The 71,322-nt window shown below is 42.3% G+C and overlaps 3 protein-coding genes and 1 pseudogene across 3 annotated transcripts; all 4 read left to right on the plus strand.

The window, feature by feature from the left end:
* Nucleotides 1-1,456: 1,456 nt before the first annotated feature.
* On the plus strand, nt 1,457-6,663 carry LOC135467185 (chitin deacetylase 7-like). The gene is made up of 2 exons (XM_064744950.1): nt 1,457-2,800; nt 6,442-6,663. The coding sequence occupies exons 1-2, from the start codon at nt 1,457-1,459 to the stop codon at nt 6,661-6,663; spliced, it is 1,566 nt and encodes a 521-aa protein (XP_064601020.1).
* Nucleotides 6,664-15,441: 8,778 nt separating this feature from the next.
* On the plus strand, nt 15,442-29,836 carry LOC135466355 (alpha-L-fucosidase-like). The gene is made up of 8 exons (XM_064743790.1): nt 15,442-15,834; nt 17,531-17,637; nt 19,782-19,912; nt 20,719-20,852; nt 24,915-25,012; nt 26,968-27,100; nt 28,317-28,487; nt 29,431-29,836. The coding sequence occupies exons 1-8, from the start codon at nt 15,497-15,499 to the stop codon at nt 29,684-29,686; spliced, it is 1,368 nt and encodes a 455-aa protein (XP_064599860.1). The 5' UTR covers nt 15,442-15,496; the 3' UTR covers nt 29,687-29,836.
* A 5,903-nt stretch (nt 29,837-35,739) lies between these two features.
* Nucleotides 35,740-40,935, plus strand: LOC135467186 (chitin deacetylase 7-like). Its single transcript, XM_064744952.1, has 2 exons — nt 35,740-37,083; nt 40,714-40,935. Exons 1-2 carry the CDS (start codon nt 35,740-35,742, stop codon nt 40,933-40,935), a joined length of 1,566 nt encoding a protein of 521 aa, XP_064601022.1.
* Nucleotides 40,936-43,857: 2,922 nt separating this feature from the next.
* Nucleotides 43,858-60,667, plus strand: LOC135467187 (alpha-L-fucosidase-like; annotated as a pseudogene).
* Nucleotides 60,668-71,322: the final 10,655 nt, after the last annotated feature.

The following is a 71,322-nucleotide window of genomic DNA, read 5'->3' on the forward strand; positions in this document are numbered from 1 at the left end:
TAGGAAACGAACAGTAAAATGTAAAAAAAAAATCCGCATAAAGATCATTTAACCACGTTACAGCATTTTTCTCACGCTCTACAGAAAGAAATCATATTGACGTCAGAGGTCTAAAGCTGCTCATTTGGCTGAGATATTGGTTAACACTGGTTAGCTAGTCACTGCTGCATTGAAATAATTTTATTGATAAACAAAACGGCGAGATCTTACAAACGCATATTGGTGTGTTTCGTCTTGGTGTAAATCATACTCCGTGTGGAAGACAAACAAACGTTTACTTTAGCGCTGAAAAATCACCGGGGCAACGTTCGACACTGTCCGGCAATCAGCTACATGTGAAGGCCACACATTGTAACGTTATGGTGTTCTGTTTTGGTATATAATTTGTATTTTTAAAGTTTAACAAACATTTTCAAATGTTCAATAGCGTAAGGAATCATTTGTTTATGCTTTGAAAATTTTCGTTAAAGATTAAAAAATGTAAAGTAAAATCAGTACCTAAGAAACGGTACGTGTGTGTAAACATCCTTCAAATAATATACACCAAAATGATGCAACGTAACGGGGTAAAATGAATGAATGAATTCAGTCGTGTATCACTTCTGTAAAACCTGTTCTTGTATGTATATAATAATTTTATAGATCTACTAAACACTGTGCATGTACACAGCGATTTTATACCATGGGCTTACAAGGATCTTCCCTATAGAAGTGGTCGTTGTCATGTTGGAGAACTCCTGTGCAAAGTGTTGTGGACTATGTGTATGATAATTGAGGATTGGGGATTTTCTTCCATCCTTAATATAGTTAACAAAGGTTTGATGGATATGTTATGATAACTTTTGAAATAGAGGCCTATTAAAAATGATTATCAAACCTTTCGAAACAGTTATGAATAAATGTAAATATTTCCAAAATTTGTTCAGGTACCTATGCGTATTAAATAGCACAACCACAAGCCCGTATAATTCATCTAGGTATCATGCCCCGAAAGCGGTGACCAGCTACATACTACAACTATAGGTCAAACAAAGCCTCAATGTTTGCGTGCTCAGCTATATGGCGTCCTCAAAATATGCGAGATTAAGTTTTTTCTACCTCGTATGAACGATAGAACAAAGCAACAGCAAGTAATTTCACGTAGATAAGTGCTGCAGGGCATAAGCATACACACTATTAAACGTCCTAGATTTGCTTCAGTGAGTTTAATTACTGACAAAGGCCTACCGGTATAGCTGGCGCATAGCCTTCATTTAGGCAACTCACTCTATCTCTCTCCTTCTCTCTCTCGCTGTCTCTCTCTCTATACCCAGCCCCATAGCAGCACTCATTAATTCTCCACGCAGCCGTGAAGCTCATTCGCCGCAGGACAAGGGATTTGAATTAGAAAAATTAAGTTTACCAACAACCCATATTACATTGGGGTGAAATATGCTGTGTCGGGAGACAGAAAGGTATGGTGAACCTGTTGAAGGACGTGATGGTGAGGGCCACTCTCGATCTACTTTTGATGTTTCTCGTGCTTTTGTGGACGCTAAACGATATCCGTGGATCACCGGTATCTCATCATGACAACTGTAAGATGGGGATAAACTGCCATCTCCCCAATTGCCTGTGTCGGTCGTACGACACCCCCGGGGATCTGAACAAGACCCACATCCCGCAGATCGTCCTCTTCACGTTCGAGGGACCGTTGGATGCCAGAGCCTATAAGATGTACCAGGAACTTTTTCCGAGTACCCGAAGGAACCCAAACGGCTGTCCTGCCCGCATCACCCTGTTTCTTCAGGGCAACACAACTGACTACTCTCTGGCCGCCGACATGTATGAGAGAGGGGTTGCTGAGTTAGGGGTTAGCTCAATGTCCACCCAGCCCAAGGACTACTGGCAGAATGTCAGCTACGACACCCTCCGCGACGAGGTGTATGCTCAAAAAATGCTCATACACAAACGAGGTAACGTACCTTTACCAGACATCAAGGGCTACAGGAGCCCATATTTACAGCCCTCTCACGCTCTGTACGAAATGCTTGGAAATGTGTCGTTAGGATTTGAGTATGACTCGTCGCTAGCTATTCTTAAAAGCCGGTTAGGAGAAGATGTCGAATGGCCGTTCACGCTGGATTTTGGCTTCCAGAAGGCGTGTGACGTGCCTCCGTGTCCCACGTTTCCACTGATGGGCGTTTGGGAGTTCCCTGTTTACTCACTTATCGACCTCGATGGTTTTCCCAATGTGGATCACTCGAAATTCTTCCCGCTTCGCGACAGGGCTGCGTTTCGCTACCTAGTACAGAACTTCAGGACATTCTACAGGCGGAATAAAACACCGTTCATACTGAATCTGCGTCCTGAATGGTTTTATCACAACCATACAATGAGCGCCACAAAAAGGTTTCTCGACAGACTATTAAGCTTGCCAGAAAGAGACATCTACCTGTTGGCGCTTAGCGATGCTCTGGAGTGGGTGAAGAGTCCCAGAGACACACCAGACTCCACGAACTTCACAGCCTGGAAGTGCTCCCGGGCAGACATCGATCCCGCCCCAGTGGCGCCTCCCACTCCTGGAACCGCCAAACCCTCCAAGGAGCCGTGGTGTCTGTCCATCAACGGTGTGGTCAAGTGTGAGGAGAGAAATCCGCCGATAACAGCAGCTGCAACAACAGAAACAACAACAACCCAATCCTCCCCTTCTGCACCTCCATCTTCAACCAAGAGTGCATCAACAAACACTTTACCAACGACATCAAGTCTTAAGAATCACACATTATGCCCTACGGATGCTGTGATGTACTGGGATGATGTGAGCGGCTCACATTCAAGTCACTTGAGTCGCCTTATTTCTATATCCATAGTTTTGGTCCACATATATTTAGTGTTAATTGTATATTGATAGTTTAAATCTTCTGAGTAATGTGATGACTGACGCCACAAACATCATTGTATAGATTCTTTCGGCGAATTGCGTATACCACCAGAATGGGGTTTGGCAGAATTCGTTCGGTAGACCATATGGTGTCTGCCAGTATTCAATGGTGACAGTTATACTGGTCTGACTGACTTCTCAGGTTTGATACTGGTGATGACATAAGAAATCCACTATACACTATAGTGATAGTGTAACGCCCGACAAACAATATTCTGTTGTGGTTATTGTTAATTTCAAAAAAACCCACTGAAATGAGCATTTGGAGGCTCTCTCTCTTCAATCAGCGGTTACTTGGACAGTGGTCAGTGATAAAGTTCTTCGTGAAATTCCATATGCTATAGACTATGTGTATTCTAGCTCTATATATAGATCACATGACAATATTTCTTGGTTTTATGGTGTTCACAGGAGTGTTTTAGTAATCGTGTAAACGCCTGGATTTCTTAAAACACTTATTTAAAACAATACTGTGTGCAAAATGTTTTCCTTTTGAGATTTAGTACCGTAAAATGTGTTTCTTGCAGTCTGGTAGTTATCTTTTATATTTTTCACACGGAGTTAATTTATATACCGATAAATTTAGTTCATATATACATTTTTATTTCCAGGATTCGGTTCATAACAATTATCTACCTTTCTTATATTCTAATTATCAATGTTTTTGTACAGTTCAGCAAAGCTACTTTTTTTTTTCAAAAGATTAGCCAGGGCTTGCAGTTGTCCCAAGGCTGTACAGCAAATATTTGCCATCTCTATAAGCTTAGAAACCGAGAATATTTGTAACAAGAGCAGTTTGTATTAAGTTGTATTGGCATATACCTAACTATATATTTTATGCTAGAACTTTATTTCGGAGGGAGTTGTATTATGTACATTTCCTTTGGGTACGTTTTTTTTTCTAGGGTCAGATTTCCAGTCAAAAAAGACTTCCGGTCATGTAAAGTATCTTCAGTACCGATGTGGCATTAAATATAAATCAATCTAGTGGATAAATATAATTCCGAATTTAATATAACAAGTTATTTAAATAACAGAACACATTTCGGTTCGTACTGATATATCTCGAAAATACGATTGTGTAAATGTAAATGAATGAGTGCATTCAAACTTAATGACTGATTAGATCATCACCTTTATCACATGTCTCAGTGTTGTTGGAAAATTCTTTAATTAATTCATTATATTAAATATTATTAAGTGTGGCGTATTCATGTAGAATATCTCCTTCTATTTTAATAGTTTGACAGTTGAATCATCTTAACATATTAAATGTGGAAATGCCTTTTAAATACTGTTTCTCATGCCAAAATAAATCAGGGGTTCAAATTACAATAACGCCTCCATGCCGTAAATGAGAATTTTTGACCGCTACCACGCTGTTTTTCTTCTTACTTCGTTGGCTTTAAAAGTTTATCCCCTTTTATATAGGCCTATTAATGGTACACACATATCTCAATCGGGCACATGAATGTCATGTAAAATTTATGGCTGTATCTTTTAACTTTACCAGCATTCAAAACTCCTTTATACAGCGTTTTTCATCAAAAGTATTAATTTCATATATCCAGGCTGCTGTGCCCAGTAATTGTCCGCGAAAGCCCTAAAAATAGGAAATACATGTACAGGTAACCCCGGGAAGAGTGTGAAACCATTTTGAACACACCATTTAAATGTGTAAAAATTTATTTTTTTACAAATAGGCCTAGTGCCAACATATTTTTCCATATTTCCGATTGGTTAAATTATGGAAATGTCGTAAATTACAGCTGTACCGTAGTATCAATGTATCTATAGGCCTATAGCTATAAAACATTAAATTCAACTGTAGCAAACAAACTAGAATATTCATTGCACTGTTGAAACAGATAGCACACCTATCTCATTTATACGTCACTTTCGCATTTCAAAAGGCCGTCATATTTTTTAACAGAAATGTCGCGGGATCTCGCACTACACGGGAGCTGGGTGCTAATTTTCACTCACCAACCTATGTTTCAACCTAGCGGCAGCACGCTTGCGACATTAAATATCTGTTTTATTGAAATTCTGCATTGGAAATCGTATCCCCATTCGCAATAACGTATAGTAAAAACAAGGTAGAAACTGAAAACAACAAGGAAAAAGTGTTACTTTAAAAGCTTGCCTTTTCATTGGCCGTGAAAAGAAGAAATTTCAAAGACCACCGAATCGGTGCTAATTTGATCACGGCTGCTCTGTTGTGGCGAGTGTAGTGGCGCGTAATCCGAAATGCGAATGTCCCTTAGTGTCTTAATTCTTAGGCCTATTTCTTCTTAATCAAACCCTACCCTATGGGTGTCATAGTAAAGTTGACCGAGAATTAGTTTTTTTATTAGTCTGATGACGCGGTATGAGGATCCCGTTACCAGAGAACTTATTATACATCGTCTATGATTGACATTTAGGCCTTTCCCCTCTTTATGTGGAAGTATGCTAAAGGACCATCGAGGCATGCTCTCGTTACATTTGTATATAGGAGACACAACGATAATGATACAACATTCTTCATCTGCATCCCCAATACGACTAGTGCATCCCTGCATAGTAGTATCCATTGAATCATGGTTGTATATGTAAAGCAGTAGACGTAATTTACAACAATTAAAGTTCGTCCACTAAGACTTCTTGAAGCTGACTAAAGCACATTGTCTCTAGGCCGACTGATCAAGGCATCAAGTGTTCAGAACGACCCGTGAACAATTTCTGAAATTCTGTATGAAAATATATATGCATACATACATGTCGGATACATGCCTTTGCTGTCACACATGTAAAATCGTAAGTAAGAATAGGTATGACATAGAAAGCTGAAATCAGTTTGGAATATACGTACACTGTTGTACTACACATGTGATGTTCTAAAACACATTAGGCTATCTTACTAATTACCGACCCACCATATACACATCTGCGGAATTTCTTTTCCTCAAGACGACCTATAACTGATATTATGCCATTAATACATTGTACACATGTTTATATGACAACAGTGCAAACTACATGTACGTGCATTACTTTGTTAATAGAGAACAATTTCATTATACTAGTAGCATTTCACAAATTTAAAAATGTTTCATTTGAGTCGCTTGTAAGTTTGTACGCCTTTGTGAAATTTATTACCTAGGTGACTGTAAAGTTCTACATTGAAGTAGAACCATTCGAATAGAACACTGATATGTAATTTGTACAGAGAGCAATTGTCAATATTTAGAAAAAGAGGAATTACAAAGACTATGGAAATATTTTTGTATATTTATTTTTACTGGTTTATTTCAAAAAATCTTACAATTATTATTATTTCTGTCTTGTTTTCTGTATCCAATAAATTGGCGTGTGTGTATGCCTTATATGCCTCGTTCGAGAGATCTCCAGGCACCATACAGAAAGTTCCCTCCAGATACTAAAATACATGAACAATGTCTCCCCAGTAGAAGATGTAGCTAAATGAGATCAAGTGAGATGTTAAGCGTCCCTATGCATCCATTGTTGTATTCAAGGCATACCTTGCATTGTTCAATACGAACATTATGGCAGACATTGACATTGGTGACCAGGCGTTCGACGACGCCCAAGAGGACAACATCATCGACGACGAACAGACCACTCTCCGTGCAGGTGGTGATGTCCAGATCGGGGTGGTTCCCGAGCAACAAACCTTGGATGTGGACCTCAAATCCCAAGATGGAAGGCTGTTAGTGTTCACCGTGAATGAATATTAAGATGTCATGGCGAGGAAGTATCCTAACCTTACCCAACCCAAGCCCTATTACCCGGGTTTTATGATTGACGAAGAAGGGCGTCTGCGACTCAAGAAATACTCCGATCTGAACCTCACCAGCATAAACACAGGTGAACCGCTAGCCCTCTCAACACTCGCCCAGAGAGGAGGGGTTGGTGTTGTTCGGAATAAGCTGGGCTTTTAAAACTGGGGAAAGACAAGCCAGCCATCATTTCCTCCGGCAGCAGTCGCAGCCCTGGGGACTCAGAACTCGGAGTTCAGAACTCGGTGCCGTGGCCGTCGAGGCAGATACCATGGAGCTGAAGGATTTAAACCAACCAGGGAAAAAGGCCGCTGATGCTGTCCACATAATGGAAACAAGCTTGACGGATAGTGAGGTCGAGCGGACTCTTTCAACGATAAACGACCCTCCTCTTCCCATGCGAGAACTTCTGGCGCTTGAGAAGGCACTGCAGACCTCGGAAGGCGAACACGCGAATAACCTCGCCAAGCTGTCAAGTCTCGATAAGGACATCGCAAAACAAAAACAGAAGTTGGAGGAGGCCACTGATGAATTCTCCCGGCGCCGGATCGCAGACCGGATAAGGAATCTCGAGGACGAGAGGGTGGCCCGGCTCGAAGCAGCCTCTTTAACGGGTGAAGCCCTGCGCACGCAAATACACCGCATCCTACAGAAGGATACCACTCTGGCCGAGCGCGTCCGCACCCTCTTCCGGGAGCAGGGAATAACCGTGGTCTCCATTCTCACGGCAATTGGGATGGCGATCTCGACACTGGGGCTAGCGATAAAGTTGGCGCTGACTGGCGGGCCCGGCGGGGGCATCCAGCCAACGCCACCTCCATCCGACGGGCGTGGTCTTAAAGAATGGGTGAAAAAGCATCTTCAGTCCCTGGCGTTCACACCCTCATTGGCGCCAAGCTTCTGGTCCTCTGTGGCCATGACGATTTTGTCGCCACATGGCTGATCTGCAGAAGCATGTCGCTGGGGGCCATATATAGGCCTATGCCATACACAAAGTCTACAGCGCTCCCGGCATACTGTAGCACGTCCTGGTAGCGGTTCGCGGCAAACTGTTTTTGCGCGCCGAAGGCTGTGCCCGTGCCTAGAATACACGCCCTTGTTTGCGCTTGGGCGCCTAAAACAGCCAACACGTATGTCCTGATGGAATCGTTTAGGCCTTCTACGCCCGGCTGCGTGAATCCTTGGCATTTGTCGACAATGAACGACGCCCAAGCCTCCTCGGCGTTCTGCTCGATGTAGTCGACGTGGAGCGCTGTAGGCTTTCCAGAGAACGACATCCTGCTCGGATCGAAGTTCCAATCACCAATGGGGCTGTAGCCCGTTCTCGTGACACAGTAATATGCCACTCCGAGGCCGTGATTCATCCCCCTGCGCCTCTAGTCTGTGTGCTTATCTACGTGGAACTCCCTACAAATCCTCTCATAGGCCCTCTCGTCGTAGGGGTTTTTGAATGTCGCCCACGCTCTGTCTTGCGGCAGGGGGGCCTGGATCTCTTCCAAGATTCGCCTATTTTGGTAATACGCATGGAACGTGTACAGGTCCCTTATTCGTTGGTCGGGGGCGAGAAGATGGCCTTTTGCAGAGACGCCACAGCCCGTGGTTGCGCACCAGACCGCGAAGTTCACTTGGTTCTGCCAGAATTGCATAGGATTGGTGTTCCAGGCCCGAACAATTTTATTGTCGGTTATCTTTGGCAGCCGGTACTTGGCCAACACATCTGTGAACTGGACTGGAAAGGCCTTCTTTTCATCGATGTAGATGTCAAATCGCGTGAGCTGCTCTGCGTGGATTTGGATACTATGAAATGCCCCGGCCTTGTAAGTGGCCTCTCTATTGAACCTGCAAGCCTCGCTGTTCATCGTGGCTAAAATGTTCATCACATTGACTGACATTCTAAATGGGGCACAGCACACGCTGCCTCATGCCCTTAACAACCTCGATGGCCGCCTTAAAACCGCCCTTCGCGAGATAACATTCTACCCGGCCTGGGTGAATATCCCCTCCGGAGTGGGCTTCTTGTTTGAGGGCAAACGTGTTGAAGTGCCGACGGGCTACTACAATGTCTGTACGCTGGACAAGGACATATTCCGCCCGCATGGGGTTTCTCTGGGATTGAATGAAGCCACGGGCCGCTTAGTCCTTACCCTCCCTAGAAATGCCTTCATAATACTCCAAGAGCTTGCCCCCATCTTAGGGTTCTCCGACGGGATGACGCCCATAGGGGGGACTGTGGAGGGTGAAAAGCTACCTAACTTGGTCTCACACAAAGAAGTCTTCGTGCATTTAGATGACCTGAGCACCTCAGAAAACGTCAGAATAACCTCAGATTTCGGTGGCGGTTCCACACTACTTAAAGCCATCGCCGTGACTGGTGAAGGGATTAACTGCGGGAAGACGGTTTCATTTCCCAACCCACAGTACAAAACCTTGCGCGCCGACTATATAACGCACTTGACCGTGGCACTTTTAGACAAAGACGGCAAGTATATGAGTATGGTGGACGCAGCTGGTCCCAGGTCTGTGTGCTTGTCTTTAAGCGACTTGGCAGATGTGTCGGAGTTCGAACTTCAAGGCCAGGAAGGTAAAATCTACGCCTTCCAGTTTCAAAGTGGCAAGTACAACCGCTAAAAAGATTACGGGGGGGGGGGAGGGGCAAGCAGAACCTGCCACGTTTGCTTCCCTTGAAGATGTCTCATCCACTGCAGAGCAAGAGCGCAGGAAGCCGTCTGAGGTGAATGAAGAACAAAATCTCTCATTAATTCGCTTTGAAAACCGCTTTGTTCTTACCAGAGCTCGCGACCCCGATTGGTTGATAGATGTGAAGGTGACCCCGATGTCGGTCCAGGCCACTATGGCCGATGTGAAAAACGTTTTCAACTCCGGAACCTATTTCGTGTCGTACGTACCAGCCGGCAGCTGTTATCTAGATTGGGACAGAAGAGGCCGCTTCGTACTAATGTCGGGGCTGGGAGAGCCCGTGCGTCTTACCGCGCAAACCGATTTTAAGGCCGCACTACCACTAAACCCTGGATCTATGCTTATCTTCGACCTCATACTTGGCGCGGGCAGTCGCCGTTGCACTTTGATTACCGGGTTGAAAATAAGGTGGCCTGCGGAGCACGATGCAAAGGATCTCAGACTTATGATCAAATTACCGGCCCAGGGCGACCCAGTCATCCGGAGCTCTCTCGAGGATATACAGGGGGGCGTTTTAAATCTCGATGCAATCTATTTAGAGTTCGGCATATGCCTTCGCCGCTTTCATGTTAGTAGTCCCGATGACAATTTAGAGCTAACCGACGTTATTGATTCGTAGGACGGACAATATGGGGCGACTGTACCCGACGATCACGGATAAAGACTCCTTGGCCCCGACCGCGTCGACGATTATGGTTGAAAACCCCTTGGCCCCGACCGCGCACGCCCATCGCCTGCAGTATATCAGCGAAACACAGAGGCAGCTTGAATCTGAGCAAGATCTCCGCCGGGCCTTGTACAAAAAGTACCGGCGTGGTGTCTTGGCCACCGAGGCCCTTGATTCAGCCATGCTCACGGCCGGTTTGGGCCTAGGGGTTGCTGGCGTGGGGCTACTCACAACGATAATTGCAACCCCTGCTGTCTTGGCCATTTAAGCTGCGGCCCTAGCTTGCGGTGTCTTAAATGTCGCCAAAATTCGTTAGCCGCCGGCTTCACGCAAAGGCCAAGAAACATAACGATATACGGCTGTTGGCCGAGGCCAAACTTAACAGCATCCGTGCGCAGTTATCTAAGGCATTATCTGATGGTGTTATTTCAGACGTAGAGTTCAAGCAAATCGTTCAGGAGTTCAAGAACTACTCTGATCTGAAGCAGGAGATACGCGCCAAGTCTCGTGAGGTATTCAACACTGTAGAGATCGATGAAAGCACGAAAAAACACCTTATAGATCGCGGCCGAAAACTAGCTCTGCAAGAGCTGAAAAACGCTCTTTCCGAATGATGTTCTGGGGGGGTGCCCAGGGGGAACTTGTTTGGAACCAGGGCCACCCCCATGCTATGTCTCGAGAGCCCAGCGGTAAAAAAAATCTGCCCGGTGTGGGGCTCGAACCCATGGTCCAAAAAAGCAAAAGGCCTGGTTTATAGCTCAACCTGTTACCAATTAATCACCACCCTAACGGCGGGCTCCGGATTTTTTTGCGCTAGCGACCCACCGTTAGGGGGGGTAATTGGCGCTGACACATCCCACCACCATTGGGCCATCTACAACACCCCTTGGTAAGGTCTCTCTGCCTCCGAAACTGTCGAAAGTTACAGAGATTCCTTAGAAGTGCATAGAGCCCGGCGCTATATGCAGGTAATGTATTCATATACTACATATACAGGAGACCAAATCCGGATTTGAGCTAACAAACATCCTGCATAAACACAATGTCTCCAATCCTCCTAAAAAATACTGGCTCTGATCAAACAAGACACGCTGAAAAAGACTGTCGGATTTATTTTTCATAAAAACCCGTAGTTTAAGCCCTATCCTGGGGAGAAAATCAGCTGAATCATCCTGTTGTGCAACACATCTGGCCTACATATAGGCTATACGCCTTATCTGTTAAATGCCAACTAGGGTCGCCTCATATCATGTGTGTATGTAGGCTAGACTATAAATAAGCGTGTACGCCTTGCTGGGGAGGCGCCCAAGGGGGGGCCTCTATTTGTTCTGGGGAGGGCCCCCAAGGGGAGGGTGCGCCAGAACCTATAGTGTGTATACGCCTCGAGATGGCTGGGAGCCCCTATTTGCCAGGGGGAGGTGTTCAGGGAATGGGGGGTTGGGAGCCTCTATTTGTTATGGGGAGGGCCCAAGGGGGGGGGGGGTGCCAGAACCTATACTCTGCATACTACTCGAATCGTATATGCATGTCGACGAAGCTATATGTGTAATTGATGATAGTAAGCTGATAATCTGTAACGAAGACAACTTCATAACAAGTGCTTTCTATGTTCACAGGTCACCTTTGTATATAAAATGAGAGATTGCCAAGGTCACTAAAAAACAATCATGGAGGTTCCGACGAGAAGCACAATTGAAAGACTATGTGGATAGGCCTATAGACAGACTGGATCAGTTTTTTGGCCGCAACTGTGAGCTTAGCATGAATTAATAATACGGATGAGAATGAAGCTGAAATGCCTTAGACTGTTTCCCATGACAATACTGTTGTCCATAAGAGGTTTTCAACGGAGTAATCCTCCCTTCCATACTCTAACTGTTCATGGCGGAGACAATAAGAGAAAACATAGTCTAATGTTTTTGAAGACCTCGGTGGTACTTGCCTTTCACTAATATGGCGCCGGAAATTTCGCCAATAACACGTCAGAATCGTTTGTTTACGCGGGGCACGCTAGTTTCATCCACCAATAAAGCTGACAAATACCAATCGACGTTGAACACTAAGCAAAAATCAAATGTAATCAGAGCTTATTTAATATTTAAAGTAATACAGTAGTCTTTTGTGCTTTTTAGAATGATATCGCATGTAGGTAAGACATTCGAAAAGCTCTAGTTTTACAGCATCTGTAAGGCAGTGTATATTGATTTCTACTGCTCAGTTCTGGCCGGAACCTATTGATAAAATATTGGCGCGACGGCGGACGGGCGAATTGTGTCGTTCTCTGAGGAGAGACTGCGTCAGATGGGGGTCTGGTTAAAGAGAGGCGATCTACAGGTTACACCAGTGCACTCCTTACTATTTATGTATTAAATTTGTCAACTTCAACATCAAAAATATATATGCCCTAACGTTCGCGTGGTACAATGCCATACCACCAGCTGCAGCTTGCAATTTTCTTTACAATGGAGGGGCCTCCGTGGCTCAGTTGGTTAGCCCGCTAGCGCAGCGTAATGACCCAGGAGTCTCTCACCAATGCGGTCGCTGTGAGTTCAAGTCCAGCTCATGCTGGCTTCCTCTCCGGCCGTACGTGGGAAGGTCCGCCGGCAACCTGCGGATGGTCGTGGGTTTCCCTCGGGCTCTGCCCGGTTTCCACCCACCATAATGCTGGCCGCCGTCGTATAAGTGAAATATTCTTGAGTACGGCGTAAAACACCAATCAAATCAAATCAAATCTCTACAATAGACTAAAATATCAACCTGACCACCATTTTTTGAGCTGTGGTTCCTGGAAATGAATACATAGCATTGTTAGCTCGGTAACCTCCAGGGAGGGTAGGAAGTAACACTGGCCAAAATGATTGCAGTTTTATGCAAAACAGACAAAATCCTGATATATTTTAACCACGTGCAAACTAGCAGTTCAGGAATTTATAGTGTATCAACAACCTAAAACGTCTGTCTGTGTGCCAGTATTACCCATTTAGTTTACTTTATAGTGCGAAGGCAAATCTTAGACCCAACTGCTTGAATTGCGCATATGTAACCTACAGCAGTCCGGAATAGAATGACACGGTAACGCCAGGCGTATGGTACGGGTTAAATAACGCATTCAGTGGATTTTGTAGAGAAGAAAATCCATTGCATGCCTTGCAGCCATATATGTAATTTTCGCTCCAAATTTGTATACATTGCAGTAAAAATGGTTTAAAATCTGCTGGGTTTTAAAAACGCTTGCATATTTTTGAAATTCAAGTACAATGCTCTAATCCACATGTATACCCCCAGTAAGGGCCTCACCGAGACTTACGTGTATGCAGATTTCTAAGACTGTCCTGAGACTCGTTACATCCGGGGGCTATCAGCCTATCCGGGAACATCGTCCTGTAAGAAGTCTGGATCTGGAGGAATTGAAATCATAACCAATATACCATTATATAGATTTCCGTGTGTGTTAGCATGGGCTTTGAAATTCGAAAATCTTGCCTAAGGCCGCAGAATTGCAGAAGTATCGGGACTGGAAATTCGCTTATGACCCAGGATTATATCAGGATTATGACACTGTATTTAATCGTTTTCTTATAACTTAATCAGCGCCATTCACTTAAATACTCTTTCAACCCACGTCTCTGCGGAAGTGTAGAGAGGTATATTATATCGGGCCTGTCCGTTTCTGTATGTCACGCTTTGGATTCCCTGCAGTAACAGTACCAACGTTTGTCTGATTTTGATAAAATACAGGTTCCTTTCGTTGAACATCAGATCTGTGTATTCTGAATTAGTTTGCTTTGTATAATGTGTATTGTCAGACTCCTTTAGGTTCACCAGAATAAAAATTAAGATGATTTTGTGGCAGTGTTGGTTTCAGTGATTAGGGCGACCGCTTCTTATCGGTTGGAAGGATCAAGTGGTGTTACGGTGTCTGCCATTGTTTGCCAAATTTTATGTACAGCAGAGGTACTTCGGCATCATGCCTTTGTACTTCGGCATCATGTCTTTGTACTTCGGCATCATGTCTTTGTACTTCGGCATCATGTCTTTGTACTTCGGCATCATGTCTTTGTACTTCGGCATCATGTCTTTGTACTTCGGCATCATGTCTTTGTACTTCCGCATCATGTCTTTGTCCAGATCTACCTACAGGGAGGCCATATGACATCTATGCATGTGTCACATCTCGTTTTTCGTTAGCACGTATTAGGTGAAATAAGTGCCGCTGTATGACTGCTCTTGTTAAATGTTTCCCATGTTGTCTCTTCAGAGAAAGGGAAATTGAAAATTGTTTGGTGTCCCCGGAGTTTTACGCTCGCAGCATTTAGTGTACGAGAGTACATGTATAGGCTGATGCGTCATCTGTTAACTGTAACATATAAACCTGTGAAAAATAATTTGTGTAAAATATAGTGAAGTCTGTCTAAGCAATGAACAGCATTTGTTTATATGGCCAAAGAAATGATAGTGGTGTACATACTCATTTAATAATCACAGGGTTTTGCTTCGTATTTGGCGAGGTGTGCATGATTTTCTCTGATATACATGTACATCTCTTGTCTTAGATGTCATAGCTAAATGTTTATCTATAGAAAACAAATAATCAGTATTTCACGTACATGTATGTATATACATTGTGTGAAAAGCTTATCTTCATGATCTTCATCTTCCACTCTGAGGCACAACTGTTTTTTGTGGCCTACATGTAATTTTCTCAACAAGGTATAGCGGTGTAAAATGTTCAAAGTCAAGTGAAAACTACGTGCAAATAAGGGCTGAATAAAATATAACTGAAATGTTAACAATAGATGTTTTATAACTTTAAAATTATAATATTTCAAAGTGAAAGAGTTTGGAACTGAAGGATAATTGGAGCTAACAATTCACATTTTGGAATATATTTCCGCATTTCTTTGTTCACATCTTTATATTTATACTTATATTTTCTTGCTTGTGTGAGTTTACCAGTCATAGCACATGGGAACACCTGCCTGGAATTGATGGCTGAAACGAATGTGGCTACGCGCCGACAAATTATTTGATGCCAAGCTGTACGTAGTATACTGAGGCCAGCAAGGGAAGTACAGAGGTGTTCAAGGTAAGCTTATGGAACAAGACAGGGCTGTGAGAAACCTACAGAGCTAATCATTACCTTACCTTACCTTACCATAGCAGGCCTACCATAAGTACACACAAGTAGGCTATAGTAGCATGTCCTGACTCCAAATGGTCAGGACTGCACATTCTTACTCTACTTGCAGACATTCAGGTATCGGCGTAATTAAAATGTCCGTAACTTGATACAAAATGTTGGTATTACATGGTGGTCCCTGTCCCTCATCACGTGCTGTCAAGTCACATGACCACCTACTTGCCGGGACAAACAAGAAATTTTTTATTTTATTTTTGTTTGATCAGTACGTATATCGGAAATCAAGTATGAATATATTGTTTGTGGTGGAGGTATTTCTCCTCGTGGCTGTGGTAAAGTGTCAGTACAAACCAACGTGGGAATCTCTAGATGCTCGGCCGCTGCCGGCCTGGTACGACGAGGCCAAGTTCGGAATATTTATACACTGGGGAGTCTTTTCGGTGCCCAGTTTTCGATCTGAATGGTTCTGGTGGGACTCGCAGGGAGTAAACGATTCTGACGTTGTAGCGTTTATGAAAAGTAATTATCCTCCTACATTCACGTATCCTGATTTTGCTCCGACATTTAAGGCTGAGTTTTTCAACCCGGAACAGTGGGCAGATGTAATACAGGCGTCCGGAGCAAGGTAAACTTAGTTCATTTGATCAAAAGTGTTGTAAGAGTTCTGTCCCTTGTTAGCTACTGCGTTGTACTTGGGAGTATTATATACAATATAGTCCAAGGTTGTACTCATGATGTCCTGTGCACGTCCTCATGGCATCCAAGATTGATTTTCCCAACACGAGCGTTCAGTACCTCAAATAACATTAACTATTTTGTAAACTAATTTCCGTTAAAATCATTTACTAATAGGAAATAGGCAAGGCGTAAGGCCGAACGTAGTGTGTCGGTATAGGCCTATTTTTTCAATTAAATTAAACGTTGAGGCCAACAGTTTATGATATTTACCTGCCTCAAGTAGTCAATGAATTCAAAAACCTGGTATGTCAATTCCGCAAAGCACTTTACAGAAACTAAATGAGCTGTTGAACGGCAGCACAGGCCGATTTCTGGTGTGGACTGAAGAGAGATGATTCTTTTCGACCATTTCTGCAATTAAGTTTCAATGAATTTCAGGAGTTATATGCAGAAAACGCTATAAAGTGTATATCATGAGATAATGAAAATCAAAAGGGGGGCCTCCATGGCCGAGGAGGTTAGCACGCCACAACAGCGCAATGACCCAGGAGCCTCCCATCAACGCGGTCACTGTGAGTTCAAGTTCAGCTTATGCTGGCTTCCTCTCCTGAAGGAGACCCTGACAAGTTGCCAAGTCTCCAACATTCTTCAACCACTGTTTGATGTTATTTTCAATGACTGTAAAGTTTATGGAAGATTTTAAATAAGATCTCCACATCCAAAGTTCAGAACTTTACCAATTGAGCTGAGGTAAATTCCCTCAGAGTGTGTAAACTATGATCATTCGTACACACCTCCAGCTCTTAATAGATCAGACTTTGGGCGTATAAACTATCCTTACTACACAACTGAAGTCCAAATTGATCAGACTGGACACTGGATATTGAAAATATTGAAAAATAGGCTCTGCCTTCAACCTCACCTTGCTACGTTCGGTAATATGCCAAGTTCTAAACATACACTGAGGAGGTGGAATATTTTTTTTTAACCCTAGTTCAGTTAAATAAACGTTGATGTCTATTTTCAACAATTTCTGATCTTTTCTGGCATCAGTGTTTAATTATTGAACTGAAAAATACCGTCTGCCCTTTCTGCAAAGTGTTTGCGGAATGAAGTGGGCCTTTAAATGCACTCTATAGCTGCAACACAGTTCCCCATTATGAACATAGGCCTATACCAGTCAGTTTTTTAATTTTTTGCCAATGCCATATCTACAGTCCAATAACAGATGATCTGAGGCATGTAGTATTTTTAAACTCATGACTGAACTGTCTGATCCATTGAGCTTGCTGAATCATTTGATTATACGGCAAAGAACTCACAGTTGTTCGAATCAGGAGTTTTGTAGTTTTGTCGGTACCAAATCCACTGGCGAGTTCCAGGAAATTCTACGCTCTTTAGCCTTGTGTTGTAAATTTTGTAACCTCAGCAAATAAGAGTGACAACTTTTGTAAGTCAACTTACCATACTCTCTGGTTAAACTCCTTTTTAATGTACTTCATTTATTGTACCGGTACTTGAATACATTATCTTATAAATGGGAGTTTGGTTGATCAAGGGATCTGGAAAGCACATTTTGGACCACAAAATAAACACTAATTATGATCTCAAAGTAAATGAATTGTTCCTGTATATACACGTAGGTATGTAGTGCTGACCAGCAAACACCACGAAGGGTTTACGAACTGGCCATCCAAAGTATCCTGGAATTGGAACTCGATGGATACAGGACCTCACCGAGACTTGGTTGGTAAGTGTGCCCTGTGTCGGAAGAGTTGGCAAGTCTGCCCCGTGTCTGTAAGTCTGTGTCATGTGGGAAGAGTGGGTATGTATCTGGATGGTAAATCTGCACTGTGTGGGAAGAGCTTGTGTATATGTGGAGGGTAAGTCTGCCCCGTGTCTGTAAGTCTGTGTCATGTTGGAAGAGTGGTTATGTATCCGGAGGGTAAGTCTGCCCCGTGTTGGAAGAGTTGGCAAGTCTGCCCCGTGTCTGTAAGTCTGTGTCATGTGGGAAGAGTGGGTATGTATCTGGATGGTAAGTTTGCACTTTGTGGGAAGAGCTTGTGTATATATGGAGAGTAAGTCTGCCCCGTGTCTGAAAGTCTGTGTCATGTTGAAAGAGTTGGTATGTATCAGGAGGGTAAATCTGCACTGTGTGGGAAGAGCTTGTGTATATGTGGAGAGTAAGTCTGCCCCGTGTCTGTAAGTCTGTGTCATGTTGGAAGAGTGGGTATGTATCAGGAGGGTAAATCTGCACTGTGTGGGAAGAGCTTGTGTATATGTGGAGAGTAAGTCTGCCCCGCATCTGTAAGTCTGTGTCATTTTGGAAGAGTGGGTATGTATCCGGAGGGTAAGTCTGCCCCGAGTCAGAAGAGTTGGCAAGTCTGCCCCGTGTCTGTAAGCCTGTGTCATGTGGGAAGAGTGGGTATGTATCTGGATGGTAAGTCTGCCCTGTGTGGGAAGAACTCGTGTATATGTGGAGGGTAAGTCTGCCCTGTGTCTGCAGGTCTGTGTCATATGGGAAGAGGTGGTTTGTGTGTGGTGAATAAGTCTGCTTTGTGTGGGAAGTATTGGTATGTGTTTGGTGGGTAAGTCTACTTTGTGTGGGAACTATTGGTATGTGTTTGGTGGGCAAGTCATCTTTGTGTGGAAAGTATTGTTTTGTGTGTGGTGGGTAAGTCTGCTTTGTGTGGGAAGTATTGGTATGTGTTTGGCGGGTAAGTCTGCTTTGTGTGGGAAGTATTGGTATGTGTTTGGCGGGTAAGTCTGCTTTGTGTGAGAAGTGTTGGTATGAGTATGATGTGGGAAGTATTGGTATGTGTGTGGTGGGTAAGTCTGCTTTGTGTGGGAAGTATTGGTATGTGTGTGGTGGGTAAGTCTGCTTTGTGTGGGAAGTATTGGTAAGTGTATGACAGGTAAGTCTGCTTTGTGTGGGAAGTATTGGTAAGTGTATGGCAGGTAAGTCTGCTTTTTGTGGGAAGTATTGGTATGTGTGTGGTGGGTAAGTCTGCTTTGTGTGGGAAGTATTGGTATGTGTATGGTGGGTAAGTCTGCTTTGTGTGGGAAGTATTGGTATGTGTGTGGTGGGTAAGTCTCCTTTGTGTGGGAAGTATTGGTATGTGTATGACAGGTAAGTCTGCTTTGTGTGGGAAGTATTGGTATGTGTATGGTGGGTAAGTCTGCTTTGTGTGGGAAGTATTGGTATGTGTGTGATGTGTAAGTCTGCCCTGTGTGAGAAGTATTGGTAGGTGTATGGTGGATAAGTCTGCTTTGTGTTAGAAGTATTGGTATGTGTGTGGTGGGTAAGTCTGCTTTGTGTGGGAAGTATTGGTATGTGTATGATGTGTAAGTCTGCTTTGTGTGGGAAGTATTGGTATGTGTATGATGTGTAAGTCTGCTTTTTGTGGGAAGTATTGGTAGGTGTATGGTGGGTAAGTCTGCCTTGTGTGGGAAATATTGGTATGTGTATGATGGGTAAATCTTTCATGTGGAACAAGTTCGCATGTTTGGTATGGTATGTAGTCTTTCATGTGGAATAAGTTGGCATGTTTGGTATGGTATATTGGTATGTAAAAACTTCTAAATACAGCAAGTTCATCATGTACCAGAAGAATTAATGTGTTTTACTGTCCTTGTCTTGGAGATGCTATATGTATCTGTGTTTTAAAAATAGAGCCCACGAAAATCCACTTATGGAAACCTTAATTTGAATCATTATTATAAAGAAGCTTACAGTGTGCATTACTGTCTATTGAGTTTCTCACACAGAAAATATGGCAAATGCCATTTCAACGCTTGAGAAATTCTAATTCTAATATTTCATTTAATACAACCTTGTTGGTGACCATTGTGGTAATGTTTCTGTTTTTAACTGATTTTGACCAATCATAACAGGTGACCTTGCAGCTGCCATACGTAATCAAACAAGTGTGATATTCGGCCTTTACCATTCCTTGTTTGAATGGTTCAACCCACTCTACCTGCAGGATAAGCAAAACAACTGGACTACCCAAGATTTTGTTAAGGTTTGTGTTATCTCAGATGGGAAGCAGATGTATTTTAAATCATCATTTTAAATGTGTATCTTCAAGATAATGTTTATAAAAGCTACATCAGTTGAATTTTATAAACTTTTGGAAAATGTTGTCCAGGCGTGATGATTACAACAAAGGTGATATTTACACTAAAGAGTTAACCCTCATTGTCCAATCTTCAACTTTGTTTTCGATGTCGATCATTCAGTCAGAATAGTCAGGTTTAGTTTTTTAATAGCTTCTAAAAAGCTGAAGCAGAAAGTGGAAAAAGATGTAAAACATTAAAACATTTCAAGATCACATTTCACATTTTGCCACGGAGGTATTCTATTTCCCAGTTGCTGCCTTAGGCACCAGATCAGAGTAATCAAAGGCATTAGAGGAGGGTGGCCTATATCCCAGGTCAGTGAGAAAAGTGCACTTCTCCTAATCTTGAGGTACATAATGTCTGCCTTTGTTGCAGAGAATTTGTAAATTGCACTTGTCACACTATGCATTGGGGTATTGGTGACGTTGACGACCGTCTGTGCAGTCTGGCATCTGCTGAAAACCACTTGTCTTACTTGTGCATAATTGTACCTCATACGTGTATAAGTTTGTCAGCTGCTTGCCAAAGGTTGGTGGTTTACCCTAGAAATCTTGACCCTTGAGTTCCTCTTCTCACCATACTGACACCCATAGTATAAGTGATTCTTGGCGTTAAACAATGTAACAAAGCGTCATTGAGTGAATCTGAAGTATTATGAATCTGTCTGACCGTCCAACAGTTGAAGCATTTTATGAATGTTTATCTACAGGAAAAGACTGAAGTTGAATTATTTGATTTAATAAACACTTACAAGCCCGATCTCCTCTGGTCAGATGGGGAATGGGAAGCTCCAGCCTCGTACTGGAACTCACAGCAGTTTCTGGCCTGGCTGTACAATGATAGGTAAACCTATAGAAACGTTGACACTCATGATATTTTAGTTAGAACGTATTACATCCAACCTGCCTCTTGGGAACTACGTGCAGTTTGACTTGAAGCTGCAGGTGGAATATCTGTTAAGCTTGTACGCAATATTAGTAGTGATAATGAGAACGGCGTAATGGAAAACCAGGCTCAGTAAAACACTTTATGAAGCGAATTAATTGCAGTTGAATATGTTTTATTCTTTTTTTCCTCACGGTAATACCACGTATTGGCGTAATGTTTTGTTGTTTTTTAACTCACAGCCTTTTCTTCCTTGTGTGGGAAGTATTGGTATGTGTATGATGGGTAAATCTTTCGTGTGGAATAAGTTCGCATGTTTGGTATGGTATGTAGTCTTTCATGTGGAATAAGTTGGCATGTTTGGTATGGTATATTGGTATGTAAAAACTTCTAAATACAGCAAGTTCATCATGTACCAGAAGAATTAATGTGTTTTACTGTCCTTATCTTGGAGATGCTATATGTATCTGTGTTTTAAAAATAGAGCCCACGAAAATCCACTTATGGAAACCTTAATTTGAATCATTATTATAAAGAAGCTTACAGTGTGCATTACTGTCTATTGAGTTTCTCACACAGAAAATATGGCAAATGCCATTTCAACGCTTGAGAAATTCTAATTCTAATATTTCATTTAATACAACCTTGTTGGTGACCATTGTGGTAATGTTTCTGTTTTTAACTGATTTTGACCAATCATAACAGGTGACCTTGCAGCTGCCATACGTAATCAAACAAGTGTGATATTCGGCCTTTACCATTCCTTGTTTGAATGGTTCAACCCACTCTACCTGCAGGATAAGCAAAACAACTGGACTACCCAAGATTTTGTTAAGGTTTGTGTTATCTCAGATGGGAAGCAGATGTATTTTAAATCATCATTTTAAATGTGTATCTTCAAGATAATGTTTATAAAAGCTACATCAGTTGAATTTTATAAACTTTTGGAAAATGTTGTCCAGGCGTGATGATTACAACAAAGGTGATATTTACACTAAAGAGTTAACCCTCATTGTCCAATCTTCAACTTTGTTTTCGATGTCGATCATTCAGTCAGAATAGTCAGGTTTAGTTTTTTAATAGCTTCTAAAAAGCTGAAGCAGAAAGTGGAAAAAGATGTAAAACATTAAAACATTTCAAGATCACATTTCACATTTTGCCACGGAGGTATTCTATTTCCCAGTTGCTGCCTTAGGCACCAGATCAGAGTAATCAAAGGCATTAGAGGAGGGTGGCCTATATCCCAGGTCAGTGAGAAAAGTGCACTTCTCCTAATCTTGAGGTACATAATGTCTGCCTTTGTTGCAGAGAATTTGTAAATTGCACTTGTCACACTATGCATTGGGGTATTGGTGACGTTGACGACCGTCTGTGCAGTCTGGCATCTGCTGAAAACCACTTGTCTTACTTGTGCATAATTGTACCTCATACGTGTATAAGTTTGTCAGCTGCTTGCCAAAGGTTGGTGGTTTACCCTAGAAATCTTGACCCTTGAGTTCCTCTTCTCACCATACTGACACCCATAGTATAAGTGATTCTTGGCGTTAAACAATGTAACAAAGCGTCATTGAGTGAATCTGAAGTATTATGAATCTGTCTGACCGTCCAACAGTTGAAGCATTTTATGAATGTTTATCTACAGGAAAAGACTGAAGTTGAATTATTTGATTTAATAAACACTTACAAGCCCGATCTCCTCTGGTCAGATGGGGAATGGGAAGCTCCAGCCTCGTACTGGAACTCACAGCAGTTTCTGGCCTGGCTGTACAATGATAGGTAAACCTATAGAAACGTTGACACTCATGATATTTTAGTTAGAACGTATTACATCCAACCTGCCTCTTGGGAACTACGTGCAGTTTGACTTGAAGCTGCAGGTGGAATATCTGTTAAGCTTGTACGCAATATTAGTAGTGATAATGAGAACGGCGTAATGGAAAACCAGGCTCAGTAAAACACTTTATGAAGCGAATTAATTGCAGTTGAATATGTTTTATTCTTTTTTTCCTCACGGTAATACCACGTATTGGCGTAATGTTTTGTTGTTTTTTAACTCACAGCCTTTTCTTCCTTGTGTGGGAAGTATTGGTATGTGTATGATGGGTAAATCTTTCGTGTGGAATAAGTTCGCATGTTTGGTATGGTATGTAGTCTTTCATGTGGAATAAGTTGGCATGTTTGGTATGGTATATTGGTATGTAAAAACTTCTAAATACAGCAAGTTCATCATGTACCAGAAGAATTAATGTGTTTTACTGTCCTTATCTTGGAGATGCTATATGTATCTGTGTTTTAAAAATAGAGCCCACGAAAATCCACTTATGGAAACCTTAATTTGAATCATTATTATAAAGAAGCTTACAGTGTGCATTACTGTCTATTGAGTTTCTCACACAGAAAATATGGCAAATGCCATTTCAACGCTTGAGAAATTCTAATTCTAATATTTCATTTAATACAACCTTGTTGGTGACCATTGTGGTAATGTTTCTGTTTTTAACTGATTTTGACCAATCATAACAGGTGACCTTGCAGCTGCCATACGTAATCAAACAAGTGTGATATTCGGCCTTTACCATTCCTTGTTTGAATGGTTCAACCCACTCTACCTGCAGGATAAGCAAAACAACTGGACTACCCAAGATTTTGTTAAGGTTTGTGTTATCTCAGATGGGAAGCAGAAGTATTTTAAATCATCATTTTAAATGTGTGTCTTCAAGATAATGTTTATAAAAGCTACATCAGTTGAATTTTATAAACTTTTGGAAAATGTTGTCCAGGCGTGATGATTACAAACTACAAAGGTGATATTTACACTAAAGAGTTAACCCTCATTGTCCAATCTTCAACTTTGTGTTCGATGTCGATCATTCAGTCGGAATAGTCAGGTTTAGTTTTTTAATAGCTTCTAAAAAACTGAAGCAGAAAGTGGAAAAAGAAGTAAAACATTAAAACATTTCAAGATCACATTTCACATTTTGCCATGGAGGTATTCTATTTCCCAGTTGCTGCCTTAGGCACCAGATCAGAATAATCAAAGGCATTAGAGGAGGGTGGTGTATATCCCAGGTCAGTGAGAAAAGTGCACTTCTCCTAATCTTGAGGTACATAATGTCTGCCTTTGTTGCAGAGAATTTGTAAATTGCACTTGTCACACTATGCATTGGGGGTATTGGTGACGTTGACGACCGTCTGTGCAGTCTGGCATCTGCTGAAAACCACTTGTCTTACTTGTGCATATTTGTACCTCATACGTATATAAGTTTATCAGCTTCTTGCCAAAGGTTGGTGGTTTACCCTTGAAATCTTGACCCTTGAGTTCCTCTTCTCACCATACTGACACCCATAGTATAAGTGATTCTTGGCGTTAAACAATGCAACAAAGCGTCAATGAGTGAATCTGAAGTATTATGAATCTGTCTGACCGTCCAACAGTTGAAGCATTTTATGAATGTTTATCTACAGGAAAAGACTGAAGTTGAATTATTTGATTTAATAAACACTTACAAGCCCGATCTCCTCTGGTCAGATGGGGAATGGAAAGCTCCAGCCTCGTACTGGAACTCACAGCAGTTTCTGGCCTGGCTGTACAATGATAGGTAAACCTATAGAAACGTTGAAACTCATGATATTTTAGTTAGAACGTATTACATCCAACCTGCCTCTTGGGAACTACGTGCAGTTTGACTTGAAGCTGCAGGTGGAATATCTTTTAAGCTTGTACGCAATATTAGTAGTGATAATGAGAACGGCATAATGGAAAACCAGGCTCAGTAAAACACTTTATGAAGCGAATTAATTGCAGTTGAACAAATCTTTGTAGGGAATATGTTTTATTCTTTTTTCCTCACGGTAATACCACGTATTGGCGTAATGTTTTGTTGTTTTTTAACTCACAGCCTTTGTCTTTCTTTTCTACTTCGTAAAATGTTAGACCCTATTCTATTGAGGACCCTACTCAAACAGAATTACACTTAATGTCTCTACAACGACTTTTTGTTGGTTTTCACCTGTTTGAAGCCCTGTAAAGGACACTATTGTGACTAATGACAGATGGGGAGCGAGGACCCTCTGTAAACATGGCGGCTATTATACCTGCAGTGATCGATTTAATCCAGGTAAGGAATACTTTCACCTGAAGTAATCTTAGAAGTGAGCTCATTTAATGGCATAAGTTGATAACTGTTAAAGTCTATGTCTTTTAACTTTTTGCCTATACCATACTTTCCTGTAAAATGAGTGGATTCATTTTGAAAACAAATGGTATGCTGTACACTGGGTGTTGATCCAGACATGAATTTACAATAGCAGCCCTACAAGCGTTTAGAACAAACTCAGCGCAGTAACAATACAAAACAAGCGGTTGAGTTACACTATAATTTCAAAACAATTCCACATATGGCAGCCTCCATGGGGATAGTTTAGGTAACTCGTGCTGTTCTCCGGCGAAACGCATGCCCTCGTTTTTGAATACTTATGATGGCACCCGAGGCAATGGATTCTTGGTGTCGAAAACAAGCTTTTGAGTGTTTAACATTATGAAAGAAGTATTCTACTTGAATTTCCGTGAAATGGTATGGACGTCCATCATATCCCTGTGACTGAGCTTGTGTTGTTACATGTCTCTGGCTAAAGGCAATTTTGATAGTGAATATGAGTGATTTTACAGAGAGCTCATCACAGTCAAAACAGCTGAAAGAAAGAGACTACATCTGCGTGGGCTTTAAGAATATAAGCCTACTTTTAGGGGATTCCTAGGACGTGTATGGTGGGAGTTTTGGGACAAAAATCCACACTTGGTAACCAGATTAAATCCTCAGTATGTACGAAGAATAGCTCAAATTATTAACCTTCAGTAAACATTTAGGAACATTTTTCAGATTTTGAACGGTAACACAAGAACAGACTTTGTTGATATTTTTGGAAAGGTAATCATTTTGGCTGCTCTAAAATAACAGCAAAACTTCGAATGGATTTGTGCTGATTGATATTTTGCCACACAACTGCCGTATATCTTCTTAATCCACCAGCTGCGGATTGTCATGGGTTCCCCCTGGCTATATGGTGTCTTCCACTTATGACTACGATTCGAAATTATTTCATTCCACTTAAGCCTACGTAAAGGATTAGGACACCCTAATACCCAATACTATAATCCGATTTTCGCCCAGTTATCTAGTTATCTAGTCACTTGTCAGCATTCGGTATAGTCTGAAAAGTGTTCACTTTTGGCAGGCTCTTGTATATAAACAGAACGAATTCCTGTGATTCCACCATAACTTGGTTAACACTTACGATGGCCGCTCCTATGACCTAAGTAGAATTTGGAGGACGCAACCTACTTCGTAACGGCTTTATGGATAGAAGGAATAGGAAACTTGATACCAGATGCTGGTGGATATGTGATTTTATCGGGCGTCGAGCTGGGCTTTGCACTGATAATAATGTTATAAATGGTAATCACAACCACGGACCAAACCCTGCAGATCCAAATGTTTTCAACTTTCTTGCAACCTTGAAGAAAGGTCCCGTGATGGAGTATGCCGACTCGGTGTCTGGATGTTGTCCTTCTGATTTTTTCATAACATAATGATATTAAAGTCTGATCTGTTCGATATTCGATATATATCTAAGAATAGACAGTTTTTATCAATATCTGAGTTTTGTCATGCTTGACTGATCCCACCTGACCTGCCACCTGAGGCGTTAATCCTAATCCCTTGCCCCTCCATTCCTCTTATGCCTACATTCTCTTTCGACTTTTCTACTCAAGTTTTTCAAATCGTAGACATAAGTGGAATAAACCGGCTATATGCTCTGTTTCCTCACACCACAATGCTGGCCGCCGTCGTATAAATGAAATAGTCTTGAGTGCAGGGTAAAACACCAATAATATAAGTAAATTAATCCATCGGTTTTTATAGTTTCAGTATTATTATAGGCATATACATGTACATCCACTCGGCGATGGAAACCTGTGTGTGAGTATCGCATTAATATGGGCTGCAAATCGCTGCCGTTACAAACATGGACAGAGGCATTCCCAACATTTTTATCTTGTTGTTTTATGTAGGCGTTCTCCAGAAACACAAATGGGAGAACGCGATGACGCTAGATACCAAATCTTGGGGTTTCAGACGCAATGCTCCACTGACGGATTACCTAGACATGGAAAACCTGACGCAAATTTTAGCAGAAACAATTAGGTAAGTGAGAGTTTGCTATGCTGAATCGTTTTAAAAGCAAAAACAACACCAGACGAAATGTGTACATGCGACAAAATAGTATCCCACATAAAGTTTAAAAAGCGCACCTTTTTCTTTTTTTTAACGGAGATATCAAAGTTCAGTGAGCTAAAACTTTCACAACCAATTTAATCAATTCAGACGCGAGGTATTTATGTACCCCGGTGGCGTCCCCTGAACCCTTTTTTGCCTGTTGACCATATGTGCGTAGTGTACGGATGACTCGACGTCGTGTTTTACGGTTTTTCTAACATCGCCAGATTAAAAATTGACTAATAGCATAACGACTCACGTCAGAAGAAACTGTCTGTGTCTTGTTTCAGGCCTCGTCCGAAATAACCTACTGCTGTAGTATTTGTTGCCTTTTCTCTTAATAGGTTAAGACCCACGATTATCTCTTGTAAATATGAGTAATCTGATTTGCGAAATCACAATTGCAAGGAGGAACGGCTTACCGCAAACACAATGAAATTAAACAACCGTCGCATCAAAATTCAGTATAACTGGGCGTTTGAAAACTCATTTTGGTAGGCCAGTTTGTGTTGTGCTTACTGCTTATATAGTGTCACATGTTGGCATACACCATGTACATGGTTGCAGAAACTAGCTGCATTGTACGTTCCAAATAAGCTTTAGTAGCAGGTTTGTAGAATGCATAGTGAAAGTTAAGGCTTAAATATCAATACCAATTATACTGCGTTATTGAAACTGTTTAATTGATTAAATAACGTGCCACTGATACCATGATTTCCAGACTAAATAACTACCACTTATACCATGATTTCCAGACCAAATAACGTACCACTGATACCATGATTTCCAGACTAAATAACGTACCACTGATACCATGATTTCCGGACTAAATAACGTACTACTGATTCCATGATTTCCAGACTAAATAATGTACCACTGATACCATGATTTCCAGACTAAATAACTACCACTTATACCATGATTTCCAGACTAAATAACGTACCACTGATACCATGATTTCCAGACTAAATAACGTGCCACTGATGCCATGATTTCCAGACTAAATAGCGCATCTATGGTATACATAATACATACCATGTTACACTTGGGAGTATCTGAGCTGAAGTGCTTAAAAAAGGTTTCTAACGCATCAGTACCCGATCTCCATGCCTTGGTGTTTATGCACTTCATTGTCATTCTCCAGTTGTGGCGGGAACCTGTTAATGAACATCGGTCCGACCGCGGACGGGCGAATTGTACCGATCTTTGAGGAGAGGCTGCGTCAGATGGGAGCCTGGTTAAAGGTTAACGGAGAGGCGATCTACGGCAGTCAGCCATGGACCTTCCAGAATGACACGGTCACACCAGGCGTATGGTAGGAATTCCCTTTTTTGTGCGAAGGGGAAACAGAGAAGGCAGGTCTGAGAATCGGAGAGTTCAAAAACACTTAGTTACAAAAAGATCTGCAAATTTTCACATCTGTTTTTACTCCTTCGTGTAAATGTTTCTTAAACAAGTTCATTCGAAGACTGTATATGATGATTTTGTTAACATCTAAAGCAAAATGTCCCATTCGGCTGGGGTATCATTATCACTGCAACAAATCGACTGCATTGAGGTAGGAAGTTCGAATCCAGCCTTTGCTCTTTCGTCTGGAGCTTTCCATCAAGAGGTGTGTCAGGTAACCGGAAATAATTTTGAAACTTAAAACTTAAAGCCACTGCAGGCAGTTAGGAAGTCTTGGAGGCAGATTATTTGTTTGTGTGATTGCCGGTTATATAAGTTTCCCCTCATTGTATCGGATACAGTTCATCTGAACTATGGTCTGGAAGTTTGAAAACTGACACATTTTCTTTCAAGCATATGTAACATGAGCCATCAAAGACATCTACGTTGAACTCTATGCCTTTCATGTGTGTGTTTTTTGTTGTGTTTTTTTTTTGTTTGTTTTTTTGTTTGTTTGTTTTTTTTGTTTGTGTAATGTTTGTGTTATATTCTGTCCCATGAGCAGTCCATGAGTTTTTTTCCCATTTTCATGTCATACGTTTGAAACCATGACACACAAAAAATTCAACTCTGTCTCATTAAAATCAGATCTAACTGAAGTCGAAATCTGATACAAATTTTAGAGATTGTTTTTGAGCTCTAGACATTTTTACCACCTCATAACTGATAATTTATGACAAATGCTTAAGGATTCCAACTTCCAGTACTAAAACACAAAGCACCATAACGAGGTTTTAAATTTGGAGTTAAGTCAGAAATTGCTTTGTGAAATCGGCCCCAGTGTCTTAGACTCCTTCTCCTTTCTGTTTCAGGTACACCATGGCTAAACGTGTTGCAAGCACCGCGGTATACGCCATTGTCCTTGATTGGCCAGACGGAGACATTCTGTATCTGGCATCTGTCAGCCCTAGTTTACAAACTAATGTTACCCTGTTGGGTTATCTAGGAACATTTGATTGGAGAAGGCCTGAATCAGGTGGAATTGAGATTATCATACCACCGATTCCAGCCAGTCACATGCCTTGTAAATGGGCGTGGGTATTCAGATTTGAAGGTTTAGAAACCTAGCCCCTCTTGAAAAAGGCGGTTGCCTCCCCTTGATTATTTTGTAAATAGGCACACGTGTATATCTGAGTAAGTAGGCCTACATATATATTTGTATGAATAATTTTGTCTTTTCTCCATATACTACTATTGAATAAAAGTTAGAGACGTAAATATCGATTATATAGGCGTAGTGAATGTGTTGTGTTGGTACGGTTGGATTATCATTGGCCCCGTGTGGTAGGCCCATGTATTAAACCTCATGCTGTGGTTGTATCAATTACACTTGAGCTGTTCATTATAAGGTTGAAAATAACCCCATAAAGCGTCGAAGGCAGCTTTAGGTCAGGTGCTATGTACCTGCCGAGGTTTGGGTGCCTCTGTCATGCTCTGAACAGCGAAGCGAGGTTTTTCTCGTGAAACTATATTATTTATTTATTTGTTTGATTGGTGTTTTACGCCATACTCAAGAATATTTCACTTATACGAGGGCGGCCAGCATTATGGTTGCGGGAAAACGGGCAGAGCCCGTGGGTCGAATTATATTAATACTAAAAGATAACTGATGATCGTACACTGTACATCAAGAATACACTTGTCACCCAGTGGGCACTATGAAACCGGAATGAAGTATAAACACTCAGCGGGCCAAAATCCCGTGTGATTTTTAACAAATATGCATGAAAAACGTACAATAATTGCTCGCAGGCCGTTTTGAAATCCCGAAACATTGATCTGTGATATTTCTTGTTATCAACATAATTAGCATTATTTCACGCCTGTTAATGAGATCATCCGTTTAAGACGCGCGCAAGTCTGGAATATGTGGCATTTTCTGTGAACCATCCTATAATTAGACTTGTCGAGTTCAGAAGTGCACCTATGATGTGCAATGTACATTCTCGGGATAATGAACACAATGAAGTGATCATATTTAATCCCGGAGCTAGCAATACCACGTCAGTGAAATTGAATGAACGGGCAGACGAGAAACATGATCTAACCAAACTATTTACCCCGGACCTAATGTGAGCACTGGGGCGCGTATAAAGGGCGGGTCATTTAGAGAACTCCGATTGATAAATGAAAGATAGCGGGGCCTCCATGGCTCAGTTGGTTAGCGCGCTAGCGTAGCGTAATAACCCAGGAGCCTCTCGCCAATGCGGTCGCTGTGAGTTCAAGTCCAGCTCATGCTGGCTTCCTCTCCGGCCGTAAGTGGGAAGGTCTGCCAGCAACCTGCGGATGGTCGTGGATTTCCAGCCACCATAATGCTGGCCGCCGTTGTATAAGTGAAATATTCTTGAGTACGGCGTATAACACCAATCAAATATATAAATGAAATATCAAGATAGCTTTGTGAATATTGCCGAGGTGTAATAATGAAAAAAAAATGGCTAGATAAAGTCATTATTTTTGTTTTATTATGCCAACTTTAAGCTCTAACGCATTTATTCGGCAAAACTAAGACAACCAAGTACAAATCAAATGTTTTACTCCACATTCGGGTAAACCATACTGAGGTAGAAATGGCTTCAAATATTTCTTTAATTTGTTCTTTTCATTTCACTTATAGGTGACCAGCATTATGTTGGGGCCACCGTGATAGGAGTGAAATATTCTTGAGTAAGGCGTAAAACAGCAATCTGTCGATGGTCGTGGGTTTCCCTCGGGCTCTGCCCGGTTTCCACCCACCATAATGCTGACCGCCATCGTATAAGTGAAATATTCTTGAGTACGGCGTAAAACACCAATCAAATAAAATAAATAATAAACAGTAAGGCGTAAAACATAAATAAATAATTATATTGGGAGGAATCCGGGTAAACACGGGGGAAACCCACAGCCATCAGAAGGTTGCTGTCAGACACGCTCACGTACGACAGGAGAGGCAGAAACTCCGAAATTATCTGTCAAAATGGAAACCCACCTCCAACTGACTAGAATCCGTGATTGACATGGTTTTAATCTTCATAACGGTGTGTGAAAACAAACACGCAAAAACTTGCTGGCGAACGTCCGTTGGTTGGCTGAGAATGTCGGGCTCCTGTAGCCTGGCGAAGGGCGGTGGTTAGCGCTAACTGTTGGGCTCCTGTCATCTGGCGAGCCTCCGTTGGTTAGCTGAGACTGTCTGGCACCTGAAACCTGGCGAAGAGCGGTGGTTAGCTGAGACTGTCGGGGTCCTGTAGCCTAGCAAAGAGCAGTGGTTAGCTGAGACTTTCGGGCTCTTGTAACTTGACGAGCGACCGTTGGTTAGCTGAGAGTGTCGGACTCCTGTAGCCTGGCGAAGGGCAGTGGTTAACACAGACCATAGGGCTCCTGTCATCTGGCGAGCGTCGGTTGGTTAGCTGAGACTTTCGGGCCCCTGAAACCTGCCGATGAATGGTGGTTAGCTGAGATTGTCGGGCTCCAATAACCTGGCGAAGAGTGGTGATTAGCTGAGACTTTCGGGCCCCTAAAACCTGGCGAAGGGCGATGGTTAGCTGAGACTGTCGGGCTGCTGTAAGTTGGCGAGCGTCCGTTGGTTAGCTAAGGCTTTCGGGATCCTGTAACCTGACGAACAGCGCTGGTTATCTGAGACCTTCGCGCTCCTGTAGCCTGGTTAAGGGCGGTGGTTAGCTGAGATTGTCGGGCCATTTTAAGTTGTCGAGCGTCCGTTGGTTAGCTGAGACTGTCGGGTTCATATAACCTGGCGAAGGGCGGTGGTTAGCTGAAACTGTCGGGTTCATGTAACCTGGCGAAGGGCGGTGGTCAGCTGAGACTGTCGGGCGAAGAGCGGTGGTTAGCTGAGACTGTCGGGCGAAGAGCGGTGGTTAGCTGACTGTCGGGCTCCTACAACCTGGCGAAGGGCGGTGGTTAGCTGGCTGTTGGGCTCCTGTAACGTGGAGAAGGGCGGTGGTTAGCTGAGACTGTCGGGCTCCTGTAACCTGACGAAGGGCGATGGTCAGCTAAGAGTGTTGGGCTCTTGTAACCTAGCGAAGGGAGGTGGTTTACTCCAGACACTCGGTTGTAGTGGATCTGAGTTCTCCGGGAGCTAGAAAGACTACCGTCAACATTTTTTGATGTTATGCTGGCCTGATTTACGACGCAGACCATTTTAAAGTAGAAGGATTTTTCAGTCCAAACAAAAAATCCCCAACAAAAAAATCCTTATGTAAAGCTAAACGCTATTTTCCAACAGCTATGACAGTTGAAAGCTTAACTGTCGTCCGCTAGGAGGCACTGGAGTGTAACGAGGTGAATTTAAGGATTTCATCAGCTTAAAACACACAACTGGCCATTAATGCAATGGTTGTGAGAATTGTGGAGGGGGCGGGATTTCTTGTGACTGAATGACAGGGATTCTTCGAAAAATTAGAATATTCTGCGTCGTCATTTGATCATCAGAAAATTTTGACGGCGCGCTGTATTTACCCGGAAGACACACACAAAAAACACTTCTGTTGTTTGAACGCAAACTTGTGCTCTTTCCAACAATACTCTTGGGTCATATATGAACAACTCTATGCCGTGCTGAATTAACACGAGGTCTTGTTTGTGATGTATCATTTTGTAACGTAAACATGTGTACATTACATTTATACAACACATGTATGTGTTGGGGTGACACATTTCTGTGCTGAATGAAACAACACAAGGTGTTGTGTTAGATTTCAACACAAGTAGAGCCGTGAATGAGGCTCTATTAATGGTGGTTGGATGGAATCATTTCTCGTCAGTTATACCTTGGCAACTTAAACGCTGTGTGTGTTTACGAGCTCCATGCTGTACCCTAATGAAAAAGTAGAACATGTTTTATATTAATGAACCACAAGTATCGCTATTCAACATGCTTGATTTGATAAAACATGATAACACAGCACAATGAGCCAGGAGATCCTCACCAATGTGGTTGCTTCGAGTTCAAGTTCACCTCATTCTGGCTTCCTCTCCGGTCGTACGTGGGAAAGTCTGCCAGCGAAATGCGGATGGTCGTGGATTTGCATGAGAGTCCGCCCGTTTTCCCACCACCATACTGCTGCCCCCTGTCGTAGAAGTGAGATGTTCTTGAGGGCGGCGTAGGACACAAATTAAGTTAGATAAACTAGATGGAATTGGTCAAAGACACTGGGACATCACATGACACTAACAATATACGGACAAGTTTTAGTCGTTAGTTAAATACTCAGACGTGTGGAAAGTGAGGGAAACAAATTTGAATGCAAATTTCGTAATTCATCCCAACTACATGTATATTCACGTGCATGTCGACGTGCTATAGGTGTGTATGATGATTACCATACAGCGTCGTAAAGAACCTAAACTATTCACAACGATATACGGTTGTCTTTTTCAGAAAAATCAACACGAACTGGAACATAAACTTATTTGTTTAACAAATAGTTCTTTTTTGGGTCTCCCCAGTTCAAAACAGTGATGTTTGCTCTATGACAAGAAAAGGGAAAGGGTTCAGAATGGATGGAATTTGAAAACTCATGATTTGAGTTTAGTTATTCTCTTATCATATCCAGCTCTCGCTAGTTCGATTACGGCCTTTAGTCAGGAATTTCACAGGTGCCAGATGAAGGACAAAGGTTTTCTCCACACAAGAAACTGAGACAAAAAACTGAAAAAAAGGAATAAATAGGAAACGAACAGTAAAATGTAAAAAAAAAATCCGCATAAAGATCATTTAACCACATTACAGCATTTTTCTCACGCTCTACAGAAAGAAATCATATTGACGTCAGAGGTCTAAAGCTGCTCATTTGGCTGAGATATTGGTTAACATTGGTTAGCTAGTCACTGCTGCATTGAAATAATTTTATTGATAAACAAAACGGCGAGATCTTACAAACGCATATTGGTGTGTTTCGTCTTGGTGTACATCATACTCAGTGTGGAAGACAAACAAACGTTTACTTTAGCGCTGAAAAATCACCGGGGCAACGTTCGACACTGTCCGGCAATCAGCTACATGTGAAGGCCACACGTTGTAACGTTATGGTGTTCTGTTTTGGTATATAATTTGTATTTTTAAAGTTTAACAAACATTTTCAAATGTTCAATAGTGTAAGGAATCATTTGTTTATGCTTTGAAAATTTTCGTTAAAGATTAAAAAATGTAAAGTAAAATCAATACCTCTGAAACGGTACGTGTGTGTAAACATCCTTCAAATAATATACACCAAAATGATGCAACGTAACGGGGTAAAATGAATGAATGAATTCAGTCGTGTATCACATCTGTAAAACCTGTTCTTGTGTGTATATAATAATTTTATAGATCTACTAAACACTGTGCATGTACACAGCGATTTTATACCATGGGCTTACAAGGATCTTCCCTATAGAAATGGTCGTTGTCATGTTGGAGAACTCCTGTGCAAAGTGTTGTGGACTATGTGTATGATAATTGAGGATTGGGGATTTTCTTCCATCCTTAATATAGTTAACAAAGGTTTGATGGATATGTTATGATAACTTTTGAAATAGAGGCCTATTAAAAATGATTATCAAACCTTTCGAAACAGTTATGAATAAATGTAAATATTTCCAAAATTTGTTCAGGTACCGATGCGTATTAAATAGCACAACCACAAACCCGTATAATTCATCTAGGTATCATGCCCCGAAAGCGGTGACCAGCTACATACTACAACTATAGGTCAAACAAAGCCTCAATGTTTGCGTGCTCAGCTATATGGCGTTCTCAAAATATGCGAGATTAAGTTTTTTCTACCTCGTATGAACGATAGAACAAAGCAACAGCAAGTAATTTCACGTAGATAAGTGCTGCAGGGCATAAGCATACACACTATTAAACGTCCTAGATTTGCTTCAGTGAGTTTAATTACTGACAAAGGCCTACCGGTATAGCTGGCGCATAGCCTTCATTTAGGCAACTCACTCTATCTCTCTCCTTCTCTCTCTCGCTGTCTCTCTCTCTATACCCAGCCCCATAGCAGCACTCATTAATTCTCCACGCAGCCGTGAAGCTCATTCGCCGCAGGACAAGGGATTTGAATAAGAAAAATTAAGTTTACCAACAACCCATATTACATTGGGGTGAAATATGCTGTGTCGGGAGACAGAAAGGTATGGTGAACCTGTTGAAGGACGTGATGGTGAGGGCCACTCTCGATCTACTTTTGATGTTTCTCGTGCTTTTGTGGACGCTAAACGATATCCGTGGATCACCGGTATCTCATCATGACAACTGTAAGATGGGGATAAACTGCCATCTCCCCAATTGCCTGTGTCGGTCGTACGACACCCCCGGGGATCTGAACAAGACCCACATCCCGCAGATCGTCCTCTTCACGTTCGAGGGACCGTTGGATGCCAGAGCCTATAAGATGTACCAGGAACTTTTCCCGAGTACCCGGAGGAACCCAAACGGCTGTCCTGCCCGCATCACCCTGTTTCTTCAGGGCAACACAACTGACTACTCTCTGGCCGCCGACATGTATGAGAGGGGGGTTGCTGAGTTAGGGGTTAGCTCAATGTCCACCCAGCCCAAGGACTACTGGCAGAATGTCAGCTACGACACCCTCCGCGACGAGGTGTATGCTCAAAAAATGCTCATACACAAACGAGGTAACGTACCTTTACCAGACATCAAGGGCTACAGGAGCCCATATTTACAGCCCTCTCACGCTCTGTACGAAATGCTTGGAAATGTGTCGTTAGGATTTGAGTATGACTCGTCGCTAGCTATTCTTAAAAGCCGGTTAGGAGAAGATGTCGAATGGCCGTTCACGCTGGATTTTGGCTTCCAGAAGGCGTGTGACGTGCCTCCGTGTCCCACGTTTCCACTGATGGGCGTTTGGGAGTTCCCTGTTTACTCACTTATCGACCTCGATGGTTTTCCCAATGTGGATCACTCGAAATTCTTCCCGCTTCGCGACAGGGCTGCGTTTCGCTACCTAGTACAGAACTTCAGGACATTCTACAGGCGGAATAAAACACCGTTCATACTGAATCTGCGTCCTGAATGGTTTTATCACAACCATACAATGAGCGCCACAAAAAGGTTTCTCGACAGACTATTAAGCTTGCCAGAAAGAGACATCTACCTGTTGGCGCTTAGCGATGCTCTGGAGTGGGTGAAGAGTCCCAGAGACACACCAGACTCCACGAACTTCACAGCCTGGAAGTGCTCCCGGGCAGACATCGATCCCGCCCCAGTGGCGCCTCCCACTCCTGGAACCGCCAAACCCTCCAAGGAGCCGTGGTGTCTGTCCATCAACGGTGTGGTCAAGTGTGAGGAGAGAAATCCGCCGATAACAGCAGCTGCAACAACAGAAACAACAACAACCCAATCCTCCCCTTCTGCACCTCCATCTTCAACCAAGAGTGCATCAACAAACACTTTACCAACGACATCAAGTCTTAAGAATCACACATTATGCCCTACGGATGCTGTGATGTACTGGGATGATGTGAGCGGCTCACATTCAAGTCACTTGAGTCGCCTTATTTCTATATCCATAGTTTTGGTCCACATATATTTAGTGTTAATTGTATATTGATAGTTTAAATCTTCTGAGTAATGTGATGACTGACGCCACAAACATCATTGTATAGATTCTTTCGGCGAATTGCGTATACCACCAGAATGGGGTTTGGCAGAATTCGTTCGGTAGACCATATGGTGTCTGCCAGTATTCAATGGTGACAGTTATACTGGTCTGACTGACTTCTCAGGTTTGATACTGGTGATGACATAAGAAATCCACTATACACTATAGTGATAGTGTAACGCCCGACAAACAATATTCTGTTGTGGTTATTGTTAATTTCAAAAAAAACCCACCGAAATAAACATTTGGAGGCTCTCTCTCTTCAATCAGCGGTTACTTGGACAGTGGTCAGTGATAAAGTTCTTCGTGAAATTCCATATGCTATAGACTATGTGTATTCTAGCTCTATATATAGATCACATGACAATATTTCTGGGTTTTATGGTGTTCACAGGAGTGTTTTAGTAATCGTGTAAACGCCTGGATTTCTTAAAACACTTATTTAAAACAATACTGTGTGCAAAATGTTTTCGTTTTGAGATTTAGTACCGTAAAATGTGTTTCTTGCAGTCTGGCAGTTATCTTTTATATTTCTCACACGGAGAAATATACCGATAAATTTAGTTCATATATACATTTTTATTTCCAGGATTCGGTTCATAACAATTATCTACCTTTCTTATATTCTAATTATCAATGTTTTTGTACAGTTCAGCAAAGCTACTTTTTTTTTCCAAAAGATTAGCCAGGGCTTGCAGTTGTCCCAAGGCTGTACAGCAAATATTTGCCATCTCTATAAGCTTAGAAACCGAGAATATTTGTAACAAGAGCAGTTTGTATTAAGTTGTATTGGCATATACCTAACTATATATTTTATGCTAGAACTTTATTTCGGAGGGAGTTGTATTATGTACATTTCCTTTGGGTACGTTTTTTTTTCTAGGGTCAGATTTCCAGTCAAAAAAGACTTCCGGTCATGTAAAGTATCTTCAGTACCGATGTGGCATTAAATATAAATCAATCTAGTGGATAAATATAATTCCGAATTTAATATAACAAGTTATTTAAATAACAGAACACATTTCGGTTCGTACTGATATATCTCGAAAATACGATTGTGTAAATGTAAATGAATGAGTGTATTCAAACTTAATGACTGATTAGATCATCACCTTTATCACATGTCTCAGTGTTGTTGGAAAATTCCTTAATTAATTCATTATATTAAATATTATTAAGTGTGGCGTATTCATGTAGAATATCTCCTTCTATTTTAATAGTTTGACAGTTGAATCATCTTAACATATTAAATGTGGAAATGCCTTTTAAATACTGTTTCTCATGCCAAAATAAATCAGGGGTTCAAATTACAATAACGCCTCCATGCCGTAAATGAGAATTTTTGACCGCTACCACGCTGTTTTTCTTCTTACTTCGTTGGCTTTAAAAGTTTATCCCCTTTTATATAGGCCTATTAATGGTACACACATATCTCAATCGGGCACTGGAATGTCATGTAAAATTTATGGTTGTATCTTTTAACTTTACCAGCATTCAAAACTCCTTTATACAGCGTTTTTCATCAAAAGTATTAATTTCATATATCCAGGCTGCTGTGCCCAGTAATTGTCCGCGAAAGCCCTAAAAATAGGAAATACATGTACAGGTAACCCCGGAAAGAGTGTGAAACCATTTTGAACACACCATTTAAATGTGTAAAAATTTATCTTTTACAAATAGTGCCAACATATTTTTCCATATTTCCGATTGGTTAAATTATGGAAATGTCGTAAATTACAGCTGTGCCGTAGTATCAATGTATCTATAGGCCTATAGCTATAAAACATTAAATTCAACTGTAGCAAACAAACTAGAATATTCATTGCACTGTTGAAACAGATAGCACACCTATCTCATTTATACGTCACTTTCGCATTTCAAAAGGCCGTCATATTTTTTAACAGAAATGTCGCGGGATCTCGCACTACACGGGAGCTGGGTGCTAATTTTCACTCACCAACCTATGTTTCAACCTAGCGGCAGCACGCTTGCGACATTAAATATCTGTTTTATTGAAATTCTGCATTGGAAATCGTATCCCCATTCGCAATAACGTATAGTAAAAACAAGGGAGAAACTGAAAACAACAAGTAAAAAGTATTACTTTAAAAGCTTGCCTTTTCATTGGCCGTGAAAAGCAGAAATTTCAAAGACCACCGAATCGGTGCTAATTTGATCACGGCTGCTCTGTTGTGGCGAGTGTAGTGGCGCGTAATCCGAAATGCGAATGTCCCTTAGTGTCTTAATTCTTAGGCCTATTTCTTCTTAATCAAACCCTACCCTATGGGTGTCATAGTAAAGTTGACCGAGAATTAGTTTTTTTATTAGTCTGATGACGCGGTATGAGGATCCCGTTACCAGAGAACTTATTATACATCGTCTATGATTGACATTTAGGCCTTTCCCCTCTTTATGTGGGAGTATGCTAAAGGACCATCGAGGCATGGTCTCGTTACATTTGTATATAGGAGACACACAACGATAATGATACAACATACTTCATCTGCATCCCCAATACGACTAGTGCATCCCTGCATAGTAGTATCCATTGAATCATGGTTGTATATGTAAAGCAGTAGACGTAATTTACAACAATTAAAGTTCGTCCACTAAGACTTCTTGAAGTTGACTAAAGCACATTGTCTCTAGGCCGACTGATCAAGGCATCAAGTGTATAACGACCCGTGAACAATTTCTGAAATTCTGTATGAAAATATATATGCATACATACATGTCGGATACATGCCTTTGCTGTCACACATGTAAAATCGTAAGTAAGAATAGGTATGACATAGAAAGCTGAAATCAGTTTGGAATATACGTACACTGTTGTACTACACATGTGATGTTCTAAAACACATTAGGCTATCTTACTAATTACCGACCCACCATATACACATCTGCGGAATTTCTTTTCCTCAAGACGACCTATAACTGATATTATGCCATTAATACATTGTACACATGTTTATATGACAACAGTGCAAACTACATGTACGTGCATTACTTTGTTAATAGAGAACAATTTCATTATACTAGTAGCATTTCACAAATTTAAAAATGTTTCATTTGAGTCGCTTGTAAGTTTGTACGCCTTTGTGAAATTTATTACCTAGGTGACTGTAAAGTTCTACATTGAAGTAGAACCATTCGAATAGAACACTGATATGTAATTTGTACAGAGAGCAATTGTCAATATTTAGAAAAAGAGGAATTACAAAGACTATGGAAATATTTTTGTATATTTATTTTTACTGGTTTATTTCAAAAAATCTTACAATTATTATTATTTCTGTCTTGTTTTCTGTATCCAATAAATTGGCGTGTGTGTATGCCTTATATGCCTCGTTCGAGAGATCTCCAGGCACCATACAGAAAGTTCCCTCCAGATACTAAAATACATGAACAATGTCTCCCCAGTAGAAGATGTAGCTAAATGAGATCAAGTGAGATGTTAAGCGTCCCTATGCATCCATTGTTGTATTCAAGGCATACCTTGCATTGTTCAATACGAACATTATGGCAGACATTGACATTGGTGACCAGGCGTTCGACGACGCCCAAGAGGACAACATCATCGACGACGAACAGACCACTCTCCGTGCAGGTGGTGATGTCCAGATCGGGGTGGTTCCCGAGCAACAAACCTTGGATGTGGACCTCAAATCCCAAGATGGAAGGCTGTTAGTGTTCACCGTGAATGAATATTAAGATGTCATGGCGAGGAAGTATCCTAACCTTACCCAACCCAAGCCCTATTACCCGGGTTTTATGATTGACGAAGAAGGGCGTCTGCGACTCAAGAAATACTCCGATCTGAACCTCACCAGCATAAACACAGGTGAACCGCTAGCCCTCTCAACACTCGCCCAGAGAGGAGGGGTTGGTGTTGTTCGGAATAAGCTGGGCTTTTAAAACTGGGGAAAGACAAGCCAGCCATCATTTCCTCCGGCAGCAGTCGCAGCCCTGGGGACTCAGAACTCGGAGTTCAGAACTCGGTGCCGTGGCCGTCGAGGCAGATACCATGGAGCTGAAGGATTTAAACCAACCAGGGAAAAAGGCCGCTGATGCTGTCCACATAATGGAAACAAGCTTGACGGATAGTGAGGTCGAGCGGACTCTTTCAACGATAAACGACCCTCCTCTTCCCATGCGAGAACTTCTGGCGCTTGAGAAGGCACTGCAGACCTCGGAAGGCGAACACGCGAATAACCTCGCCAAGCTGTCAAGTCTCGATAAGGACATCGCAAAACAAAAACAGAACTTGGAGGAGGCCACTGATGAATTCTCCCGGCGCCGGATCGCAGACCGGATAAGGAATCTCGAGGACGAGAGGGTGGCCCGGCTCGAAGCAGCCTCTTTAACGGGTGAAGCCCTGCGCACGCAAATACGCCGCATCCTACACAAGGATACCACTCTGGCCGAGCGCGTCCGCACCCTCTTCCGGGAGCAGGGAATAACCGTGGTCTCCATTCTCACGGCAATTGGGATGGCGATCTCGACACTGGGGCTAGCGATAAAGTTGGCGCTGACTGGCGGGCCCGGCGGGGGCATCCAGCCAACGCCACCTCCATCCGACGGGCGTGGTCTTAAAGAATGGGTGAAAAAGCATCTTCAGTCCCTGGCGCGCGCCCTTGGCAAGCTGGCTGGGAAGGCTGCCGCTGGGATTTCGGGTATTATTGGCAGTATCGTGTCCTGGCTACTGAACCTTCTCGGAAAGCGGCTGGGTGGCTGGCCGATAATATCTGGGCTCTAGTCATCGCAGTAGGTGGCCTAATGCTCGTGGCTGTTCGCAAGTATTTAACGCATAGTCCACAGCAGCAGTAAGCCGATACCAACCCCAGCGACAACGATGGCTGTTATCTCCGCATCGTGATTCTTTTGGTTTGGAAATAGGGGTTCTTGTTTGCCTCCGGCTGCTGCAACATGCTGAACGCGCGCAGTAGGTGGTGGGACTCTTTCTTGTGGCTCAACGATCCCGTGGGAAGGTGCGCGCTTTTGCAGCACTTTAGCGTTCACACCCTCATTGGCGCCAAGCTTCTGGTCCTCTGTGGCCATGACGATTTTGTCGCCACATGGCTGATCTGCAGAAGCATGTCGCTGGGGGCCATATATAGGCCTATGCCATACACAAAGTCTACAGCGCTCCCGGCATACTGTAGCACGTCCTGGTAGCGGTTCGCGGCAAACTGTTTTTGCGCGCCGAAGGCTGTGCCCGTGCCTAGAATACACGCCCTTGTTTGCGCTTGGGCGCCTAAAACAGCCAACACGTATGTCCTGATGGAATCGTTTAGGCCTTCTACGCCCGGCTGCGTGAATCCTTGGCATTTGTCGACAATGAACGACGCCGAAGCCTCCTCGGCGTTCTGCTCGATGTAGTCGACGTGGAGCGCTGTAGGCTTTCCAGAGAACGACATCCTGCTCGGATCGAAGTTCCAATCACCAATGGGGCTGTAGCCCGTTCTCGTGACATAGTAATATGCCACTCCGAGGCCGTGATTCATCCCCCTGCGCCTCTAGTCTGTGTGCTTATCTACGTGGAACTCCCTACAAATCCTCTCATAGGCCCTCTCGTCGTAGGGGTTTTTGAATGTCGCCCACGCTCTGTCTTGCGGCAGGGGGGCCTGGATCTCTTCTAAGATCCGCCTAACTTGGTAATACGCATGGAACGTGTACAGGTCCCTTATTCGTTGGTCGGGGGCGAGAAGATGGTCTTTTGCAGAGACGCCACAGCCCGTGGTTGCGCACCAGACCGCGAAGTTCACTTGGTTCTGCCAGAATTGCATAGGATTGGTGTTCCAGGCCCGAACAATTTTATTGTCGGTTATCTTTGGCAGCCGGTACTTGGCCAACACATCTGTGAACTGGACTGGAAAGGCCTTCTTTTCATCGATGTAGATGTCAAATCGCGTGAGCTGCTCTGCGTGGGTTTGGATACTATGCAATGCCCCGGCCTTGTAAGTGGCCTCTCTATTGAACCTGCAAGCCTCGCTGTTCATCGTGGCTAAAATGTTCATCACATTGACTGACATTCTAAATGGGGCACAGCACACGCTGCCTCATGCCCTTAACAACCTCGATGGCCGCCTTAAAACCGCCCTTCGCGAGATAACATTCTACCCGGCCTGGGTGAATATCCCCTCCGGAGTGGGCTTCTTGCTTGAGGGCAAACGTGTTGAAGTGCCGACGGGCTACTACAATGTCTGTACGCTGGACAAGGACATATTCCGCCCGCATGGGGTTTCTCTGGGATTGAATGAAGCCACGGGCCGCTTAGTCCTTACCCTCCCTAGAAATGCCTTCATAATACTCCAAGAGCTTGCCCCCATCTTAGGGTTCTCCGACGGGATGACGCCCATAGGGGGGACTGTGGAGGGTGAAAAGCTACCTAACTTGGTTTCACACAAAGAAGTCTTCGTGCATTTAGATGAACTGAGCACCTCAGAAAACGTCAGAATAACCTCAGATTTCGGTGGCGGTTCCACACTACTTAAAGCCATCGCCGTGACTGGTGAAGGGATTAACTGCGGGAAGACGGTTTCATTTCCCAACCCACAGTACAAAACCTTGCGCGCCGACTATATAACGCACTTGACCGTGGCACTTTTAGACAAAGACGGCAAGTATATGAGTATGGTGGACGCAGCTGGTCCCAGGTCTGTGTGCTTGTCTTTAAGCGACTTGGCAGATGTGTCGGAGTTCGAACTTCAAGGCCAGGAAGGTAAAATCTACGCCTTCCAGTTTCAAAGTGGCAAGTACAACCGCTAAAAAGATTACGGGGGGGGGGGGGGGAGGGGCAAGCAGAACCTGCCACGTTTGCTTCCCTTGAAGATGTCTCATCCACTGCAGAGCAAGAGCGCAGGAAGCCGTCTGAGGTGAATGAAGAACAAAATCTCTCATTAATTCGCTTTGAAAACCGCTTTGTTCTTACCAGAGCTCGCGACCCCGATTGGTTGATAGATGTGAAGGTGACCCCGATGTCGGTCCAGGCCACTATGGCCGATGTGAAAAACGTTTTCAACTCCGGAACCTATTTCGTGTCGTACGTACCAGCCGGCAGCTGTTATCTAGATTGGGACAGAAGAGGCCGCTTCGTACTAATGTCGGGGCTGGGAGAGCCCGTGCGTCTTACCGCGCAAACCGATTTTAAGGCCGCACTACCACTAAACCCTGGATCTATGCTTATCTTCGACCTCATACTTGGCGCGGGCAGTCGCCGTTGCACTTTGATTACCGGGTTGAAAATAAGGTGGCTTGCGGAGCACGATGCAAAGGATCTCAGACTTATGATCAAATTACCGGCCCAGGGCGACCCAGTCATCCGGAGCTCTCTCGAGGATATACGAGTCGTCACAGGGGGCGTTTTAAATCTCGATGCAATCTATTTAGAGTTCGGCATATGCCTTCGCCGCTTTCATGTTAGTAGTCCCGATGACAATTTAGAGCTAACCGACGTTATTGATTCGTAGGACGGACAATATGGGGCGACTGTACCCGACGATCACGGATAAAGACTCCTTGGCCCCGACCGCGTCGACGATTATGGTTGAAAACCCCTTGGCCCCGACCGCGCACGCCCATCGCCTGCAGTATATCAGCGAAACACAGAGGCAGCTTGAATCTGAGCAAGATCTCCGCCGGGCCTTGTACAAAAAGTACCGGCGTGGTGTCTTGGCCACCGAGGCCCTTGATTCAGCCATGCTCACGGCCGGTTTGGGCCTAGGGGTTGCAGGCGTGGGGCTACTCACAACGATAATTGCAACCCCTGCTGTCTTGGCCATGGAAGCTGCGGCCCTAGCTTGCGGTGTCTTAAATGTCGCCAAAATTCGTTAGCCGCTGGCTTCACGCAAAGGCCAAGAAACATAACGATATACGGCTGTTGGCCGAGGCCAAACTTAACAGCATCCGTGCGCAGGTATCTAAGGCATTATCTGATGGTGTTATTTCAGACGTAGAGTTCAAGCAAATCGTTCAGGAGCTCAAGAACTACTCTGATCTGAAGCAGGAGATACGCGCCAAGTCTCGTGAGGTATTCAACACTGTAGAGATCGATGAAAGCACGAAAAAACACCTTATAGATCGCGGCCGAAAACTAGCTCGGCAAGAGCTGAAAAACGCTCTTTCCGAATGATGTTCTCGGGGGGGTGCCCAGGGGGAACTTGTTTGGAACCAGGGCCACCCCCATGCTATGTCTCGAGAGCCCCGCGGTAATAAAAATCTGCCCGGTGTGGGGCTCGAACCCATGGTCCAAAAAAGCAAAAGGCCTGGTTTATAGCTCAACCTGTTACCAATTAATCACCACCCTAACGGCGGGCTCCGGATTTTTTTGCGCTAGCGACCCACCGTTAGGGGGGGTAATTGGCGCTGACACATCCCACCACCATTGGGCCATCTACAACACCCCTTGGTAAGGTCTCTCTGCCTCCGAAACTGTCGAAAGTTACAGAGATTCCTTAGAAGTGCATAGAGCCCGGCGCTATATGCAGGTAATGTATTCATATACTACATATACAGGAGACCAAATCCGGATTTGAGCTAACAAACATCCTGCATAAACACAATGTCTCCAATCCTCCTAAAAATACTGGCTCTGATCAAACAAGACACGCTGAAAAAGACTGTCGGATTTATTTTTCATAAAAACCCGTAGTTTAAGCCCTATCCTGGGGAGAAAATCAGCTGAATCATCCTGTTGTGCAACACATCTGGCCTACATATAGGCTATACGCCTTATCTGTTAAATGCCAACTAGGTCGCCACATATCAATGTGTGTATGTAGGCTAGACTTATAAATAAGCGTGTACGCCTTGGCTGGGGAGGCGCCCAAGGGGGGGCCTCTATTTGTTCTGGGGAGGGCCCCAAGGGGAGGGTGCGCCAGAACCTATAGTGTGTATACGCCTCGAGATGGGGCTGGGAGCCCCTATTTGCCAGGGGGAGGGTGTTCAGGGAATGGGGGGTTGGGAGCCTCTATTTGTTATGGGGAGGGCCCCAAGGGGGGGGGGGGGGGTGCCAGAACCTATACTCTGCATACTACTCGAATCGTATATGCATGTCGGACGAAGCTATATGTGTAACTGATGATAGTAAGCTGATAATCTGTAACGAAGACAACTTCATAACAAGTGCTTTCTATGTTCACAGGTCACCTTGTATATAAAATGAGAGATTGCCAAGGTCACTAAAAAACAATCATGGAGGTTCCGACGAGAAGCACAATTGAAAGACTATGTGGATAGGCCTATAGACAGACTGGATCAGTTTTTTGGCCGCAACTGTGAGCTTAGCATGAATTAATAATACGGATGAGAATGAAGCTGAAATGCCTTAGACTGTTTCCCATGACAATACTGTTGTCCATAAGAGGTTTTCAAACGGAGTAATCCTCCCTTCCATACTCTAACTGTTCATGGCGGAGACAATAAGAGAAAACATAGTCTAATGTTTTTGAAGACCTCGGTGGTACTTGCCTTTCACTAATATGGCGCCGGAAATTTCGCCAATAACACGTCAGAATCGTTTGTTTACGCGGGGCACGCTAGTTTCATCCACCTATAAAGCTGACAAATACCAATCGACGTTGAACACTAAGCAAAAATCAAATGTAATCAGAGCTTATTTAATATTTAAAGTAATACAGTAGTCTTTTGTGCTTTTTAGAATGATATCGCATGTAGGTAAGACTCACATTCGAAAAGCTCTAGTTTTACAGCATCTGTAAGGCAGTGTATATTGATTTCTACTGCTCAGTTCTGGCCGGAACCTATTGATAAAATATTGGCGCGACGGCGGACGGGCGAATTGTGTCGTTCTCTGAGGAGAGACTGCGTCAGATGGGGGTCTGGTTAAAGAGAGGCGATCTACAGGTTACACCAGTGCACTCCTTACTATTTATGTATTAAATTTGTCAACTTCAACATCAAAAATATATATGCCCTAACGTTCGCGTGGTACAATGCCATACCACCAGCTGCAGCTTGCAATTTTCTTTACAATGGAGGGGCCTCCGTGGCTCAGTTGGTTAGCGCGCTAGCGCAGCGTAATGACCCAGGAGTCTCTCACCAATGCGGTCGCTGTGAGTTCAAGTCCAGCTCATGCTGGCTTCCTCTCCGGCCGTACGTGGGAAGGTCCGCCGGCAACCTGCGGATGGTCGTGGGTTTCCCTCGGGCTCTGCCCGGTTTCCACCCACCATAATGCTGGCCGCCGTCGTATAAGTGAAATATTCTTGAGTACGGCGTAAAACACCAATCAAATCAAATCAAATCTCTACAATAGACTAAAATATCAACCTGACCACCATTTTTTGAGCTGTGGTTCCTGGAAATGAATACATAGCATTGTTAGCTCGGTAACCTCCAGGGAGGGTAGGAAGTAACACTGGCCAAAATGATTGCAGTTTTATCCAAAACAGACAAAATCCTGATATATTTTAACCACGTGCAAACTAGCAGTTCAGGAATTTATAGTGTATCAACAACCTAAAACGTCTGTGTGCCAGTATTACCCATTTAGTTTACTTTATAGTGCGAAGGCAAATCTTAGACCCAACTGCTTGAATTGCGCATATGTAACCTACAGCAGTCCGGAATAGAATGACACGGTAACGCCAGGCGTATGGTACGGGTTAAATAACGCATTCAGTGGATTTTGTAGAGAAGAAAATCCATTGCATGCCTTGCAGCCATATATGTAATTTTCGCTCCAAATTTGTATACATTGCAGTAAAAATGGTTTAAAATCTGCTGGGTTTTAAAAACGCTTGCATATTTTTGAAATTCAAGTACAATGCTCTAATCCACATGTATACCCCCAGTAAGGGCCTCACCGAGACTTACGTGTATGCAGATTTCTAAGACTGCCCTGAGACTTGTTACATCTGGGGGCTATCAGCCTATCCGGGAACATCGTCCTGTAAGAAGTCTGGATCTGGAGGAATTGAAATCATAACCAATATACCACTAAATAGATTTCCGTGTGTGTTAGCATGGGCTTTGAAATTCGAAAATCTTGCCTAAGGCCGCAGAATTGCAGAAGTATCGAGACTGGAAATTCGCTTATGACCCAGGATTATATCAGGATTATGACACTGTATTTAATCGTTTTCTTATAACTTAATCAGCGCCATTCACTTAAATACTCTTTCAACCCACGTCTCTGCGGAAGTGTAGAGAGGTATATTATATCGGGCCTGTCCGTTTCTGTATGTCACGCTTTGGATTCCCTGCAGTAACAGTACCAACGTTTGTCTGATTTTGATAAAATACAGGTTCCTTTCGTTGAACATCAGATCTGTGTATTCTGAATTAGTTTGCTTTGTATAATGTGTATTGTCAGACTCCTTTAGGTTCACCAGAATAAAAATTAAGATGATTTTGTGGCAGTGTTGGTTTCAGTGATTAGGGCGACCGCTTCTTATCGGTTGGAAGGATCAAGTGGTGTTACGGTTTCTGCCATTGTTTGCCAAATTTTATGTACAGCAGAGGTACTTCGGCATCATGTCTTTGTACTTCGGCATCATGTCTTTGTACTTCCGCATCATGTCTTTGTACTTCCGCATCATGTCTTTGTCCAGATCTACCTACAGGGAGGCCATATGACATCTATGCATGTGTCACATCTCGTTTTTCGTTAGCACGTATTAGGTGAAATAAGTGCCGCTGTATGACTGCTCTTGTTAAATGTTTCCCATGTTGTCTCTTCAGAGAAAGGGAAATTGAAAATTGTTTGGTGTCCCCGGAGTTTTACGCTCGCAGCATTTAGTGTACGAGAGTACATGTATAGGCTGATGCGTCATCTGTTAACTGTAACATATAAACCTGTGAAAAATAATTTGTGTAAAATATAGTGAAGTCTGTCTAAGCAATGAACAGCATTTGTTTATATGGCCAAAGAAATGACAGTGGTGTACATACTCATTTAATAATCACAGGGTTTTGCTTCGTATTTGGCGAGGTGTGCATGATTTTCTCTGATATACATGTACATCTCTTGTCTTAGATGTCATAGCTAAATGTTTATCTATAGAAAACAAATAATCAGTATTTCACGTACATGTATGTATATACATTGTGTGAAAAGCTTATCTTCATGATCTTCATCTTCCACTCTGAGGGCACAACTGTTTTTTGTGGCCTACATGTAATTTTCTCAACAAGGTATAGCGGTGTAAAATGTTCAAAGTCAAGTGAAAACTACGTGCAAATAAGGGCTGAATAAAATATAACTGAAATGTTAACAATAGATGTTTTGTAACTTTAAAATTATAATATTTCAAAGTGAAAGAGTTTGGAACTGAAGGATAATTGGAGCTAACAATTCACATTTTGGAATATATTTCCGCATTTTCTTTGTTCACATCTTTATATTTATACTTATATTTTCTTGCTTGTGTGAGTTTACTAGTCATAGCACATGGGAACACCTGCCTGGAATTGATGGCTGAAACGAATGTGGCTACGCGCCGACAAATTATTTGATGCCAAGCTGTACGTAGTATACTGAGGCCAGCAAGGGAAGTACAGAGGTGTTCAAGGTAAGCTTATGGAACAAGACAGGGCTGTGAGAAACCTACAGAGCTAATCATTACCTTACCTTACCTTACCATAGCAGGCCTACCATAAGTACACACAAGTAGGCTATAATAGCATGTCCTGACTCCAAATGGTCAGGACTGCACATTCTTACTCTACTTGCAGACATTCAGGTATCGGCGTAATTAAAATGTCCGTAACTTGATACAAAATGTTGGTATTACATGGTGGTCCCTGTCCTTCATCACGTGCTGTCAAGTCACATGACCACCTACTTGCCGGGACAAGGAAGAAATTTTTTATTTTATTTTTGTTTGATCAGTACGTATATCGGAAATCAAGAATGATATATTGTTTGTGGTGGAGGTATTTCTCCTCGTGGCTGTGGTAAAGTGTCAGTACAAACCAACGTGGGAATCTCTAGATGCTCGGCCGCTGCCGGCCTGGTACGACGAGGCCAAGTTCGGAATATTTATACACTGGGGAGTCTTTTCGGTGCCCAGTTTTCGATCTGCATGGTTCTGGTGGGACTGGCAGGGAGTAAACGATTTCTGACGTTGTAGCGTTTATGAAAAGTAATTATCCTCCTACATTCACGTATCCCGATTTTGCTCCGACATTTAAGGCTGAGTTTTTCAACCCGGAACAGTGGGCAGATGTAATACAGGCGTCCGGAGCAAGGTAAACTTAGTTCATTTGATCAAAAGTGTTGTAAGAGTTCTGTCCCTTGTTAGCTACTGCGTTGTACTTGGGAGTATTATATACAGTATAGTCCAAGGTTGTACTCATGATGTCCTGTGCACGTCCTCATGGCATCCAAGATTGGACTGATTTTCCCAACACGAGCGTTCAGTACCTCAAATAACATTAACTATTTTGTAAACTAATTTCCGTTAAAATCATTTACTAATAGGAAATAGGCAAGGCGTAAGGCCGAACGTAGTGTGTCGGTATAGGCCTTTTTTTTTTTAATTAAATTAAACGTTGAGGCCAACAGTTTATGATATTTACCTGCCTCAAGTAGTCATTGAATTCAAAAACCTGGTATGTCAATTCCGCAAAGCACTTTACAGAAACTAAATGAGCTGTTGAACGGCAGCACAGGCCGATTTCTGGTGTGGACTGAAGAGAGATGATTCTTTTCGACCATTTCTGCAATTAAGTTTCAATGAATTTCAGGAGTTATATGCAGAAAACGCTATAAAGTGTATATCATGAGATCATGAAAATCAAAAGGGGGGCCTCCACGGCCGAGGAGGTTAGCACGCCACAACAGCGCAATGACCCAGGAGCCTCCCATCAACGCGGTCACTGTGAGTTCAAGTTCAGCTTATGCTGGCTTCCTCTCCTGAAGGAGACCCTGACAAGTTGCCAAGTCTCCAACATTCTTCAACCACTGTTTGATGTTATTTTCAATGACTGTAAAGTTTATGGAAGATTTTAAATAAGATCTCCACATCCAAAGTTCAGAACTTTACCAATTGAGCTGAGGTAAATTCCCTCAGAGTGTGTAAACTATGATCATTCGTACACACCTCCAGCTCTTAATAGATCAGACTTTGGGCGTATAAACTATCCTTACTACACAACTGAAGTCCAAATTGATCAGACTGGACACTGGATATTGAAAATATTGAAAAATAGGCTCTGCCTTCAACCTCACCTTGCTACGTTCGGTAATATGCCAAGTTCTAAACATACACTGAGGAGGTGGAATATTTTTTTTAACCCTAGTTCAGTTAAATAAACGTTGATGTCTATTTTCAACAATTTCTGATATTTTCTGGCATCAGTGTTTAATTATTGAACTGAAAAATACCGTCTGCCCTTTCTGCAAAGTGTTTGCGGAATGAAGTGGGCCTTTAAATGCACTCTATAGCTGCAACACAGTTCCCCATTATGAACATAGGCCTATACCAGTCAGTTTTTTAATTTTTTGCCAATGCCATATCTACAGTCCAATAACAGATGATCTGAGGCATGTAGTATTTTTAAACTCATGACTGAACTGTCTGATCCATTGAGCTTGCTGAATCATTTGATTATACGGCAAAGAACTCACAGTTGTTCGAATCAGGAGTTTTGTAGTTTTGTCGGTACCAAATCCACTGGCGAGTTCCAGGAAATTCTACGTTCTTTAGCCTTGTGTTGTAAATTTTGTAACCTCAGCAAATAAGAGTGACAACTTTTGTAAGTCAACTTACCATACTCTCTGGTTAAACTCCTTTTTAATGTACTTCATTTATTGTACCGGTACTTGAATACATTATCTTATAAATGGGAGTTTGGTTGATCAAGGGATCTGGAAAGCACATTTTGGACCACAAAATAAACACTAATTATGATCCCAAAGTAAATGAATTGTTCCTGTATATACACGTAGGTATGTAGTGCTGACCAGCAAACACCACGAAGGGTTTACGAACTGGCCATCCAAAGTATCCTGGAATTGGAACTCGATGGATACAGGACCTCACCGAGACTTGGTTGGTAAGTGTGCCCTGTGTCGGAAGAGTTGGCAAGTCTGCCCCGTGTCTGTAAGTCTGTGTCATGTGGGAAGAGTGGGTATGTATCTGGATGGTAAATCTGCACTGTGTGGGAAGAGCTTGTGTATATGTGGAGGGTAAGTCTGCCCCGTGTCTGTAAGTCTGTGTCATGTTGGAAGAGTGGTTATGTATCCGGAGGGTAAGTCTGCCCCGTGTTGGAAGAGTTGGCAAGTCTGCCCCGTGTCTGTAAGTCTGTGTCATGTGGGAAGAGTGGGTATGTATCTGGATGGTAAGTTTGCACTTTGTGGGAAGAGCTTGTGTATATATGGAGAGTAAGTCTGCCCCGTGTCTGAAAGTCTGTGTCATGTTGAAAGAGATGGTATGTATCAGGAGGGTAAATCTGCACTGTGTGGGAAGAGCTTGTGTATATGTGGAGAGTAAGTCTGCCCCGTGTCTGTAAGTCTGTGTCATGTTGGAAGAGTGGGTATGTATCAGGAGGGTAAATCTGCACTGTGTGGGAAGAGCTTGTGTATATGTGGAGAGTAAGTCTGCCCCGCATCTGTAAGTCTGTGTCATTTTGGAAGAGTGGGTATGTATCCGGAGGGTAAGTCTGCCCCGAGTCAGAAGAGTTGGCAAGTCTGCCCCGTGTCTGTAAGCCTGTGTCATGTGGGAAGAGTGGGTATGTATCTGGATGGTAAGTCTGCCCTGTGTGGGAAGAACTCGTGTATATGTGGAGGGTAAGTCTGCCCTGTGTCTGCAGGTCTGTGTCATATGGGAAGAGGTGGTTTGTGTGTGGTGAATAAGTCTGCTTTGTGTGGGAAGTATTGGTATGTGTTTGGTGGGTAAGTCTACTTTGTGTGGGAACTATTGGTATGTGTTTGGTGGGCAAGTCATCTTTGTGTGGAAAGTATTGTTTTGTGTGTGGTGGGTAAGTCTGCTTTGTGTGGGAAGTATTGGTATGTGTTTGGCGGGTAAGTCTGCTTTGTGTGGGAAGTATTGGTATGTGTTTGGCGGGTAAGTCTGCTTTGTGTGAGAAGTGTTGGTATGAGTATGATGTGTAAGTCTGCTTTGTGTGGGAAGTATTGGTATGTGTGTGGTGGGTAAGTCTGCTTTGTGTGGGAAGTATTGGTATGTGTGTGGTGGGTAAGTCTGCTTTGTGTGGGAAGTATTGGTAAGTGTATGACAGGTAAGTCTGCTTTGTGTGGGAAGTATTGGTAAGTGTATGACAGGTAAGTCTGCTTTTTGTGGGAAGTATTGGTATGTGTGTGGTGGGTAAGTCTGCTTTGTGTGGGAAGTATTGGTATGTGTATGGTGGGTAAGTCTGCTTTGTGTGGGAAGTATTGGTATGTGTGTGGTGGGTAAGTCTGCTTTGTGTGGGAAGTATTGGTATGTGTATGACAGATAAGTCTGCTTTGTGTGGGAAGTATTGGTATGTGTATGGTGGGTAAGTCTGCTTTGTGTGGGAAGTATTGGTATGTGTATGATGTGTAAGTCTGCCCTGTGTGAGAAGTATTGGTAGGTGTATGGTGGATAAGTCTGCTTTGTGTTAGAAGTATTGGTATGTGTGTGGTGGGTAAGTCTGCTTTGTGTGGGAAGTATTGGTATGTGTATGATGTGTAAGTCTGCTTTGTGTGGGAAGTATTGGTAGGTGTATGATGGGTAAGTCTGCCTTGTGTGGGAAGTATTGGTGTGTGTATGATGGGTAAATCTTTCGTGTGGAATAAGTTCGCATGTTTGGTATGGTATGTAGTCTTTCATGTGGAATAAGTTGGCATGTTTGGTATGGTATATTGGTATGTAAAAACTTCTAAATACAGCAAGTTCATCATGTACCAGAAGAATTAATGTGTTTTACTGTCCTTATCTTGGAGATGCTATATGTATCTGTGTTTTAAAAATAGAGCCCACGAAAATCCACTTATGGAAACCTTAATTTGAATCATTATTATAAAGAAGCTTACAGTGTGCATTACTGTCTATTGAGTTTCTCACACAGAAAATATGGCAAATGCCATTTCAACGCTTGAGAAATTCTAATTCTAATATTTCATTTAATACAACCTTGTTGGTGACCATTGTGGTAATGTTTCTGTTTTTAACTGATTTTGACCAATCATAACAGGTGACCTTGCAGCTGCCATACGTAATCAAACAAGTGTGATATTCGGCCTTTACCATTCCTTGTTTGAATGGTTCAACCCACTCTACCTGCAGGATAAGCAAAACAACTGGACTACCCAAGATTTTGTTAAGGTTTGTGTTATCTCAGATGGGAAGCAGATGTATTTTAAATCATCATTTTAAATGTGTATCTTCAAGATAATGTTTATAAAAGCTACATCAGTTGAATTTTATAAACTTTTGGAAAATGTTGTCCAGGCGTGATGATTACAAACTACAAAGGTGATATTTACACTAAAGAGTTAACCCTCATTGTCCAATCTTCAACTTTGTGTTCGATGTCGATCATTCAGTCGGAATAGTCAGGTTTAGTTTTTTAAAAGCTTCTAAAAAACTGAAGCAGAAAGTGGAAAAAGAAGTAAAACATTAAAACATTTCAAGATCACATTTCACATTTTGCCATGGAGGTATTCTATTTCCCAGTTGCTGCCTTAGGCACCAGATCAGAATAATCAAAGGCATTAGAGGAGGGTGGTGTATATCCCAGGTCAGTGAGAAAAGTGCACTTCTCCTAATCTTGAGGTACATAATGTCTGCCTTTGTTGCAGAGAATTTGTAAATTGCACTTGTCACACTATGCATTGGGGTATTGGTGACGTTGACGACCGTCTGTGCAGTCTGGCATCTGCTGAAAACCACTTGTCTTACTTGTGCATATTTGTACCTCATACGTATATAAGTTTATCAGCTGCTTGCCAAAGGTTGGTGGTTTACCCTTGAAATCTTGACCCTTGAGTTCCTCTTCTCACCATACTGACACCCATAGTATAAGTGATTCTTGGCGTTAAACAATGCAACAAAGCGTCAATGAGTGAATCTGAAGTATTATGAATCTGTCTGACCGTCCAACAGTTGAAGCATTTTATGAATGTTTATCTACAGGAAAAGACTGAAGTTGAATTATTTGATTTAATAAACACTTACAAGCCCGATCTCCTCTGGTCAGATGGGGAATGGGAAGCTCCAGCCTCGTACTGGAACTCACAGCAGTTTCTGGCCTGGCTGTACAATGATAGGTAAACCTATAGAAACGTATTACATCCAACCTGCCTCTTGGGAACTACGTGCAGTTTGACTTGAAGCTGCAGGTGGAATATCTGTTAAGCTTGTACGCAATATTAGTAGTGATAATGAGAACGGCATAATGGAAAACCAGGCTCAGTAAAACACTTTATGAAGCGAATTAATTGCAGTTGAACAAATCTTTGCAGTGAATATGTTTTATTCTTTTTTCCTCACGGTAATACCACGTATTGGCGTAATGTTTTGTTGTTTTTTAACTCACAGCCTTTGTCTTTCTTTTGTACTTCGTAAAATGTTAGACCCTATTCTATTGAGGACCCTACTCAAACAGAATTACACCTAATGTCTCTACAACGACTTTTTGTTGGTTTTCACCTATTTGAAGCCCTGTAAAGGACACTGTTGTGACTAATGACAGATGGGGAGCGAGGACCCTCTGTAAACATGGCGGCTATTATACCTGCAGTGATCGATTCAATCCAGGTAAGGAATACTTTCACCTGAAGTAATCTTAGAAGTGAGCTCATTTAATGGCATAAGTTGATAACTGTTAAAGTCTATGTCTTTTAACTTTTTGCCTATACCATACTTTCCTGTAAAATGAGTGGACTCATTTTGAAAACAAATGGTATGCTGTACACTGGGCGTTGATCCAGACATGAATTTACAATAGCAGCCCTACAAGCGTTTAGAACAAACTCAGCGCAGTAACAATACAAAACAAGCGGTTGAGTTACACTATAATTTCAAAACAATTCCACATATGGCAGCCTCCATGGGGGGTAGTTTAGGTAACTCGTGCTGTTCTCCGGCGAAACGCATGCCCTCGTTTTTGAATACTTATGATGGCACCCGAGGCAATGGATTCTTGGTGTCGAAAACAAGCTTTTGAGTGTTTAACATTATGAAAGAAGTATTCTACTTGAATTTCCGTGCAATGTTATGGACGTCCATCATATCCCTGTGACTGAGCTTGTGTTGTTACATGTCTCTGGCTAAAGGCAATTTTGATAGTGAATATGAGTGATTTTACAGAGAGCTCATCACAGTCAAAACAGCTGAAAGAAAGAGACTACATCTGCGTGGGCTTTAAGAATATAAGCCTACTTTTAGGGGATTCCTAGGACGTGTATGGTGGGAGTTTTGGGACAAAAATCCACACTTGGTAACCAGATTAAATCCTCAGTATGTACGAAGAATAGCTCAAATTATTAACCTTCAGTAAACATTTAGGAACATTTTTCAGATTTTGAACGGTAACACAAGAACAGACTTTGTTGATATTTTTTGAAAGGTAATCATTTTGGCTGCTCTAAAATAACAGCAAAACTTCGAATGGATTTGTGCTGATTGATATTTTGCCACACAACTGCCGTATATCTTCTTAATCCACCAGCTGCGGATTGTCATGGGTTCCCCCTGGCTATATGGTGTCTTCCACTTATGACTACGATTCGAAATTATTTCATTCCACTTAAGCCTACGTAAGGGATTAGGACACCCTAATACCCAATACTATAATCCGATTTTCGCCCAGTTATCTAGTTATCTAGTCACTTGTCAGCATTCGGTATAGTCTGAAAAGTGTTCACTTTTGGCAGGCTCTTGTATATAAACAGAACGAATTCCTGTGATTCCACCATAACTTGGTTAACACTTACGATGGCCGCTCCTATGACCTAAGTAGAATTTGGAGGACGCAACCTACTTCGTAACGGCTTTATGGATAGAAGGAATAGGAAACTTGATACCAGATGCTGGTGGATATGTGATTGCATGGGGCGTCGAGCTGGGCTTTGCGCTGATAATAATATTATAAATGATAATCACAACCACGGACCAAACCCTGCAGATCCAAATGTTTCAAGTTTCTTGCAACCTTGAAGAAAGGTCCCCTGATGGAGTATGCCGACTCGGTGTCTGGATGCTGTCCTTCTGATTTTTTCATAACATAATGATATTAAAGTCTGATCTGTTCGATATTCGATATATATCTAAGAATAGACAGTTTTTATCAATATCTGAGTTTTGTCATGCTTGACTGATCCCACCTGACCTGCCACCTGAGGCGTTAATCCTAATCCCTTGCCCCTCCATTCCTCTTATGCCTACATTCTCTTTCGACTTTCCTACTCAAGTTTTTCAAATCGTAGACATAAGTGGAATAAACCGGCTATATGCTCTGTTTCCTCACACCACAATGCTGGCCGCCGTCGTATAAATGAAATAGTCTTGAGTGCAGGGTAAAACACCAATAAGATAAGTAAATTAATCCATCGGTTTTTATAGTTTCAGTATTATTATAGGCATATACATGTACATCCACTCGGCGATGGAAACCTGTGTGTGAGTATCGCATTAATATGGGCTGCAAATCGCTGCCGTTACAAACATGGACAGAGTCATTCCCAACATTTTTATCTTGTTGTTTTATGTAGGCGTTCTCCAGAAACACAAATGGGAGAACGCGATGACGCTAGATACCAAATCTTGGGGTTTCAGACGCAATGCTCCACTGACGGATTACCTAGACATGGAAAACCTGACGCAAATTTTAGCAGAAACAATTAGGTAAGTGAGAGTTTGCTATGCTGAATCGTTTTAAAAGCAAAAACAACACCAGACGAAATGTCTACATGCGACAAAATAGTATCCCACATAAAGTTTAAAAAGCGTACCTTTTTCTTTTTTTTAACGGAGATATCAAAGTTCAGTGAGCTAAAACTTTCACAACCAATTTTGATCAATTCAGACGCGAGGTATTTATGTACCCCGGTGGCGTCCCCTGAACCCTTTTTTGCCTGTTGACCATATGTGCCTAGTGTACGGATGACTCGACGTCGTGTTTTACGGTTTTTCTAACATCGCCAGATTAAAAATTGACTAATAGCATAACGACTCACGTGAGAAGAAAATGTCTGTGTCTTGTTTCAGGCCTCGTCCGAAATAACCTACTGCTGTAGTATTTGTTGCCTTTTCTCTTAATAGGTTAAGACCCACGATTATCTCTTGTAAATATGAGTAATCTGATTTGCGAAATCACAATTGCAAGGAGGAACGGCTTACCGCAAACACAATGAAATTAAACAACCGTCGCATCAAAATTCAGTATAACTGGGCGTTTGAAAACTCATTTTGGTAGGCCAGTTTGTGTTGTGCTTACTGCTTATATAGTGTCACATGTTGGCATACATCATGTACGTGGCTGCAGAAACTAGCTGCATTATACATTCCAAATAAGCTTTAGTAACAGGTTTGTAGAATGCATAGTGAAAGTTAAGGCTTAAATATCAATACCAATTATACTGCGTTATTGAAACTGTTTAATTGATTAAATAACGTGCCACTGATACCATGATTTCCAGACTAAATAACTACCACTTATACCATGATTTCCAGACCAAATAACGTACCACTGATACCATGATTTCCAGACTAAATAACGTACCACTGATACCATGATTTCCGGACTAAATAACGTACCACTGATTCCATGATTTCCAGACTAAATAATGTACCACTGATACCATGATTTCCGGACTAAATAACTACCACTTATACCATGATTTCCAGACTAAATAACGTACCACTGATACCATGATTTCCAGACTAAATAACGTGCCACTGATGCCATGATTTCCAGACTAAATAGCGCATCTATGGTATACATAATACATACCATGTTACACTTGGGAGTATCTGAGCTGAAGTGCTTAAAAAAGGTTTCTAACGCATCAATACCCGATCTCCATGCCTTGGTGTTTATGCACTTCATTGTCATTCTCCAGTTGTGGCGGGAACCTGTTAATGAACATCGGTCCGACCGCGGACGGGCGAATTGTACCGATCTTTGAGGAGAGGCTGCGTCAGATGGGAGCCTGGTTAAAGGTTAACGGAGAGGCGATCTACGGCAGTCAGCCATGGACCTTCCAGAATGACACGGTCACACCAGGCGTATGGTAGGAATTCCCTTTTTTGTGCGAAGGGGAAACAGAGAAGACAGGTCTGAGAATCGGAGAGTTCAAAAACACTTAGTTACAAAAAGATCTGCAAATTTTCACATCTGTTTTTACTCCTTCGTGTAAATGTTTCTTAAACAAGTTCATTCGAAGACTGTATATGATGATTTTGTTAACATCTAAAGCAAAATGTCCCATTCGGCTGAGGTATCATTATCACTGCAACAAATCGACTGCATTGAGGTAGGAAGTTCGAATCCAGCCTTTGCTCTTTCGTCTGGAGCTTTCCATCAAGAGGTGTGTCAGGTAACCGGAAATAATTTTGAAACTTAAAACTTAAAGCCACTACAGGCAGTTAGGAAGTCTTGGAGGCAGATTATTTGTTTGTGTGATGGCCGGTTATATAAGTTTCCCCTCATTGTATCGGATACAGTTCATCTGAACTATCGTCTGGAAGTTTGAAAACTGACACATTTTCTTTCAAGCATATGTAACATGAGCCATCAAAGACATCTACGTTGAACTCTATGCCTTTCATGTTTGTGTTTTTTGGGGTTTTTTTTGTTTGTTTGTTTTTTTCGTTTGTGTAATGTTTGTGTTGTATATTCTGCCCCATGAGCAGTCCATGAGTTTTTTTCCCATTTTCATGTCACACGTTTGAAACCATGACACACAAAAAATTGAGCTCTAGACATTTTTACCACCTCATAACTGATAATTTATGACAAATGCTTAAGGATTCCAACTTCCAGTACTAAAACACAAAGCACCATAACGAGGTTTTAAATTTGGAGTTAAGTCAGAAATTGCTTTGTGAAATCGGCCCCAGTGTCTTAGACTCCTTCTCCTTTCTGTTTCAGGTACACCATGGCTAAACGTGTTGCAAGCACCGCGGTATACGGCATTGTCCTTGATTGGCCAGACGGAGACATTCTGTATCTGGCATCTGTCAGCCCTAGTTTACAAACTAATGTTACCCTGTTGGGTTATCTAGGAACATTTGATTGGAGAAGGCCTGAATCAGGTGGAATTGAGATTATCATACCACCAATTCCAGCCAGTCACATGCCTTGTAAATGGGCGTGGGTATTCAGATTTGAAGGTTTAGAAACCTAGCCCCTCTTGAAAAAGGCGGTTGCCTCCCCTTGATTATTTTGTAAATAGGCACACGTGTATACCTGAGTAAGTAGGCCTACATATATATTTGTATGAATAATTTTGTCTTTTCTCCATATACTACTATTGAATAAAAGTTAGAGACGTAAATATCGATTATATAGGCGTAGTGAATGTGTTGTGTTGGTACGGTTGGATTATCATTGGCCCCGTGTGGTAGGCCCATGTATTAAACCTCATGCTGTGGTTGTATCAAAAACACTTGAGCTGTTCATTATAAGGTTGAAAATAACCCCATAAAGCGTCGAAGGCAGCTTTAGGTCAGGTGCTATGTACCTGCCGAGGTTTGGGTGCCTCTGTCATGCTCTGAACAGCGAAGCGAGGTTTTTCTCGTGAAACTATATTATTTATTTATTTGTTTGATTGGTGTTTTACGCCATACTCAAGAATATTTCACTTATACGAGGGCGGCCAGCATTATGGTTGCGGGAAAACGGGCAGAGCCCGTGGGTCGAATTATATTAATACTTAAAGATAACTGATGATCGTACACTGTAGATCAAGAATACACTTGTCACCCAGTGGGCACTATGAAACCGTAATGCCACACCCGGAATGAAGTATAAACACTCAGCGGGCCAAAATCCCGTGTGATTTTTAACAAATATGCATGAAAAACGTACAATAATTGCTCGCAGGCCGTTTTGAAATCCCGAAACATTGATCTGTGATATTTCTTGTTATCAACATAATTAGCATTATTTCACGCCTGTTAATGAGATCATCCGTTTAAGACGCGCGCAAGTCTGGAATATGTGGCATTTTCTGTGAACCATCCTATAATTAGACTTGTCGAGTTCAGAAGTGCACCTATGATGTGCAATGTACATTCTCGGGATAATGAACACAATGAAGTGATCATATTTAATCCCGGAGCTAGCAATACCACGTCAGTGAAATTGAATGAACGGGCAGATGAGAAACATGATCTAACCAAACTATTTACCCCGGACCTAATGTGAGCACTGGGGCGCGTATAAAGGGCGGGCCATTTAGAGAACTCCGATTGATAAATGAAAGATAGCGGGGCCTCCATGGCTCAGTTGGTTAGCGCGCTAGCGTAGCGTAATAACCCAGGAGCCTCTCGCCAATGCGGTCGCTGTGAGTTCAAGTCCAGCTCATGCTGGCTTCCTCTCCGGCCGTAAGTGGGAAGGTCTTGCAGCAACCTGCGGATGGTCGTGGATTTCCAGCCACCATAATGCTGGCCGCCGTTGTATAAGTGAAATATTCTTGAGTACGGCGTAAAACACCAATCAAATATATAAATGAAATATCAAGATAGCTTTGTGAATATTGCCGAGTTGTAATAATGAAAAAAAAATGGCTAGATAAAGTCATTATTTTTGTTCTATTATGCCAGCTTTAAGCTCTAACGCATTTATTCGGCAAAACTAAGACAACCAAGTACAAATCAAATGTTTTACTCCACATTCGGGTAAACCATACTGAGGTAGAAATGGCTTTAAATATTTCTTTAATTTGTTCTTTTCATTTCACTTATAGGTGACCAGCATTATGTTGGGGCCACCGTGATAGGAGTGAAATATTCTTGAGTAAGGCGTAAAACAGCAATCTGTCGATGGTCGTGGGTTTCCCTCGGGCTCTGCCCGGTTTCCCACCCACCATAATGCTGACCGCCATCGTATAAGTGAAATATTCTTGAGTACGGCGTAAAACACCAATCAAATAAAAATAAAATAAATAATAAATAGTAAGGCGTAAAACATAAATAAATAATTATATTGGGAGGAATCCGGGTAAACACGGGGGAAACCCACAGCCATCAGAAAGTTGCTGTCAGACACGCTCACGTACGACAGGAGAGGCAGAAACTCCGAAATTATCTGTCAAAATGGAAACCCACCTCCAACTGACTAGAATCCGTGATTGACATGGTTTTAATCTTCATAACGGTGTGTGAAAACAAACACGCAAAAACTTGCTGGCGAACGTCCGTTGGTTGGCTGAGAATGTCGGGCTCCTGTAGCCTGGCGAAGGGCGGTGGTTAGCGCTAACTGTTGGGCTCCTGTCATCTGGCGAGCCTCCGTTGGTTAGCTGAGACTGTCTGGCACCTGAATCCTCGCGAAGAGCAGTGGTTAGCTGAGACTGTCGGGGTCCTGTAGCCTAGCAAAGAGCAGTGGTTAGCTGAGACTTTCGGGCTCTTGTAACTTGACGAGCGACCGTTGGTTAGCTGAGAGTGTCGGACTCCTGTAGCCTGGCGAAGGGCAGTGGTTAACACATACCATAGGGCTCCTGTCATCTGGCGAGCGTCGGTTGGTTAGCTGAGAACTTTCGGGCCCCTGAAACCTGCCGATGAGTGGTGGTTAGCTGAGATTGTCGGGCTCCAATAACCTGGCGAAGAGTGGTGATTAGCTGAGACTTTCGGGCCCCTAAAACCTGGCGAAGGGCGATGGTTAGCTGAGACTGTCGGGCTGCTGTAAGTTGGCGAGCGTCCGTTGGTTAGCTAAGGCTTTCGGGATCCTGTAACCTGACGAACAGCGCTGGTTATCTGAGACCTTCGGGCTCCTGTAGCCTGGTTAAGGGCGGTGTTAGCTGAGATTGTCGGGCCATTTTAAGTTGTCGAGCGTCCGTTGGTTAGCTGAGACTGTCGGGTTCATATAACCTGGCGAAGGGAGGTGGTTAGCTGAGACTGTCGGGTTCATATAACCTGGCGAAGGGCGGTGGTCAGCTGAGACTGTCGGGCGAAGGGCGGTGGTTAGCTGAGACTGTCGGGTTCATATAACCTGGCGAAGGGCGGTGGTCAGCTGAGACTGTCGGGCAAAGAGCGGTGGTTAGCTGACTGTCGGGCTCCTACAACCTGGCGAAGGGCGGTGGCTAGCTGGCTGTTGGGCTCCTGTAACGTGGGAGAAGGGCGGTGGTTAGCTGAGACTGTCGGGCTCCTGTAACCTGACGAAGGGCGATGGTCAGCTAAGAGTGTTGGGCTCTTGTAACCTAGCGAAGGGAGGTGGTTTACTCCAGACACTCGGTTGTAGTGGATCTGAGTTCTCCGGGAGCTAGAAAGACTACCATCAACATTTTTGATGTTATGCTGGCCTGATTTACGACGCAGACCATTTTAAAGTAGTAGGATTTTTCAGTCCAAACAAAAAATCCCCAACAAAAAAATCCTTATGTAAAGCTAAACGCTATTTTCCAACAGCTGTGACAGTTGAAAGATTAACTGTCGTCCGCTAGGAGGCACTGGAGTGTAACGAGGTGAATTTAAGGATTTCATCAGCTTAAAAACACACAACTGGCCAGTGGCCATTGATGCAATGGTTGTGAGAATTGTGGAGGGGGCGGGATTTCTTGTGACTGAATGACAGGAATTCTTCGAAAAATTAGACTATTCTGCGTCGTCATTTGATCATCCGAAAATTTTTGACGGCGCGCTGTATTTACCCGGAAGACACACACAAAAAAAAACACTTCTGTTGTGAACGCAAACTTGTGCTCTTTCCAACAATACTCTTGGGTCATATATGAACAACTCTATGCCGTGCTGAATTAACACGAGGTCTTGTTTGTGATGTATCATTTTGTAACGTAAACATGTGTACATTACATTTATACAACACATGTATGTGTTGGGGTGACACATTTCTGTGCTGAATGAAACAACACAAGGTGTTGTGTTAGATTTCAACACAAGTAGAGCCGTGAATGAGGCTCTATTAATGGTGGCTGGATGGAATCATTTCTCGTCAGTTATACCTTGGCAACTTAAACGCTGTGTGTGTTTACGAGCTCGATGCTGTACCCTAATGAAAAAGTAGAATATGTTTTATATTAATGAACCACAAGTATCGCTATTCAACATGCTTGATTTGATAAAACATGATAACACAGCACAATGAGCCAGGAGATCCTCACCAATGTGGTTGCTTCGAGTTCAAGTTCACCTCATTCTGGCTTCCTCTCCGGTCGTACGTGGGAAAGTCTGCCAGCGAAATGCGGATGGTCGTGGATTTGCATGAGAGTCCGCCCGTTTTCCCACCACCATACTGCTGCCCCCTGTCGTAGAAGTGAGACGTTCTTGAGGGCGGCGTAGGACACAAATTAAGTTAGATAAACTAGATGGAATTGGTCAAAGACACTGGGACATCACATGACACTAACAATATACGGACAAGTTTTAGTCGTTAGTTAAATACTCAGACGTGTGGAAAGTGAGGGAAACAAATTTGAATGCAAATTTCGTAATTCATCCCAACTATATTCACGTGCATGTCGACGTGCTATAGGTGTGTATGATGATTACCATACAGCGTCGTAAAGAACCTAAACTATTCACAACGATATACGGTTGCCTTTTTCAGAAAAATCAACACGAACTGGAACATAAACTTATTTGTTTAACAAATAGTTCTTTTTTTGGGTCTGCCCCAGTTCAAAACAGTGATGTTTGCTCTATGACAAGAAAAGGGAAAGGGTTCAGAATGGATGGGAATTTGAAAACTCATGATTTGAGTTTAGTTATTCTCTTATCATATCCAGCTCTCGCTAGTTCGATTACGGCCTTTAGTCAGGAATTTCACAGGTGCCAGATGAAGGACAAAGGTTTTCTCCACACAAGAAACTGAGACAAAAAACTGAAAAAAAGGAATAAATAGGAAACGAACAGTAAAATGTAAAAAAAAATCCGCATAAAGATCATTTAACCACGTTACAGCATTTTTCTCACGCTCTACAGAAAGAAATCATATTGACGTCAGAGGTCTAAAGCTGCTCATTTGGCTGAGATATTGGTTAACACTGGTTAGCTAGTCACTGCTGCATTGAAATAATTTTATTGATAAACAAAACGGCGAGATCTTACAAACGCATATTGGTGTGTTTCGTCTTGGTGTACATCATACTCCGTGTGGAAGACAAACAAACGTTTACTTTAGCGCTGAAAAATCACCGGGGAAACGTTCGACACTGTCCGGCAATCAGCTACATGTGAAGGCCACACGTTGTAACGTTATGGTGTTCTGTTTTGGTATATAATTTGTATTTTTAAAGTTTAACAAACATTTTCAAATGTTCAATAGTGTAAGGAATCATTTGTTTATGCTTTGAAAATTTTCGTTAAAGATTAAAAAATGTAAAGTAAAATCAATACCTCTGAAACGGTACGTGTGTGTAAACATCCTTCAAATAATATACACCAAAATGATGCAACGTAACGGGGTAAAATGAATGAATGAATTCAGTCGTGTATCACTTCTGTAAAACCTGTTCTTGTGTGTATATAATAATTTTATAGATCTACTAAACACTGTGCATGTACACAGCGATTTTATACCATGGGCTTACAAGGATCTTCCCTATAGAAGTGGTCGTTGTCATGTTGGAGAACTCCTGTGCAAAGTGTTGTGGACTATGTGTATGATAATTGAGGATTGGGGATTTTCTTCCATCCTTAATATAGTTAACAAAGGTTTGATGGATATGTTATGATAACTTTTGAAATAGAGGCCTATTAAAAATGATTATCAAACCTTTCGAAACAGTTATGAATAAATGTAAATATTTTCAAAATTTGTTCAGGTACCGATGCGTATTAAATAGCACAACCACAAGCCCGTATAATTCATCTAGGTATCATGCCCCGAAAGCGGTGACCAGCTACATACTACAACTATAGGTCAAACAAAGCCTCAATGTTTGCGTGCTCAGCTATATGGCGTTCTCAAAATATGCGAGATTAAGTTTTTTCTACCTCGTATGAACGATAGAACAAAACAACAGCAAGTAATTTCACGTAGATAAGTGCTGCAGGGCATAAGCATACACACTATTAAACGTCCTAGATTTGCTTCAGTGAGTTTAATTACTGACAAAGGCCTACCGGTATAGCTGGCGCATAGCCTTCATTTAGGCAACTCACTCTATCTCTCTCCTTCTCTCTCTCGCTGTCTCTCTCTCTATACCCAGCCCCATAGCAGCACTCATTAATTCTCCACGCAGCCGTGAAGCTCATTCGCCGCAGGACAAGGGATTTGAATAAGAAAAATTAAGTTTACCAACAACCCATATTACATTGGGGTGAAATATGCTGTGTCGGGAGACAGAAAGGTATGGTGAACCTGTTGAAGGACGTGATGGTGAGGGCCACTCTCGATCTACTTTTGATGTTTCTCGTGCTTTTGTGGACGCTAAACGATATCCGTGGATCACCGGTATCTCATCATGACAACTGTAAGATGGGGATAAACTGCCATCTCCCCAATTGCCTGTGTCGGTCGTACGACACCCCCGGGGATCTGAACAAGACCCACATCCCGCAGATCGTCCTCTTCACGTTCGAGGGACCGTTGGATGCCAGAGCCTATAAGATGTACCAGGAACTTTTCCCGAGTACCCGAAGGAACCCAAACGGCTGTCCTGCCCGCATCACCCTGTTTCTTCAGGGCAACACAACTGACTACTCTCTGGCCGCCGACATGTATGAGAGAGGGGTTGCTGAGTTAGGGGTTAGCTCAATGTCCACCCAGCCCAAGGACTACTGGCAGAATGTCAGCTACGACACCCTCCGCGACGAGGTGTATTCTCAAAAAATGCTCATACACAAACGAGGTAACGTACCTTTACCAGACATCAAGGGCTACAGGAGCCCATATTTACAGCCCTCTCACGCTCTGTACGAAATGCTTGGAAATGTGTCGTTAGGATTTGAGTATGACTCGTCGCTAGCTATTCTTAAAAGCCGGTTAGGAGAAGATGTCGAATGGCCGTTCACGCTGGATTTTGGCTTCCAGAAGGCGTGTGACGTGCCTCCGTGTCCCACGTTTCCACTGATGGGCGTTTGGGAGTTCCCTGTTTACTCACTTATCGACCTCGATGGTTTTCCCAATGTGGATCACTCGAAATTCTTCCCGCTTCGCGACAGGGCTGCGTTTCGCTACCTAGTACAGAACTTCAGGACATTCTACAGGCGGAATAAAACACCGTTCATACTGAATCTGCGTCCTGAATGGTTTTATCACAACCATACAATGAGCGCCACAAAAAGGTTTCTCGACAGACTATTAAGCTTGCCAGAAAGAGACATCTACCTGTTGGCGCTTAGCGATGCTCTGGAGTGGGTGAAGAGTCCCAGAGACACACCAGACTCCACGAACTTCACAGCCTGGAAGTGCTCCCGGGCAGACATCGATCCCGCCCCAGTGGCGCCTCCCACTCCTGGAACCGCCAAACCCTCCAAGGAGCCGTGGTGTCTGTCCATCAACGGTGTGGTCAAGTGTGAGGAGAGAAATCCGCCGATAACAGCAGCTGCAACAACAGAAACAACAACAACCCAATCCTCCCCTTCTGCACCTCCATCTTCAACCAAGAGTGCATCAACAAACACTTTACCAACGACATCAAGTCTTAAGAATCACACATTATGCCCTACGGATGCTGTGATGTACTGGGATGATGTGAGCGGCTCACATTCAAGTCACTTGAGTCGCCTTATTTCTATATCCATAGTTTTGGTCCACATATATTTAGTGTTAATTGTATATTGATAGTTTAAATCTTCTGAGTAATGTGATGACTGACGCCACAAACATCATTGTATAGATTCTTTCGGCGAATTGCGTATACCACCAGAATGGGGTTTGGCAGAATTCGTTCGGTAGACCATATGGTGTCTGCCAGTATTCAATGGTGACAGTTGTACTGGTCTGACTGACTTCTCAGGTTTGATACTGGTGATGACATAAGAAATCCACTATACACTATAGTGATAGTGTAACGCCCGACAAACAATATTCTGTTGTGGTTATTGTTAATTTCAAAAAAACCCACCGAAATGAGCATTTGGAGGCTCTCTCTCTTCAATCAGCGGTTACTTGGACAGTGGTCAGTGATAAAGTTCTTCGTGAAATTCCATATGCTATAGACTATGTGTATTCTAGCTCTGTATATAGATCACATGACAATATTTCTGGGTTTTATGGTGTTCACAGGAATGTTTTAGTAATCGTGTAAACGCCTGGATTTCTTAAAACACTTATTTAAAACAATACTGTGTGCAAAATGTTTTCCTAGATTTAGTACCGTAAAATGTGTTTCTTGCAGTCTGTCAGTTATCTTTTATATTTCTCACACGGAGTTAATTTATATACCGATAAATTTAGTTCGTATATACATTTTTATTTCCAGGATTCGGTTCATAACAATTATCTACCTTTCTTATATTCTAATTATCAATGTTTTTGTACAGTTCAGCAAAGCTACTTTTTTTTTCCAAAAGATTAGCCAGGGCTTGCAGTTGTCCCAAGGCTGTACAGCAAATATTTGCCATCTCTATAAGCTTAGAAACCGAGAATATTTGTAACAAGAGCAGTTTGTATTAAGTTGTATTGGCATATACCTAACTATATATTTTATGCTAGAACTTTATTTCGGAGGGAGTTGTATTATGTACATTTCCTTTGGGTACGTTTTTTTTTCTAGGGTCAGATTTCCAGTCAAAAAAGACTTCCGGTCATGTAAAGTATCTTCAGTACCGATGTGGCATTAAATATAAATCAATCTAGTGGATAAATATAATTCCGAATTTAATATAACAAGTTATTTAAATAACAGAACACATTTCGGTTCGTACTGATATATCTCGAAAATACGATTGTGTAAATGTAAATGAATGAGTGCATTCAAACTTAATGACTGATTAGATCATCACCTTTATCACATGTCTCAGTGTTGTTGGAAAATTCTTTAATTAATTCATTATATTAAATATTATTAAGTGTGGCGTATTCATGTAGAATATCTCCTTCTATTTTAATAGTTTGACAGTTGAATCATCTTAACATATTAAATGTGGAAATGCCTTTTAAATACTGTTTCTCATGCCAAAATAAATCAGGGGTTCAAATTACAATAACGCCTCCATGCCGTAAATGAGAATTTTTGACCGCTACCACGCTGTTTTTCTTCTTACTTCGTTGGCTTTAAAAGTTTATCCCCTTTTATATAGGCCTATTAATGGTACACACATATCTCAATCGGGCACTGGAATGTCATGTAAAATTTATGGTTGTATCCTTTAACTTTACCAGCATTCAAAACTCCTTTATACAGCGTTTTTCATCAAAAGTATTAATTTCATATATCCAGGCTGCTGTGCCCAGTAATTGTCCGCGAAAGCCCTAAAAATAGGAAATACATGTACAGGTAACCCCGGAAAGAGTGTGAAACCATTTTGAACACACCATTTAAATGTGTAAAAATTTATTTTTTACAAATAGTGCCACCCAAATTTTTTCCATATTTCCGATTGGTTAAATTATGGAAATGTCATAAATTACAGCTGTACCGTAGTATCAATGTATCTATAGGCCTATAGCTATAAAACATTAAATTCAACTGTAGCAAACAAACTAGAATATTCATTACACTGTTGAAACAGATAGCACACCTATCTCATTTATACGTCACTTTCGCATTTCAAAAGGCCGTCATATTTTTTAACAGAAATGTCGCGGGATCTCGCACTACACGGGAGCTGGGTGCTAATTTTCACTCACCAACCTATGTTTCAACCTAGCGGCAGCACGCTTGCGACATTAAATATCTGTTTTATTGAAATTCTGCATTGGAAATCGTATCCCCATTCGCAATAACGTATAGTAAAAACAAGGGAGAAACTGAAAACAACAAGTAAAAAGTATTACTTTAAAAGCTTGCCTTTTCATTGGCCGTGAAAAGCAGAAATTTCAAAGACCACCGAATCGGTGCTAATTTGATCACGGCTGCTCTGTTGTGGCGAGTGTAGTGGCGCGTAATCCGAAATGCGAATGTCCCTTAGTGTCTTAATTCCTAGGCCTATTTCTTCTTAATCAAACCCTACCCTATGGGTGTCATAGTAAAGTTGACCGAGAATTAGTTTTTTTATTAGTCTGATGACGCGGTATGAGGATCCCGTTACCAGAGAACTTATTATACATCGTCTATGATTGACATTTAAGCCTTTCCCCTCTTTATGTGGGAGTATGCTAAAGGACCATCGAGGCATGGTCTCGTTACATTTGTATATAGGAGACACACAACGATAATGATACAACATACTTCATCTGCATCCCCAATACGACTAGTGCATCCCTGCATAGTAGTATCCATTGAATCATGGTTGTATATGTAAAGCAGTAGACGTACCGGTAATTTACAACAATTAAAGTTCGTCCACTAAGACTTCTTGAAGTTGACTAAAGCACATTGTCTCTAGGCCGACTGATCAAGGCATCAAGTGTAGAACGACCCGTGAACAATTTCTGAAATTCTGTATGAAAATATATATGCATACATACATGTCGGATACATGCCTTTGCTGTCACACATGTAAAATCGTAAGTAAGAATAGGTATGACATAGAAAGCTGAAATCAGTCTGGAATATACGTACACTGTTGTACTACACATGTGATGTTTTAAAATACATTAGGCTGTCTTACTAATTACCGACCCACCATATACACATCTGCGGAATTTCTTTTCCTCAAGACGACCTATAACTGATATTATGCCATTAATACATTGTACACATGTTTATATGACAACAGTGCAAACTACATGTACGTGCATTACTTTGTTAATAGAGAACAATTTCATTATACTAGTAGCATTTCACAAATTTTAAAATGTTTCATTTGAGTCGCTTGTAAGTTTGTACGCCTTTGTGAAATTTATTACCTAGGTGACTGTAAAGTTCTACATTGAAGTAGAACCATTCGAATAGAACACTGATATGTAATTTGTACAGAGAGC

The sequence above is a fragment of the Liolophura sinensis genome, chromosome 6 (genome assembly GCF_032854445.1).
Source record: "Liolophura sinensis isolate JHLJ2023 chromosome 6, CUHK_Ljap_v2, whole genome shotgun sequence".
NCBI lineage: Eukaryota > Metazoa > Mollusca > Polyplacophora > Chitonida > Chitonidae > Liolophura > Liolophura sinensis.

Excerpts from the sequence above, each read along its gene's own strand:
- LOC135467185 (XM_064744950.1), top strand. The coding sequence starts at position 1,457 with ATGGTGAACCTGTTGAAGGACGTGATGGTGAGGGCCACTCTCGATCTA. Across the intron at positions 2,801-6,441 it reads CTGTGATGTACTGGGATGAT|GCATACCTTGCATTGTTCAA; the intron begins GTGAGCGGCTCA and ends GTTGTATTCAAG.
- LOC135466355 (XM_064743790.1), top strand. The coding sequence starts at position 15,497 with ATGAATATATTGTTTGTGGTGGAGGTATTTCTCCTCGTGGCTGTGGTA. Across the intron at positions 19,913-20,718 it reads CTACCCAAGATTTTGTTAAG|GAAAAGACTGAAGTTGAATT; the intron begins GTTTGTGTTATC and ends GTTTATCTACAG. Across the intron at positions 25,013-26,967 it reads CAGTGATCGATTTAATCCAG|GCGTTCTCCAGAAACACAAA; the intron begins GTAAGGAATACT and ends TGTTTTATGTAG.
- LOC135467186 (XM_064744952.1), top strand. The coding sequence starts at position 35,740 with ATGGTGAACCTGTTGAAGGACGTGATGGTGAGGGCCACTCTCGATCTA. Across the intron at positions 37,084-40,713 it reads CTGTGATGTACTGGGATGAT|GCATACCTTGCATTGTTCAA; the intron begins GTGAGCGGCTCA and ends GTTGTATTCAAG.